This window comes from Haemorhous mexicanus, chromosome 1 (assembly GCF_027477595.1).
Source record: "Haemorhous mexicanus isolate bHaeMex1 chromosome 1, bHaeMex1.pri, whole genome shotgun sequence".
In the NCBI taxonomy this organism is placed as follows: domain Eukaryota; kingdom Metazoa; phylum Chordata; class Aves; order Passeriformes; family Fringillidae; genus Haemorhous; species Haemorhous mexicanus.
Window position 1 is genome coordinate 92124567 of NC_082341.1, and position 72089 is coordinate 92196655.

The following is a 72089-nucleotide window of genomic DNA, read 5'->3' on the forward strand; positions in this document are numbered from 1 at the left end:
TGTAACAGATCCAGACTGTAACATCTGTTTACTGTACATTCTCTGTCAAATGCTTTGCCAAATAGTGCAGTGTTCATTTTTACCTCTCTTTGCACTCTTTTATCCTGTCCTTCCCTTCTGGGAAAATGTCCTAAACACAAGACCATAGACATTCAAGTTTTGGTTTCTGATCTCTTAAACAGAAACGGCTAATATCACCAAATAAATTATTTGTAGCACTTAACATGACCAGTGTAAATAGCTCCAAAAGGCAAAGGGAAAGAAAGTTTCTCTTTTTTTCCTGCTGCTTTTGCTCTTCAGGGAGAGATTGAAGTTTTAGACATTTTGAAGATTATCCAAAATGACATTAGTCCAGTCACAATTGTTGCAAAATCCTCCTGTGTTATACAAATTAATTTGCTGTGGAAACCTGTATAAAGAGATTCTGAATAAATAGAGGTCTACTAAAATATTACTTAGCATTGTACAAATAACATTTTAAATTAAGATTTAGGATGGGGAGCTTCTATTTCTGCTTCTTCAGTTCTTCTCTGAAGAGCATTGATACCTCTTTTGTTTAAAGACTCATAAGTTAGAGCACTATTTCATTGTAAATCACAGGATGTAAGAATTAATGACATTAATTCCAAAGGGAAATAATTTTAAGATAATAATTTAATATTCATGTAAGACAAGAGTCTGTATGGCTGTGTGGAGTTGTAAAGTACAGGGGAAGAAGAGATGGAAGGGAGGAATGGAAGAAAAAGAAATAGGACAAGAATTAGGATGCTATCCCTACATATAAGCACACAAGGCAACACAGATGGAGTGACAGACTTAAAGTCATCCAAATGCCTTCCCTCTGCAGTGGCCAACTGAGCAGTGGCTGAAATAGGAGGCAAATATTGTGTTCTGCTGCCAGTCAGAGACCTACAGGATTGCTCCTTGTGGTGCTCTCTTTCTGAAACTACTTGTGCAGACTCATCCCTGGTGACAAGGGCATTGTACTTCCCATGGTTACCTCATGAAGAGAACAGCTGCAACTGCAGCAAGGAGATTGTGGCTATGCACGGCAAAATGTGAATTTTCTACGACATTACTTGGCTTGTGATTCACAAGTCTAGCTTATGCTGGAAATTGTGAGCCTCTCTAATTCCCAGGGAAAAAATTGACACATCAACATCCAACAGGATACCATGATGGTCATTTTAATTTGCTTTGAAATTCAAGTTCTAACATTGGCTACGGCTCTAATATTAATGTTCAAAAGCACCTCAAGATCAGGATGAAAAATATTGATGTGTGAGTCAAAATGGTGCACACAGCTCTCAGTGCTGCTTGGTCATCCTGCCAGGGATTCATCAACCAGAGCAAAGAGATGCCTTCATATCCTTTCTATACACAAACTTTGAAACTGCATCAGAGAAGACATGACTGTGTTACTAACGTGAATTCATTACTCCATGTGGGCTTCTAATCAATGGAGTTTATCAGTGATATGTCCTGAATGGGAGAAACAGGTCCACTTGAGAGAATAGCAGCCATAACACCATGAGTCCAGGAAGTCACCACTGATAAACTGAAACAACAAGAGAATGCAGAAGACAAACAACAAAGTCCAGGTCTGCAAAAATAAGTGACTCTGCCATCTGCAGTAAAGAATATTAGGGGAGTTCTTCAGATGAACAAGCAGTAAAGCCCATCTGCAGATACTACAGTGCATTTCAGAGTCCAGGGGAAGTGGGCATGAGAATAGCTGGATGAATGGACTGGGACAGAAAATGTCAGTGACCTATTATCAGCCAGTAACAGAGAAAAGCAGAAAAGAGACACTTGCACTGTTGCAGCCTTTCAAACAATGCACCACAAATCCTGCTGTTTTCTCCAGGTATTAGTCTTTCTGTTTTCACAGGAAAAATATAAAGAAAAACATGGAAAGGATCATGTGTAAGTTAAGGCATGTTGGAAAAGGAAAGTTTCCTCATGGACATATCAGTTGACTTAAAATAACTGTAGATCAGGTGTCCAAATTCCTTAAGATGTTTGAACATTTTAGTCACTCCATTAATCAGCTAGGAGGGGATAGGATATACTTTTGTCCATGCAAAGAACCATAGAACCAAAGATTTCTGTGATTGACCCAAATCTTAGGTGTTAGATACTGAGAAAGGCTTCTTTGATTCATTGTTTATTTGATGAAAATTGGAGCTTTAGAGGAAAAAAAAAGAATGTAAAGTGCCGCATTGTGTTTCAACATTTGTAAAGGAAATTATCTTGATTTTTGAAGTGATTCTTTGTTTCAATATTTCCTGAACTTAATGCATAAAAAAGAAAATAAGTAATTTTGCAAATACAGATGAGCTAAAAAGACATGACATTTTTATGGATTGATAGTTTCATGAGGTTTTTGAGGACTGAAAGACTGGTAAAGCATAATGTACTGTGTGGATCTTCTAAATGTTGTCTTGCCTCTACCCACAAGCACAGAATGGGACAAATATCTGAGATATTTTAATCTGAGATATGCCTTTGACTTTAGAAGAAAGAAATATGCACATTTCCCAGAGAGCTAAGATTTCACAGTAGAAACTAGCTAATTAGCTAATTTCAAGTTGTCAGTGAAGTACTAAAATGTGAGTAGTATCTCAGGGATGTTTTGCTACATGATTTGATTTCCACTAAAATTATCAAACAGTAGCAGTGACTATAAAGATTTATATTTTATTTTGCATGAAGAAGACTTTGCTAGAGGAGAAACCTTATTTCTTAGAACTATATTTGGATTAGGTCTTCTGTGACTGTGCTGAACTGCATGAAATTCATGAAATACTTTAGCATGTGAGGAATTGTTTCAACAGTCAGGAGATGCTGCATGAAAACCAGGCAAAAGGGATCAGCTGAACACAGCTGTAGATTGGAGCAAATATATTTTAGGCAACTCTTGTTGCAATGTGTTCCTCCTTATTTTAATAATTTTGTATTGTTTTACCAAGTACCTTTTTCTACATGGAGTGATTGTTAAAAACTTGAAAATTATGCAATCATCACTGTATATCCTAAGACTGTGCTATTGAAAAGTCTCACAGCCAATTATATCTTCTGCAATAAGAACATTTGGTATTAGATTGTTTGGCTATTTGTGCATTACAAACTCCCTCACATTCCCAAATATGTTAAAAATCCAAACTGAGGTTGGCCACAAATTACCTAATTTGAGACAATTAATTCATTGAGCTTTTAGGATATGTTCACAGTTTTTCTTCTGTCTCTATTTTAACATTTTGAGTCACTAAAGCTCCATGTTGAAAAGGTCTAATACCTGTGGTTTACAGTCATCTGCTACCCATTCATTAGAGGGGCTTCTCTGAACCACTCCTTATCCTGCCCAAAAGTGAGGTTTGAGAAACAACCCACATATAAAACAATTGCAGTCAACAAAACAATCAACCCCATTGTTCTCTGCGGGGATTTGCTCCAAAAAGTACAACTGGAATTACTTAGAAAACTGAATTACTGCAAGATGGAGTCAGAAGCATACTGGCAATACTTTGAAAAATCATCTTGTTCTGCTTGCCGTTAAAAATAATTTTCCATTAAAAACATCAGTGAGAAAATATTAGTAAAAAATTGAATATAGCAACATTTCAGTGGAAGAATGAGAGTTTATTACACAACTTCTGTGGTCTACTGTTATCCTGCAATGTTTTACTTGGGATTTTGCATGAATGTAAATGTTTCCATTTGGACACAGTGATGTGTAACTTCACAGCCAAGGCATTTTTGCCATCTTGCTGTTATCAAAATTTTATAGGTAATTTGTGACACTCAAGCTGAGTGGGGATGATGACCAGATCTTTAAATCATAGGTCCTAAAGCGAATTATGCAGCATTTCTCAGGTTGCTCCAACATAGCAAAAAGATGACATTCCTGATGCCGTTAATGACATTTTAAAAAATTTAGTCTATGCTCTGCATGTCAGCCCATCAGAACCTGCCTTTACACAACATCACAATGAGCATGAAGACACAGTGTATGCTCTTGGCCATTTTTTGAAGGAGACTGCTACATCTAAAAACCCATTTCAGAGAGTCAGTATGAACTGTTGTTATCCACAAGATGAAAAAAAAAGGGGCAAAACTTTTATTATCTTTTAAGGCACCAGAATTTTCCCCAGAATCTAGTTTCAGTTATGACACTGGTTTACATGTAGTTGCCTGTAACAATTAGAGAGTCACGACAGGTCAGTATTTATCACATAGCAATATCTGAGAGGTTTTTTCCTTCCTAGTCTAATTCTAGTAAGCCAGAAAGATAACAGTTATCACAAGATCAGATTAGCAAAGTCATTTAGATTACAGTTTTCAAACTTGAGAGACCAAAATCAAGCACTAAATGCATATTTAGCAACCAAATTAGCCACAGGGTGCTTTTAAGCCTGTATCAGTGAGAGATACCAGTCAAAGCTAATGATTTAGCTGCCGAAAACAGATGGGAATTGCTAGCTAGCCCAATAATTTATAGTATGGCTGTTTGGAAAATTAAATACTGGGGAATTAGTGCTTGTCTTTAAAGAGGTGATGATGCAAAAAAAACCCTCTAGACTAGTGCTCATATCAGTTATCAACTCTCTTGATCTGAAAGCAAAGGATATTTCTGGAGTATACTTCAGTAATGTGACAAGCATGGCAGGTAAAGCAATTATAAAATTCTGGGAGTGAGAAAGTGAAAATACCCCCTCTGTTTCTAAGTGCATGACAAAAGCAACTTGCTATTATTGAATCTGCCTTTTAAAAAAGTTAAATTTCTTTTTATTCTGAATGTATTTAATTAACACTGGTGTCTATGGCACACATGAAGTAATTAATTTTCATCTGTAATTTCATTGTGAATTTCACTTTATGAAATTATTTCATGTGACAGCAATCTGTGCTGGAATGACGGAAGTGCATCCCAGAGGGGGGTGCTTATTCTCTTATTTAGAGACCCTCATGTGCAGGAAAGCTATGATGCATAAGAAAATTAAAAGTGCACATGGATGTGCAATATGAGGAGGGGAACTGATAAACCTAGAAGGATGATTCCCTTTACTTCCAAGTCTTTTTTTCTCCACTTTTGCTTGTAAAGCTACATAACTAAAAAAAAAAACGAATTGTCACATGTTCCTTTCAGTATTACTAATCTCATAAGAGAATTTTATGATTGCAACTACACATTAAATAAGAAAAATAAAAATATGTTCTATTACTTTTTAGTGGTAAAGTCTAGAAAATTTACCTGTGTGATTAGCATCTTCTCACAGTAAATGAAGAAGATTGTTATTCCAATATTGCACTTCCTTTCCCCCAGTAAAGTTCAAACAAAAAGTGATCAGGCATTTAAAGTAGTCTCCTCATTCAGAGTCTTTCAATATAAAATCTTGATCAAACACCCTATGATAAAAGGTCAGTTTTCTAATACCTGAAATTTCAAACTCTGTGTGCCATAACACTTGAGAATGGAAGACCTTGCTATACTATTTGTCAATGACAAATATCAAAGACAAAAATCAATAAGGTACAAAAATACCTAATTCTAAATCAAATAGGAAAAACATTTTAAGTCACAGTATGCATTATATCCATAATGCAATATATAACATTAGATATATATAATATACATAATAAATAATACTGATAAAATTTAAGTGAGTCTGACTTAAAAATATGACCAGTGAAGATCCCCACAAAATAGTTGTTTGAGTACAAGTGTACAATTAGCCACCTACTGAATAAAACAAAACCCTGGCCTACAAAAGTCATAGTGCATAGATACAAACAAATAAGGCTGATAAAAACCAGTAAAATTATATAATTTCTGTTATTTGGAATCAATTTGTTAAAAAGAAAGTGCAACAACACAGAAAGTAAATTCCTGTTCCTTGAATGACTATTACTTGGGACATCAAGTACCAGAAAAGAGGAAGACTTCAACTCTGGGGTTAGTTCAAAAAATGATGTACTCATATCATGCAGCAAATAATACAGACCTCAGCACAGTTAAACTGACATCCAGAGTAGAACAATACAGTAAAGATTTATTAAAATGGGACAAGCTGCACAAATGAGAGTTTAGAAAAGGAAAAGAGGATTACAGAACAATTTATATAAATACACATCCTAGTAAATATATGTATGTAGAATTAGATCTATATTTACAAATATGCATGTATTTATATTTCAATACAATTACACACAGAAAAATTAGTATGCAAGAATAGAATTTAGGTAAACAAGAAATGGATTAATATGAAATACGATAGCTTTGATTTGCAAAAAGTAAGACCAGCAGGAAAGGAGAAAGGCCCACTAGGAACTAGAGAATAAAATAGCATACATTTTTAACTCTTGGACAGAAAGACATCATCAGGACTTTATCACGGAGTAGAGGAAATGTTTAAGGCAAACACTGAATTTATAAGCTAGCAAATTACACCTTTTCATCTACAGAATGTTGTGACAAATAGTTTCAAAGGTGAAGTATCCCAAAACAAATCTATTCTAACATTATAAACTGACAACATAAACTTCACTAACAGCAGAAAGATTTTGAAGACCATTGATTTCTGGTTTTCTAATGGGTTTCAGAAAGAAACTGAGGGAACACCGCAATAACCATGGTGTAGTACAGGGGAGGGAGGTCAGCTGTGGGACTGAAAAGAGTCATTTTATTAACCCAGAAGGTGAAGGCATAAAGAAGAAATAGGTCAGAGAATACCACTAGTTTTGAATAAAATTAAAATTTCTTCCTGAAATGTCTCAGGATTTAATTAAGGAATACAAAATATCTCTTTTAGAGTTGTTGCATTCATTTTTGAGAAATTGCAAGGACATATGTGGTATGGAAAATAGGAAAAAGAGACATGGTACATAACTTAAAAATAGAGGGAGGCAGGTGGGGAAATGTAGAGAGTTATGGACTGTTCAACTTAAAAACCCCATACTGGAATAACAAATGAAACTGTTTACCTGCAAGAAACCAAGGAGATGAGGAGCAGTCAGCACAGGTTACTTAACTAAGAATTGGGTCAAGGAAATGTCATATTATTCTACAAAAAAGAAGCATAATAAGGACAGAGTAGAAGAGAACACCACATGTATCTCAACTTTAGGCTTAGTAAACTCTTAACTGGGATACTATATCTCATTATATGCTTATGAGAACACAGTCTTTTAATAAATGTATTTTAGGATAGTGTAAAACCAACAGGAAAATCTTTGAAAAGTAGTATTTTTTACTGGGAAGCACCGACTATGATTCTGCATGTAACAGTCAGGATTTGGCACTTTTTTTTTTTTTTTTTTTTTTTTTTTGTTGTTGTTGTTAATGACCTGAATAATGGAAAGGGAGTAGTAATTAAATCTGTAGGTGATGCTTAGATGGAAAGCACCACATTATACTGATGGATGGGATTTCATTTCAAAAGGATCTTGACAGATTGAAAGCATGGTGTGAAGAAAATCAAAATGCAGTTCAAGAGGCACAAGCGAAACAGCGCAGATAGACAGGCCTAATCAGCCAAACAAATTCAGGATCTAGAAAAACTGGTTGAGCAACCGGCCAATAGACAGGGATTTAAAGGTATTAGTGGATCACAAGTGGAACACAAGTCAATAATGTCATGCTGTTGAGAAAAAGATAAGCACTACCCTGGGAAGATTAAAAGGAGCAAAGCGAACAAACATACGGTATAGCTTTCTGCTCTGCTCAGTATTTGTAAGAGTTCAGGAGGAGCCCTGTGTGGGGCATTTTCACAGAAGTGTGGGAGACTCTGCAGGACAAAAAAGAGAACAGTCGGAGATCTCAAAAGCAGATCTTGTGCAGACAGGCTGAGAATTCTGCTCTTTAATGTGTGTCATGCACAGAAAAGAACAGGGAGAGTGTTTGACTCATGCTGGTATTAAAAGACAGCTGGAAGAGAAACAGAAGTGTGTTTTCTCTAAGGCCACAGTAAACAGGAAAAAAATATTCTATTTACCAAGCATTTTTAGCTAGATATCAAACCTCAGGACTATTAGATATTGAAATAAGTTGCCAAGGCATGTGTGGGTTTCTTCACCACTGTTCTCCATGACAGCTTCATTAATGGCTTCAACAGAGGTCTGTTGGGAATGGTATGCTTAAGCTTACTGGGGGAGAGACAAAGGATTAGAAGGATCCTTTGAAAATCCAGTGTCCAAAGTCTTAGTGACTCCTTGCATGTTGTGACCTTTACAAAAATGTAATGCAAAGTATTTGGCATGAGAGCAGAAGAAAGACAATGATGGAGTGGTGGGATAGGAAAGCTTGCTTCACTGACTAATATACCAGAAAATATGTTTCTCAAACATCAACTTGGAAAAAGAAAATTTTTTAGAAACTATCCTTTCATTCACCATTGTTTTCACTGAATCTTTGCTGCTACTTCAGTTGCGTTTTTGCTGAAGGTAAAACCGATAATAATGATCTACTTACACGGCCTGTTCTCTGCATATCTGTCATATTAAAGTCCATGCTGTTTGTTTATCAAGCAGTCATCTATAATTCTCTATTAATTTAATTATACTAAAAGATCTTAAAAGCCTTGGGCTAAGTAACATGTCAATTACAAATGAGTTTAACTTGGAATAAATATAAACTTAATACTTGTAATTTATTGCTTTAAATATAAACAAAGCCCTTACTATGACACAATCTATTATTAATTGCTCCAGTGCCCTAAGTCCAATTAAGCAAATCCACTTACATTTTCTTCAGAGGAAGTCAATGTTCATTTCTCATAGGAAGTGCAAGGAGCCTACCTTTCCACTTCTTTTAAACCACCTAATGCAACAAAGCACTTCTGTGTTTAATGAAGTGTATCATGTCAGGGGTGAGGGGAATGCTGGTGGCGTGGGGGGTAGAGCCACGTGTGAGGGCTCATATTTACTCGAATAAAGTAACTTCAGATCTAATAGCTGGTCATACACTTCTTTTTTTTTCTTTAGATATAAGTAATGATTGCATGTTTTCTAGTTGAATATTCTATATTGTCTTTCTCTAGCACCCTTTCAGTAACAAGGACAAGCCATTTGGAGTTATACTATGTACGTGAGTATATGTGTATTATATATGTTCAGCTGAAAGGTATCTTAAACTTTTTTTAATATTAGTTACACTTGCATGTATTAAAGTAGCTAAACCATTTTTTTTTTTAAATGTGTGTGAAAAGGTGTACATATAAAAATGTCAGCCGCTGTGCTGAGACCTGGTACTTCATGCCTGGGGTAAAATTTTATTGCCTAGTTATAAAAGAGAGGGTTTATAGTGGAAACCCTGACACAACATTAAGTATGGTTATGCTATCAAAGGAGTGCAGCATTTAAGAATTTAGGAACTATTCCGTTTGCGTGTGTATAGGCAGTCATACGTCTGTCTGTGTCTAAAACTTAATATTGACTTACACATGCAATTTACATTTATTCTTAAACACTTCGAGGAGGAAAATCCCAAACTGGTTCTGACAGAAGTATCTTCATATGTCTATCTGTCCTGTTTGTTGTCTATAAACAATAAAATAATTTTAAAAACTGGATAAAAAATCACTACTAGAGTGTGCATAGCTTAAAAGTGTCTCATCAATGCATTTTCTCCCTCTTTTTTCAAGCTAGGGAACCGAGTAATGCATAGTGAGTTGCAAGAAGACACACTCAAATAAGTTGCAGATTTGAGTCCAGAGTGTAAATCTACTGAGTTCCAATCCTATACTTCAAATACCCGGCCTCTTTAATGATATTAATGAAAAAAAACTGAATTCCCTGTGTTGCTTGCATGTTTAGTTGCCTCAAATTGAATGGACAATCATTGCTGAATCCATCACTCATAAAATTATGATAAACATAAGGGTTGAATCTATAAACCTGCACAGGGTTTGCAAAATTTCTGATGGGATTTGTAGGTAGTTCACTGACTCTTCTAAAAATAAAGGCAGCATCGTAGGGGTCGAGACCATCACTAGGGTTGCCTGTAGCAAGAAAACAATAAAATATGGAAAAAATATTTAGGCTAGGCACTATTTTAAAGGACCTCAAGGAAGCTTGGTGCTCTAACATTATTCAGTCTTGAAGTAAAAGTGTTAGCTCTTAGCAAATAACTTCTGTTTTTGCTATTGAGTGATAATCATACCAAGAAAAAGTCAAAACCAATTCCCATCAGATTTCCAAAAACCTTGTTTCAGATCTCATGATTTTGGAGTTTAAGAGGATAGCAAAAGTGCAAATATAAGACATTACTACTTTCTCAATCTTACAGTATGTGACATGCCAACATATCAATCCACCATAGGCAATATGTTTAACTACTAAATAGACAAGGGTAGCTTTCTTTAAGATATTAAAATTAACATGAATATTAAAGTGTTGATAACACAGCGCTTAATGGAAATGTTATAAAATGAGATTTGTCTCCCTGGGGACAGCCTTTTTGTGAACAAAAGGAAAGAGATACACTAGTCCCAGTGATGTTTCGTAGTTATATCCATATCATTTAGGTACCTGTTGTCCTCACATTACTTCAAATATCTTTGAAGTAGTGTGGAGTCACAGACTCATTGAATACTTTAAGAGGAACAACTTGAGGTCATACAGTTCACGCCCTGCTTGGGTGTGATTTGATAAAGGTGTAGTGCAGGTGTGATTTGATAAAGGTTGCTCAGGGTTTCCCCAGGGTCATATCTCATTGTGTCAGAAGGATGGAGACGCCACAACCTCTCTGATTAGAATGCTCCAGTATTTGAATCCCCCAACAAGAAATAATTTTCTGTATATCTAACCAGAACTTCCCATGTTTTAGCTCGTATCTGTGGCCTCTGGACTGTCGTGGTGAACATCTGAGAACTTTCTGGCTCTTACCTGCATGCACTGATCAATTCCATTGAAAACTGCAATAGTCTCCCTTTAACTTTCTCTTCTCCAGACTGATTAAACCCAGTTTTCTCAGCCCTTTCTAAGATGTCACATACTCCATCTGTAAACCATTTTGGTTCCTCCACTAGACTGGCTCAAATAAGTCAGTATTTTTATTGTACTTGTCAGCTTTCTTACAGTGCCCATTACCTTTATTTCAGTTCTTATTAACTTTGCTTGACTGCCATGAGCTTTAGAAGATTGCATGGTGATCTCACAATAACATTGGCCAACTCTTTCAGCACTCGTACACATCCCATCTGATCCCATGGACCTCTGTGAGGTCTGGGTGATCAGATGCTGTCTAAAAATTTCCATTTGTACACCTATGCTTTTCAAGTCCTTCAGAAATGTCTGAATGCTCCATTTTTAATGGTAACATAAACACAGATTGTATTTAGACTTGTTTAATGTCTCCTTCACACAGCCAAAGCACTGTGAAGGCCTTTAGTGTAGAAGAGAATAAAACTCTCAGACTGTAATAAGAGGAGCATTTCTTTCCGTGGCAGGCTGGCTAAGCCGTCCTTACTCCTCACCACTCTTTCCTGCCTCCATACAAGACCCTCCATTGTGCCGGTACAACTGTTGGAGAAACTGTTTGCTGAAATGGATTTCAGAGCTTAAAATTAGCCAGGCTCCTTAATGAAATTGATTGTAGGGGTTAAAACTAGCCTTTTTTTCCCTGCAGGTTAAAATCCAGCTCCCTTATCTTTCTGGTTCCCCACAGAACAGTCTCATGCCAGAAATAAAGGCAGGAATAAACATTTAGCTGAAGTATTGAAGAGGAAACAACGAGGCTGATGTTTAAATGCTCTGTTTTAGTGCATCCTCAGAACTAGAAACAAGAACTGGCTGATATAAGACAGGAAGAAAAACCCAAACTAACAAAAAGGAATCACACCATCCCATTTCCTACTTTTATTTAACATCTTACCATTCCAGCAAACCTAGAAATCTCAGCATAATGATGCCATTTCAAGTAGCAGGATCGATTGGTTTTGTTAAGGTGATTGTATATGTGCATGTATATGCCCAACAAAACTGGATGCCACCTACATTGCAATTTATGAAACTCTTACGATAAATAGAAAAGTACAATCTTTATTACTCCATTCAAGCTATGATGCCTTAATGAAATAGCAGGCACAAAGAAATATGCTAAGCATAGTCTCTTCCGGTAAATGTGAGGTGCTCTTGAGCTGAGCCGGTCTCACAACCAAGATGGACTTTAAGAGGAGCAGTGGTAAGACGCAGAGCAGATTGAGCAATAAAATATTCACAGAATATATGCCACAACCACAAATAATTGAATTAAGCAATAACAAGGCAGACACAGGGCATTTCCTGGGGATTAATGACTAGCTAGGAGAGTTGATGGTCCACGGCGGTCATCAATTCCCCGGGAAATGTCCTGTGCCAAGGTCATCGTTGCTATTATAGCCCCCTTTTCTTTCTTCCAGCAAAAAAAAAAAAAAAAAAGAATCCCACATTTTACCTGTTTTCACATAGTGTCATCACTCCTTTAGATGACTGTGGAACAGATGGGTGTGAATGGCAGATCTGCTGAAAGATTTCTGTGTAATTGGTGTCCAGCACCACAACCAATCAAAACCCTTTTATCACCATTGAAATTTTAATCAGGCTTATCCAATATTTCAGTTTTTGACTCATCTAACTCTCTTGAACCCCCAAATAATAATTTTATTTTGTTGTGGTCTGCAACTCTGACAAATCTGTGTCTGCATTATAGGTAGGTGAACTGGAGGAAGATAAACATATTTTATTCCTTTAGAAGTTTTCTGGCATAAAGAATCTGCTGAGAGAAAAGGGAGAGAATTTATGCATTCAGCCTGCTCTTTGGCAATAATGTGTGGATTTATAACATAAAGTACTTGCCTCTAACAGGTCAATAATGGAGATAATTAAATCTGTCTTTGCTATTCAATAACAATTATGAATTAAAATTTGTTATGGCATATTTTTCAATACAAGGCCTATCATGACTGAATTCCTCTAAGCCATAATTTTATCCAGACATTTTTAAGATATTGTTCTGTGGCAAGTATGTAAATCTTTAAAATCTATTTTTCAGACAGTAAAATAAAAAATAAAGCACTAAACCCAAAGGTCCAGAAGATAAAGGAGCTTATGATTATCTGCATGCTCTTGGGTCAAATTTATTTTACAGTTATACCAATATTCCTTAACTCACTTATCTCCAGGATTTGTGAATCTATCACTTTTCTTCCCCTTAAACTAACATTTCACATTCAATTAACTTAATCTTGAATAGAACAGTGTAGAGCAAAAATTTTTAAAATTACTATTTATGATCCTTTATACATGGTCCTTTTAAGCACATTCTCTGTTACTGTTGGCATTTTCATAGTTTGTGGTGTGCAGCAAGTAACTCTTTCTTCATTTCAGCATGATGTAGTTAAACTGCTTATTTTCACATGCCTGAAATTTTTTGGCTCAGTATACCCATATTAATTTAACAGGCCAATTAGTTGTTATTAAAATATTTTAAAAGAACATACAACAACACATGCACAACAAATTATTTCTTTCCACAATTTTATTAACATTTTTGTAGGTAGTTTCCAGTTTCTCACCTCCTTTTCCCACCAAGAGAGACTCTCCAAATTTAGGAAAACAGAGTGCATGTTAGATTCAGGGCTCCACTAAGTTTCCTTACATTCCTTAAAGCTATGTTGAGATCATGGAAAAAAGGACTGCACTAATGAAATCTTTGAGATCCCTTTCTTGTCTCACTCTAACATTACTACTTGAGGCCACACTTACAACATGATAGATTCAGATCACCCATGTCAACAGGCTGGTGCTCTAGAAATTTTCAGGAGGGGGTGAAAGATTACCATCACATTTAATTGCCCAACAAGGTGAAAGTTAGCAATCAACATATAATAGGGAATGAATTTTCATGTATATTTTTTCTGGTCAGCTTTAACCATGTACCATGTGTTGTTCAAAGTAATGATTCTGAAAAGATCAACATAGCATTGGTCCTTAAACACTGAAGTTTTAGCTGGCAGTTCAGCACTGGCAAGGAGAATATCCTACATTTTTCTTGTAAACCATCTCTGGCAAAAATAGCAGTTTTGTTTTTTGTTTGTAGCTTGTTTACTTCTTAATCTGTGAGACGAATTCTCAGATAACATATCAGTAGAAAAGTAATATAAAATGAAAAGTGCTAAATAATTTAGCCAGACCTTCAAAATTTTCCCTGATCATTCCAGCTCTGCAGTAGTACCAATAAAAGTAGTCCCTTAAATGCACAACCCCACCAGGTGTATCATTGTTTCCCATTATACTTGCATCTCCTCTTGGAATTAATCAAGGCTTGGCACAGTGGTAGTCGCACAGTAAAGAAAGCAGTAGTATAGTGGAAGGCTGCAACTTACATCTGTGTGTGTGTGTGTGTCTGTGTATTAGTACATGAGAGTTATCTTGTTAAATCTTTGTCTAATGACAATATCATATTTCAGGCATGAAATTCACAAAAATTTAAAACAATATATTTTTAAAGATGGAAGAAAATACCATCAGAAAAAAGCAACAAAATATCAGAATTATCTTCAACTATTTGTCCCCATAAGTAAAAAAAAATGTAAAGCAAAAAACCCCTGAAAACACAACCATAAAATGGTATCAACAGTAAATCTATATTGAGGGAAAAGGAGCTACAGTACAGTAGCTGAGAATCTGGCCTAAAGTTTCCACATAAAATAAAGATAATAGAAAAATGCCACTGTTTACCTCAAAGGGTTACACATTTCAATTTATTGCCATAGATCAGGTACGGTCAACTTTTAATCACTGGAAATGAAGAAGATATAATACTGTTGTGCATATTTAGTATTTTATAACATTTTCTTTTTGTAAATACTATAACTATTGAGATCCACATTTTATTTCTGGAAATATTGCATCTATTGTTCCAGGATATCTTATTTTACCTTTGTGGAACAGTTGACTTACTGCCAACAAACTCAAGGCCAGGGTCCTGCAAAAATTAAAATTTCCCAATGTAAGAACATTTACCGTAATTGCCACTATTACTGTAAAAAATGATGGTGACCATAGATTGAAACAAGCCATATTGCTTCAGTACTGGCCACTGAATGAGATTCCCTTAAATATTGACTCCTGAAGTATAGTCCTCTGCTCTCTTGCTGCTATTATAGATAGCTAAAGATCATATTTCTAGATGCCCTTTTATGTCTCCAGGCTCTTCCATTGCAGATGAGAAAAGAAACTCAAAGCTGCTCTATAGCATGAGCCAGAGGCAGCAAAAAATATACAATTGCTTTCCCACCAAAGTTGTTACTGTCCAGGGAATTTCTGTGTTGACAAATGGAGAGGAGGTGGTATACACAATTACAGGCAAGATGTAAGGATGTCAGTCGGGTATTCCTTCTACCAGGTGTACCATGAACCAGGAAGTTGAGTGTGGAAGCAGGGACTATTATGGATTAAGTGGGTGCTGTGCTCTAATGGAAATGGGATGTGACTGAGTGGTTTCATGACAGCCAAGCACTCTTCCTCCTAAAACAGCTCTTTACTAGTTTTGACCCACACCAACAAGCACAGAGGAGAACTCTTTGGGGATCTCTCCTGAGCTGCTGCTCCCTTCTTCTACCTGGATCCCTGAGTGGGATCAGCATCAGTTCCTTCAACATTTCTGGAACCCAGAAACATAGGGAGACAATGTGAGCTGTCTACTCCCACCACAGGCTTCATGGTCCACCCACATATTTGGGACTCAGTTGCAGTAGATTTGTCCAAAATACAAAAAAAAACCCCTGACCAGCCAGATGAGTACCAAAAGGCTTAAAATAACCTCCGTACTCAAAGCGCTTTGATTTTAGTGATGGAGTGCAGACACTGCAAACAAAGTATGGAGAGCTGTTTCCAAACAGGTGAATACACTTGTTTGTTAATCATTCAATTACTCCTGGCAATGCCATAAGGTATTTTTATACTGTTCTTGTGTTAAAGAAAACTTTCAGTCTGATAAAACATCACACCTGTGCAAACATGAGGTATGATGCCGTAAGCTTTACTTACAATTACAGTTGTTTTCCTTAAATTGCATGAAGTATAATCCACAATAAGACACTTCATTGTTTGCAATTACAGATATATCTCTTAAAAGGCTGATTGCTTAATTACACCTCTTATTATGACTATTCTGGCAAATTTCTAAAAGGTATCTAACAAAGAACCGGATGACGGTTTCCTCTGTGTTTTTCAGTTAGGGTTTGACTGTTCAACCTTTAGATTAATTGAAGTCAAACAGTTCAGCTTCTATTTTCTATTTAGTGTAATTTTACTTCAGGCAAATTTCTCTTATGCAGTATTTAATCCAAATAAATAATATTATTCCAAACCGTCTTGCTTCCTATTGCACAAAGTTGTTAAACAATTGTCTTTGAAAACTCCAGTCATTAACTGTGACATGTCTCAATGTTAATATGTTATTCTTAGCAGCTGTAGCAAATTGCCTTTCTTACTCATACACACTAGAGTTAAACCTTAAACAGATTTTTTTTTTTTTAAATAGCACTTCCATTAATTTTACCCCTTATGCACAGATAGCTTCCAATTTGATGGTTGGAAATTTCAATTCACCAGCCTTATGGATATACAAATTTAGTCTTGGTATCAGAAGCCTGATGAAAATGTCATGGTATATATGTAAAGAAAATGTAGAAACCAATAATTAATATATCTACTTTTCTATTGTTTTTCAATCAGATCATTGTTCCCTGAATAAAAGTAGAAATTATTTTTAAGGGTTTCAAAACTATTTTGTTGATTTAATTTCATAGGGATTTTTATTAGGTGGATTATTTCATTGGAACTAGTCTGAATTCCTGAATTTAATCAGACATCTGAGTCTCTTCAGAATTTAAGGCTGGAGCAGAAATATTTTTTATTAGTTCTAGAGAAAAGACTGCTGTGATGAGAGTATTCATGAGTACTTCTTCTAAATGAATGCCTAAAAAAGGACAAGTAGTCTATTTAAAAGTTCTCAGCCAACTAAAAAGGTTCACTCTTTTCCTTCTAGACCTTTATTTCAAGTACTTGTGAAATATTCAGAAAATAATAAAGTGGTTGTTGCTATTGACTTGGTCCTATTCAGAACCATAGGTACGCAGAAGTCATAGTTTAATGAATTAGTTGTCTTGAAGTAGACACTATGTATCCTAAAGCTGTGTCTTGGGAAGAAGTCCCACTTCTGTTTGTCATGAACTAGAGTCCTCAGATGGTTAAATTTGTCTGGACAAGCCCCTGACTGACATGATCTAATCTTGAACCTAGCTCTGTTTGGGGCAGAAGAGTTGCAGGGGTCTCAGCCAACACAAATTATTCTAAAACTGTAAGAGGAAATTTCAGGAACATGAGGAGGACTGCAGGTACCAGGGCCCACACAAGCTATGGCAGGAGGGAAAATGTGGCTTCCTGTTACTGAACAATAGCTTCCTTACACACAAAGATATTTAGGAATGATATAAAATGGAAACCAGCCAAAATGAAGAAGAAAACAATGACTTTTGTAACTGCAAATCCACTGATGAACTGGAAAATCCAGGGCACACAACTTCCTCCTAACCCATTGACCCATGGTAATAAAAATATACCTTTAAATGCATTTGCTTTTTACATTCTTAACATTAGTAGTATCAAAATGGTAAAACCAAGCAAACAAAACTCAAACCAAATTAACTGCTTCTAAGTTGAACCTGTGCAACCATGAAAGAATAGCACATATCACTCAGCAGAAATGGATCCAAAAATATTTTAAAAATGCTATGTAAAATACACATAACAAAGTAACACTAACGTTATTCACAGACATTCCAGGCTGTTAGGAACATCGCCAACAGCAAGTGAGTACATAATACAGAGTACATAACACAGTGATACTTTTTCCTACGGCAAGGCAAATAATTTCCCTGGCAGCTGAAATAAAGTGTTGATTTTTCTTGAAAATTAATTAGCACAGAAACACAAAAGAAAAAATGAAAGGCTTCTTGTTCCTAAAGGTTATTCTGTAAGGAAATAAATCATATGAAGGTATGCAGTGTGCTCTCCTGTACTTTATGATTAAATGCTTATATATAGACAGTCTCTAAGCCTCAGCTTTTGCTAGGAAGTTCACATCAAAGGTGAGTTAAGTCTTTATTATAAATACATGGTAAAATATATAAACCAGAACTGCTTTAAGGTGGGAGATCCTTGGGTTTCAGTAGAAAGACTTTTTTCCTTTTTATCAACTAATTTTACAAGCGATGTCCCAAATTTATGCTAAGAACATTTTCATGAAGCTTTTCCTTTCCTCTTGGCAGAAGGCCTTAAAATCTGTGTCAAATAAATTAGAACTAATGTCTATGGCTAAAAAGAGAAGCCTGTTAAAGGGCAGTAGTAATCAAGACAAGATAATAATTTATCTGTGATTTTGTGGGTATTAGTCTAATATCCTGTCTATTCACAGCATGTCAAAGATAAGAGCAGTCACCGGTTTACTGTTTTTCTGCCCTCTCCTTCCTCCCTCTCTCTATCCCTCAGGCCTCAGCAGATAAAAGATAAAAAACACATATTAGGCCAATTGCAATGATATTCCACTAAAAGGGATACACTGTTACTATTATAAATTAATGCTTTAAAGGAAACTAGTAATAGATAATTATCTATCCCTTAGATAATTATGCACATGAGTAATTCTGCCTCTCTGAAGAGTTTATAGGATTTACTGGAAGTCCCTGGAGGTATCAACAGTCGCATATGAACCTGCTTACAGGATGTCACTGTAGTTCCTAATGGCAGCCACAATAGTGATTCCTAGAGAAAGTTTCAGGGTGGAAAATAATCAAGAGAGATAACTCATGGGGTTTTTTGTCAAATCCTTTGTTCCTATATGTATCAATTTACACTTTAGAGTTTAAATCAGCTTGTGCAGGCCACTGCAGGTACTACTGCAAAAAAGGTGTCTCAAATGTGTTGTTGAACTTCTCTCTAGATGCTTACCAGTTGTTAGAAATTAAATCCTGTTGATTTTGTCACCTTACTACCTTTGAAGACTCTCCTTCCTGATGGGGAACCATTTCAAAATGTCAAATAAATCACATAATTGTCAATTCTGTAGTTTTTATAGCCATTTTCCTGTCCTGTAGTGATACAAATCAGCCTTGAGAATTGACTCTAAGAGCTTCCCATCTTGCAGAAACTTCAGGCTCACACTAGTTAGTGAAGGGAAAGTGTTTTTCAGCCTCATATTTTTTTACAATATGCTTTTTGGCAGGAGTATTTTTCCTTAACTATGTTAGGAATTGAGGCTCAGTTCACCTCATAATTAAGGCAAAGTAATTTATTTAAAACTAAATTATTTTATTGTTGTACACAGTGGCTAACCTTTCACTTACGACATATTGTATAGATATTTTATTTTATTTTATTTACAAATGTCTGTTAAAAATAATGATTAGTTCTGTGATCTGTTCAGCAAGGCTTCTTTATAGCAAAGCTCTCCTGGGAACTCTTATGCAAATAAAATCCATCTGGAGATTAAAAGTAATGCAGGTAAAATTATGAACAATATACTTAATTTTTAGGAGGATTTAAAGGGATATAAAAGCACACTTCATTAGAAAATCCAAACTACCAGCACATGTCAATGTCATAGTCACTGTTTTCAGAAGTGCTGCTTTCATACAGCATCATCCATCCTCTCCAAATTACTGAAATTTGTGCCAGGTGAAATATAGATATGATTTATGTATTTACTGTTTTTCATAGGTTAGTGACTGATTTGTAGTGGGAAGAAAAGCCTGCTAACAATCAGAAAAATTTTCAGTGATGTTAGTAGTTCATTAGATTATGTATTCTAGCTAGTCTATTATAGCTGTTAGGAAATTATTTTATTTAGTCTCTTTTATTTCAAAATTAAAAATGGCCCATGAGTGGATGTTATCAGGATTTGTATTATAGAAATTAATTAAAAGTTTGTAGCTATTGTTTTCTGTAGCTATGGAAGAGCAAAATAGCATAAAAAGAATGTCCTAGTTGTCTCTACTTTAAAAGTATACGTGTCATGGAAAATTCAAGTCATAGAGTGTCACACTAGGGCTATTGTGTAAAATCTAGGAACCAGCCTTACTTCAATGAGACAAAAACATGACTCCCAAATCCTGTCATTTAAAATGTGTGAAATCTATAGAGTCTAGTCCTGCTTTACCAATCCCTCACAAGATAAGCCCCAAAGGAGTAAAGGGTGGGGTTTTTTGTTTTTTTGTTTTTTTCTCATCAAAAGAAATGAAAGAAGAAACAAGGGAAGGAACAAGAACAGAAAGGAGGAAAACACCTGCCGATTATTTTTTTGTGTGTGAGGGGGAGGAATCTGCTATTAAAGTACTCTGTTGGGACACATTTTTACTTTTATATGATGCACTTCATCCATCAACAGCACCAGCAAAAATTTAAAGGCGACAATTTTGAAAAGTTTGATGCATTTCTAAAGGTAAGTGCATAACAAGGGAAAAAATAGTGACTTTCTTTTGTGCTAGGGAGGACTGGCTGAGTTTCCTGGGTTTTATTTGAAGAATGAAAAACTGTAACTGAACAATTTGGACAGTTCTGACAGCATCTCTGAAGCAATCTTTGTTCTTTTGTTTGCTTACAGTTACAGGAGGAAAAACTTTTGGCATCAAGAAACATCCTTAGCAATATCAGCATTTTATCAGCATGAAAATATGTTGTCCAGCCAGTGTTTTAGTTGGAGTTTTGAAAGCAATTCACTTTTGTCTTCATGAGTTAAAAGTTTCTCCTTTTCCAATAAGATGGACATTAATAGCTTCTTGGTTTGTTAAATGTGAGAAAAAGCCATACATTTCAGGTTACAAATAATGCTGCTCAGTACAAAAGAGATGGGGGATTGTGCCCTTTGGACTTCTGCATGAAGCTGGGGTCTGTGCAGATTGTTGGAAAGGCAAAATGCCTAGCATGACTGTCAGCAATCAAAACAAGTCAGAGAGGATAAAAGACAAATCCAAGCACTGTTGAGAGAGCAAGGAACATTATTGTCGTGGTTCCTTGCAGGTAAAAAGCTGTAGAAGGAAAGACAATTGTCGCCAGCTTTTTAATCGGGAAATGGGACTTCAGTCATGAGATTCTGTCTTTAAAAGCTCTTAAATTCAATCAGATCTCTCAAATCTTGGGGTATATAAAAGAATCACTGTGTACAAAATAATATCCTGTAAGGAGGCAAAATTTCTTTCTCATTGGGACTGAATTGACTGGGAAGTCTAAGAGGAAGAATCTTGAAATTTGTCTTCAAAAAGCCATTTTTAATCAAAGATTTTATTGATCCTTAAAATTCTTGAGCTCAAAGCTGACTCAATCTAGAGAAAAAAATAATTAAATTAAGGTTTTATGTGAGGCCCTTGTACATTTGCTTCATATCATATGTCTCTTTTGAGACCATGGAATACTACACAAGATTTCCCTTTCATGGAGGATGTGCCAGCTGGTAATATTATGCTTTCTTTTTAATTGCAACTCAGTGGTGTGTTGGCCTGTATGTCACTGCCCAGCCTCAATCTTTATTTATAATATACTCTAAACTTTGATTAATCTTTTTAACATTCTTCTTCATCAAACTACTGCTCTTTTTTTTTCTTTTAGTTTGGGTTTTTGGGTTTTTTTGTTTGCTTCTGTTTTGTTTTTCAGTCCTTGCTGCCTTCAATGTGTATCAGTGACTGCGTTTGTTCTGACAGTTCCTAGGAAGCTGAGCCAGGTGTCACATTTGTTTTCTGTTTTCTAATGCATTTTCTGTTATATTTCTCTGGGTTATGGATTTTTCTGTAAGTATATGGGCATATGTATCTCCACATATGTATACATATAAATATATGTACATATGTACGTGTGTGCATGTATTTCTGACATGTCTCTGTTAAATATCTGCAGAGATATTGCACCTAGAATATGTGCACTTTCTTCCTTCTACTTAATCTTACCCCAGTCTCTTATATTGAATGTGTTAAGAGCCTGCAGGGAAAGAGAGAAAACCAACAAAAAAAGAACCAAAACCAACAAACAAAAATGTTTTTCAGTGGTTTGTACTACACAAACATTTTGGGAGGTCCTAAATAGAAACAATTTTGCTACATGTAAGGCAGGGTGTCTGCTAATGGACTTCACAATGCCTGCCATAGCATGTGGCGCTTTTATCTGGACTTCAGGCCTGCCTTGATTTCTGCTAAAGCCCAGTGCAGTCTCTCCTAATCTGCCTGTTCTCTAAGTTTAGCAAACAGTCTTGTGTGAAAATCTACGGCAGTCCTTCATCCCGACATTATGGAGGTCTAACCTGACTGGAGGCCAGGAAGCAGTCTTTATCTCAAAAAAATACTTCCATTTGCATTGTAGCACTACAAAGAACCTATGGGAAAGAATTCTCATGGCAAAACCTCCCAATTTTACCTGCTTATCTACTGCTAACTATAAACAAAACAACAATTTTGATGTTAATTATAAATAGGAAGTTGGTTGGTTATTTGCCTTATTAGATGTGTAATGGCCTAACTGTAGATTTAGTGGCAGAATTCAATCTCATATTACTAGTGACTAAAATGTGTTTCTGCTTCTCTTGTGAACACATACTACAGCAAAAAAGCGATCACCAGAATGGAGACTGACTTACAATCCTTTCTGACATTTCATAGAGAGTCCAAGGAAAAACTGGATATGGTGAATAAATTCTAAAAACTGGATATGGTGAATAAATTCTATTTCCTTCAGAAAAAGTAGTTTCTTCTGTCCAGGTAAAAAGTGTGTTTGCTTAGCAGTGAGAGAAACTTGCACTGCCTATGCTGTGTGCAGGCTGTCAATAAATAAAAAAGTTCAATTTCCAGGGCTGTCAATAAATATATTATGTATGAGGTTTTTCATTATGTTCAGACGCAACTTGAGGTATTGTCTCTGCCTTCTTGGAACTAAAGCTATTTCTCTCAACTAGAATAAGATTCCCTTAACACATATTTGCAAATACATTGTTAATAAGCCAACGAATTGCATTTAAAGACAGCAAACAGGTTATTTTTATTTTCTCTTGATTCCTTCTGGGTGCTTTGGGTGAACTGAAAGGTGATCTTAAACTTGTTTTTATGCTGACTTCATATACTGAGAAATGCAACATTTATAGATAAATGCTCTCACTTTTAATGAAAATTATTAGCTATTAACATTTTGCTTGGAGGCATAAGCCATAGCCCAAACTCCTTTCAAATCCATTAAATATGCTTGAGACCCAGCTGTCAATAGGCACCATGAAGTAAATTTAATTTTCAGAGTCAATACAGAGCACAGCTGCATTAAGCATAGGATAATTTTGGCACATTATTAATTTGAATGGCCATGTAAGGTATTGTCTAGACAAGACATAAGCCCAAGTTTTCATAGGCAATCTGTACATAAAACGAAGTATGTCAAGGTTGTAAAGAATACTAATAACACAGATCTGGCCTATTAACCAATATTGATTGCTCTTACTGTGACACAGTCCAGTAACTTTAGAGGTGAAATAGTAAGATGTTCAGCACTGCTGCTTCTTTTTGAAAAGCAACACTAAGAATGGACTTTTTCAGATGAGGCTTGAATGCCTGTGATCTCAAATGTTTACTAGCACCACACATGATTTTAGTAATCTATTTCTGTAGATTAGGCCATTTTAAAAATAGGAGATTCATCAGAGATGGCAATTAGTTTTGCTGGTAATATGAAGCATTTTTATTTCAAATGCTGTCAATATTTGATTTTTCCATAATGATTGTGGCTGTGCTCTGCATAAATAATGTCTGTTTTAAAAGGCTAAGTAAATTTATACTTATAGTATTTATATACTTGTACAGAGTCTGTGTAACATTTCCAAGAAAAAGATATAAAAAAGGAAAATTAATCTTTTGAAAACTGCACAACTCTGTAGCAAAATTTAATGCATAAAAAAAATACCTATACCTATAAAATTCTATCACAACAGAATAGTTTACTTTTTCTTAAGCCAATGGTATATTTTATTTTTGAAGTATAATTATGACTAGCTCTACTAGTTTTACATTAGTTAATACAATACCAGATAATATTTTTTTATAAAATTATGATTTTATCACTGTTTATAATTGTATGTATCATGATTATACATATCAGTATGATATTGATTTAGGATCAAATGTTCTGCAAAAGTCAATCCTAAAAGTTTATAATAAAAGTAGTAAATTATTTCCTTGCACTTGTTTAAATTTGTGTTTCAAAGAAAGCAAGTGTTCTCTTATTTCTTTATTATATCATATTTAGCTAGTCTTCTCTGGATTTGGGCTGATTATTAAATTACATCCTAATAATTTATGAGATTTTTAAAATTCTGTTTTTTCAAAGAACGTTTTATTGAATTCTTATTCTTCCCCCATTGCAAAACTAAATATTCAGAATTCATGGGACTGAAGTAAAACAAAAAAAATTTCAACAGGTTCCTTTTTTTTTTTTGCTTTTTTTTCAGATTGTTTTATTTTATTGCTGGATGAGTGCATCAGAGAAAATCTGACCCCAGAAACATGAACTTTGAAAGGGACAATAAATACTTCTATATTTGCAACAAAATCATTAGAACAGGCATGACCTAAAAGTTTGGTTCTTCTACAGACAATTTTCCTTAAGGAATCTCATGGCTGGTTGGTGCTCCTTGGGATGTGAAATAAATTTTTGGTCCCACTGAAGCTCGTTCAATCAAATGTACTCGTGCAGTCTGTCAGAGCTAAAATGTCACCTCTTTTACACCTCTTTTTATCATATAGAATAACTAGCTCACAAAATATTTATTTTCTTTGTTTCCTGATTCACAATTGCCTTTTGGCTACTAAGTCTGTAGGTATATAATATTTTTTTAATCAGGATAAATATAGTTTCCCTTTTGATTCCTGTATGTATAAATTTCCCCCTCTAGGTTTTTTCCTTAGAACATCTATATAAAGTTAAGTATGATTGCATTTTTTTTTCCTAAATAAGTTCAAATTGCATGCTGGATATTACAAAGTAATCAGTATTTTCTGATTTTCAGATTGCTATGTTGGCATATTACAAATATTCTATGATAAAAAGTTTCTACTTACTTATTTTGACTTCTATATTAATAACCAGCTGTTTCTAGTCTGACTGGTTATTGAAAAATCTACTATTCAGGTTGTTTCATTTATTTTTTTCACCTTTGTCTCACCTCATCATCTTGTAGGAGTAGTTCATGGTATTTATAACTTTCCTACAATCCATTACAGAAAAAAAGGATGAAATTACAATTTCCAAGTCTCTCCTTTATATTTTTCCAGGTGCAGTTTCATAGTTAAGTGTAGTTGTTGACTTCTACATGCAGGTTATTTCTGCTAAGTGTTTCAAGTTTTCATGTGTTTTGATATATACTTAGGTCATCATGGTTTCCTTTGGGTCTTACTAATTACAGACCAACAGCTTCACTTAATTCCAGCTTCGTGAGAAATAAATCCATGTAGAATTCAACAGGAATACTCAGTATCTACTATCTGTACTTTTCTGCAGAGCCCTTCTTAAAAGAAGAGGACATCTCCTCAAAAGATTAGGAATCTCCCTCTTCTTTTCAGTCGTGTGACCTGAAACCTTAGATCTGATACACGTGAACATGGAAGGAGTGATTTTGATGCAGACCTGGGCATTTTGGGTAATCACAGGTACAGTTATCAAGTAGTTTTTTTACACACATGGACACCCTTTTTAAAAAGAAAGTGGAGGTTTTGTATCATTCTTACATAGCATTAGGAAGTGTCGCTGGCCAATAAAGAATTAGATGAGCAGAGAAAGCATCCTAAACAGAAGGTGGCAAATATTTGTTAAATAACTCAGCATCAGTACCTGCCCATATGTAGTGTATGTCTGGAAATATTGAACTCCACAAATCAATTTATAGTAGGGCTTATCAAAAAGATGCAGATGGGATACAAACCCAAAAGTCATCTTCTTTGAAACATACTGGAATCCTTGAGGTGAATATTCTCCTTGCATTTATTTCTAGCTACCAAATGGTCTTGAAGTCTGAACTACTGCCTGCAGCTTAAAACTGCAAAAGAGAAACTTTCTAAAATAAAAATGTGTTAGTCTGCTAACACAATGCTACACTGGTATTGCCACTGAACATAGGCAATAAAATTTGCCACCTACCAATAACATGTTGCATTCCAGTATTAAAAAGAGAAACATCATCTTTTAGCAAGTCCATCTTGTGGGTCTTGCAAATCAGGCTCTATGCTTTCATCAGAGTAGAAATATTTTCCGAGTGATTATACAAATACAGTTGAAGTGTTAAGGACACTTAAAAAGATGGCTTCTAAGAAAAGAAAAACATTCTACTACCATTTTGGAAAGAGCAATTTGAAGTGTCTTCTTACTGCAAAAGAAAAACAACAAAATAATCTCAAAATTGAGTAGGATTGGTTAATATATTTTTATCAGTGTGTTATCTCAGGAATGCTCTCTGTGCACAGAGATTTGGTGTTAGGACTGTTTGGTATCTTGTAATGGACATTCATTGCTCACATTTGCGATGGGGAAGCAGCAAAAATCTGTAGGCTGACCTTTAAAAAAAATTAGACTAGTCTTGTGTTTTTGTATTTCTGGATGTGGGGAAAGCTCAGCCATGCCTTGTACATTAATTTAATCCCTCTCCTTCCATGCTTCAGTTTCTTCAGTCAGTAAAAATCCTAGATGCATAAACCAGCAGGAACAACAGCACACCCCAGGCACCTCTCTCAGGAGGAGAGTAGGAGCAGAAAGCACCCTGTTGAGTATTGCCAACCCTTTACACCTATTGCTTCTTCTGTTGCAATGGAGCCCCCAGAGTCCTTGCAAAATGTTAATTTTCCTTTCATGACAGTAAGACACAAAGCACAGGAGGATGAAGCGAAGAAAAACCAACAAAGAATAAGACATTAGCAATTAGTTCAGGTATTTTTCACTCCCATTAAATATTTCAGAAGGTGACCCATGCTGAGAAATTGTCAGCACTTCACCGCTGCAATCATGGCTCCAGTGGAAATCTTAGTGAAGCTAATGAGTGCTTTCATGTACAGACGGCCTGTTGGATTAGTGTCATTACTCACTGTACAACCTGGGAGAGTGGCTGCAGCCAAGACAGGTGCCCTACCAGGCTATGGACTACACCAGCACATCACAAAGAACAGGTATAACCCCCACCACAGGTTTCTTACAGTCCAGCTGTAGGCAAAGGATAGGAGAAAAGAAGTGCCTTGGCTCCTTTTAGCTCCACACCAGAGCTCAGAGACAGTGAAATAATCAGCTGAAGGTCATACAGAAAGTTTGTGGCAGAGCAAAAAAGTGAATGCAGAGTTTTCCAGGTGAAATCCCGAAGTTTCAGCTCCACACTGTTTTTTACTCCCAATCATTCATATGAGCCAACAAAGACCATTTTTTGAGCAATGCTGTACAGGGATTGAGGCTGCCCAGCTGCTATTCTTTCTCACAGCATATCTCCTTCACCATAGCTTTCTTTAAAAGGCTGTAAGTTACTGACTATATGCAGGTAGCAATAATGAATGATATAATTAGCTAGATAATTCTGTTTTTCTTCAGTAAAAGCTTAATAGTTTGTATAAGAAAGGACTAGATTCCTTTCAACTATTGTTGTTCTATGCATATGCTGAAACCACAAAGGACATTGATTATTTTAACTATGCTCAATTTGCCTTTGAAACCAACATTCTAAAAAGCAAAAGAGCTTAAACAAACATGAAAGTAATCTAATACTGACATAAACATGAAAGATAATAAGATTATTATGAATTGATCTAAATATTACTTAAAATAATTAGAAATTATTTTCCCATGGTATACCATTTAAGTTAAGCAGCTTCTTAGTGTTACTTAGAAAAACAAGCACAGCATTACTTCCCAGAATTTTAGTTGGCTTTGTTTATGACATTCAGTAAAACAATGGGCAAATATGCATTTCTCTTTATTGCTTTATATTTTGCATACAGTTTGTAACCAACTCTAAGTTTTGTACCAGTTAATTTCGTAAGGGCAGAATTGTTGCCATTTTAATACTGTATCATTTTATTACTTTAAACCATGAACCAATTGAACTTTTTTTTTTCTTTCTTGGCACCATTTCTTCTAGTTAATTTTATGAAAAGCAGTAACATGAAGGAAACAAGTCATGCTAATAACCCTTGCAGCCACCAAACAAAAAATGGCATGCATAGAAAAAAATACCAGTTAAATTTCAGTGCCATTTGTCAAATTAGCTACGGGGGCCAATCTCCAAATTAACTCGGTTTGGCTTGCTTTCACTGCCTCAGTCCCAAATGATTTATTGGAAGTTTGGGTCTTGTAAGAAACATAGCATTTATTTTTCTTCCTAAGGATTATCCAAGTTATCTGAATATACTTAAATTTTTGAAAATAGGATTAAAAGCTGAGAGCACTAGGTTTTCTCTCAAGATTTAAAGATCAGCCTGCCTTTATGCAGTCTGACAACTGTTTTCTTTTGTAATCTAAGAAGTGCTTTTCCTGATTAAAAGGAAACAAAAAATATCATTTGGATAAAGTATTTTCCATTAATCAGTTAAATATTTTAAACACTTAAGTGAATTTAAAAACGAATACAAACAAATCTAAGACAAAGTATTAATTATCTTTTTGTTTTTAAAGACTGCAACTTCTACATATTTATCAAGGTGTGTCATTAGATGTAAATATAGTTTCTCTTTGGCTGTGTTTGAAAATCAGAGAGGAAAGACCTGGAGAGAGATGTCAGGAATTGCTCATGAAGCACAAAAGACAGAAACAGTAACAATTTAGAAGAGAAAGTTTTCAGACTTGAGTCTGAAACAAAAGGAACCTGACACATGGCAGCTGTAGGTGGGAGAAAGAATAATTGCTTTCTGGTCCCCCAACTTGTCATTTGGCTCATGGTGTTGGGACCCCTCATGACGGGCATTTGACTTTCCAGGAGCAAGAAAAGGCAAAGGTTCTTAGGCCTTCTGAAACCTAAGAATAGCCTTATACCAAGATGACTTTCAAGGCAGCATCATCACAAAGGGAGCTCCATGAAAATGGTCCTTAAAATAATTATCTTCCGAGGTCTGGCATGGAATAATTGTGGAAAGGAAAACAGAGAAGACAGGACGAGAAGTGTACAATGGAAATGAAAGGGAAAAAAATAACACTATGTTCCCTTGGGTGAATACAGAAAAACCATCTATTTTTTAGGAGACTCAAATACAAGAGTCAGATTCCTATTCTCCTGTTGTCCTCCTCCCATGCTATATCACCACCACCTTCCTTTATGTCTTATGTATCTGCATTTCCTATATGCCTGCTTCTCCCACAGAAATGCCCCAGATCCTAGAATTTCATAGAAAGGGCTGTCACAGTCTTGCTACACCAGAGCTGTAATGCTTGTCTTAAGACATCACAGGTTTAAAAAGCAAGGTGTGTTCATCTCACTTACGAGGTGAACACTTGGTGGTCAGGAGGAGAGCTTCTGTCTCACACCACGGAGAAGAGCTTTTTACTGCCTAGAAGTTCTGAGTGCATCCCAATTGACACTAAACACAAATCTCCCACAAAGGTGACTTAATCCATGGGGTAGTGAATAGGTATCTCTTAATCTCTCCCTCTGGAAGTGCTCTTCTTCCTGTACATAATTAACATTCATCTCTGCAGGGACTGTGACTGGATTCTCCCACATTCCAGGGGAGTACCCTGACCATTGGACTGTAGGATTTGTTTGTAATTTCCCTCTTTCTTCTAGCCCAGTGACTATTTCATTACTTTTACACACAGGCGTGCAGACAAACACAGGGAATCATACACTCACACATCTATAGAATAGTATCCATAAGTATACTTTTCACAGCAAATGCTTTTTTCCTACAATTGGAGAACTGCAAAAAATATTACAGATGCCCTGTGTTCATTTAAGAAAAACCCAACAAAACCAACACAAAACCTCTAAAATGGTGAAATGAAAAATTTTTATGTTAGGAAGCAAATTTCTTACCTATTAACATTACTACCTCACAAGTGGCTGAAACACATCTTTGGCCTATTGCAATGACTCCCAGTATGTGTATATTGAAGCTGTGCAAAAAATCCTAAACCACAAGTAACTCCCCGGGTTTCAGTTTTTGTTATAAGCTCAACACTCAGTTCAGGTTCACTGAAAGGACATTACAAGCCTGGAAAGTCCATGAATGATGTAATGCAGACCTCTCACGTGGCCCACTGTGTTGTTGCAAGACACAGAATATTGACAGATAGCACTTGCTCCTTATTTAGGGGGCACTATCATTGCAGCACTCCAAAGACCCAGAGCTGTTTCATGTATACATCACTAAATGTAGACAAAATGCAAGGAAAGACAGGGAGGCAACAAAGTTATTATTTTAAAGTGCTTGAAAATAGGTCAGAGGAAGGATGCTTATGCGGCAAACTCCAGAAAAAGCAAGTTGGGTGAGGTGAGATTTATGGTACCCTATGAGATTTTAATTCTGGTCCTGTGTGCATCCAGTCTGTACTCTGAAAGAAGCAGGCAGTCTCATGAAAAATACCTTGCCACAACATAATTAAGGTCTGTAGCATAAAATAGGTTCACAAAGGATCAAAAAAATTTTGTTGAGGCATCTTCTGTGTTCCTTCTGAGACAGAGCCTTATGAACCTCTTCAGCTAAATTTTTCTACATACGAGTTAAATATTTTTTTTAAGAAGTAAAAATCAAAAGTTTATTTTAACACTAACCTCCATGGAACACAGACCTAATTGCTACATATTGGACATTAAGAAATTATTTTCAACTACTTAAGCTGAACATAGAATTACATAGAATTGTGAAGAACCACACAAAGTGATTGCTACCTCCAGGCAACCGTGGCCTACACTGGCTTTTAGAAAAATGGGTAATCTAGTTGCTGTCAGAATACAACAGCTGTTCTAGTGGCCCACAACCAGAGTTTTCCTGAGGAATCCAAGCTTAAAAACCAAAATAATAACTTGCAAGAGTTTGTAACTCAGCTGTTCATAGGTGGACTATTGTGGAAAGAGAAAATCCACTTCTTCAGCCTACAGACTGAGTCAATTGTTTGTTTTTTGCTTTTGAGGTTTTATTTGAGGGGGAGAATATTGCTCCACTCAGACAAACTATTCAGTTATTTGTCACTAATCCTGTACAATTTCACTGAGTCTTTCTCAGGAGTTTTATTCTCTCCTTGGAAAAGTCCTCAGCCACAAAGGAAATACCCACTAAGTAAGATAAGGACCAAGACAGGGAGAAAGGGGGTTCCTTCACAATTACCATGAAGGGACACTGTGTAGCTCTTTAATGACTATTTTGCTTGTCCAGCTCACATCCCCATTGCTCAGGAAATATATTCAGTTGACATATTGTGCCGTTGGGGCATCAGATTCTTCAGTTCTTCCTCAGTTCTACCTCAGTTCTACCCTGTAGCCACTACTTAAGAGCTTTCCTGAGTTGGACACACCAACACACACACAAGGGATTCTCCCCCTTCCACACACTCTTAATCCAGCTCCTTTCTTTAGTCAGACAACAGAAGAGTAGATTTGTCAGTAAAGGAGGTACAGTTTGCCTTCAATCATCTCAGAAGAGAGCTACCTTTAAAGCTTTTGTTTCTCTATGCCCCTGGCAGAAAATAGTTGATAAATTTAATCTAAGAAATGAATTCCTGCTTAAAACTGTTATTTGATAGATCTTATTATTCTGACTATTCGACAGAAACCACTCCTGCATGGTAGATATTATTCTCACACAGTTCTAATCCATACTATCTAGCTTTTGCACACAGCTTAGTATTTTATTATATATAAATTATACATTGTTTGTATAATCTAATTAGGTATTTTGCAAATAAATACAGAGCAGAATTACACTGTCTGAACACTAATGTAAAGGTTTGAATACTTAAGGAATGAAACAGTTGCTTACCAGAATTTTCTGTTGCACTAAATTAAACATCCAGCTGGCATATTTATGTGTATCACATTTTCTTTCTGTAAAATATTTTGTGAAGATGCATGAGATAACATTAGAAGATAGGTGTTTATAATTCAAAAAATGTCCTGCTAATGCTGAAAGTATTGACATTTCTTCCTAAGGTTCTGACAGAAAATACAATACACTGTCTTATGTCAATTGAATAATTAGAGATTATAGTAATTCCTGCAAGGCTTTCATATATGTGGCACAGTCTAAGAAAATTTCAAAAGATGAAATTTGCATAAAGGTGCATGTCAGGAAAACCAGGTGCCTCTTCTCCTACAACAATGACATACTAAAGAGAAAAAATTAAAACTTCTCTGGGGAAAAGTGTTGGCAATGCCCACATAAACGCTGGGGAAAACCGGAATTGTAAGTGGAGAAAGGACTTGTCAGTATGCTCCACACCATGCAGGGGAAGTGGTATATACAGACAATAATGGAGCACTTAGCATCTTTGGATTCAAATACAGTAATGAAAGAAAATGATAACCACTCACACTGATTTACAAGATCACTTCGACAATTCTTAAGCAAAAATAACACCTTTCAAACATCAGTGACTTAACATCACTTCCCTTTTCCTTTTTCCTTTTAATATTGTGTATATATTTTATGTGCATTTTATATACATTTGTCAGGAGAATATTAATGTTCTGCTTTATGATTACCACCACCTTTCTAATCATTGCTTTTTATTATTCTTGTTCAGTACAGCTTAGCCGCCGAGCATGAGCAATGAAATGGGGGGGAAAAGAAAAGCAAATACTGTATTATATCATCATCTGGGGAGCGTGATTGTTTCTGCTGTGTTAATTTACACTAAAATCTATGACCCAGTGAGTCTGATTGATTGCCAAGGGCAGAAATCCAGCCCCTGGCCTAGTTTATTTTGTGAACTGTAGCCTCAGATATCGCTGCAAGCCACAATGATATTGATTTGATATACACTAGATGGGTCTTTATGCTCTTTGGGAAATTTATTGTGCAGAGTCAGAACTCAGACAGATGGGGAGAAGCTGCTCTTTAAATTGAAGAGGGTTATCATGGTTTGACTCCTGGGTCACTCAGGTTACCAAGTGGCCTGAGTGTGGCTGGGTCGGAGCAGGCTCGAGGGATTAGTGCTCATCGGTTTTGAATGTCAAATCTCCTCAGTGGACTTGAGTTATTGCTAATAGGAACTTGCTTGGGCCTATAACATTTGGATGGCCTATAACTTAAACATCATAACCCTTTCTTCATGTCATGGTCCTTTAAATTATGGCTAAGCATACCACCTCTGCTCTGGATGTTTAGCAAGAGATGGCTGTGTGTTATAAAGAAACTTGCCTCCACAGTGGACTGCACCATTGCAGCTCTGGTCTGCAGGAGAGCTGTACCCCCGCTCCAGCATCACAGCAATGTCCCCTGCCTTCTGCAGCTCCCACACCGTCACCACCCTGGCTTTGCACAGGAGATACAGAATAGTGAAAGCTAGAGCATAGCTCTACTTTTCCCTGAATTCAGTATTTTTCCCTCATGAGGGAAGAAGAGGAGGAGGTCTGGGAAAACTTCAGGTTGTGGGACAAAAAACCCTTGTCATGGAATCGCACATTCTTTGGCAATGAGTAAGTGAGGAAAACAAAAGGGCTTCTAACTTGGGATAAGGATTTAAGAGATTTTTCTACATAAAACAAGGCCAGGTCTGCTATGATTAGCCTAAGCCTGAACAGCATTTTCACTTAAGCACTGCTAATTGTTAAACAATATTTCATGCTACTGTAAATGCTGAAGAGACCAGGAAAAATAATATCTATGAATTTAAAGGAACACATTATTCTATATTTCATAATACACACAAACCTTTTAATTACCAAAGCAGAAACTCACTATATTTTAATAGGTATCAATGACAAAGTTATAAACTATACACAGCCCACATTTTCAGACTCAGTGTTTGATCCTTTGATTTCCTTTGAGATCAAGAAAAGGATTTTCAGTCTCATTCAGAGAGAAAGGGAATTAACCTGGAGGAAGTCCCACGTATCCAAGAGATGGGAGAGGGCTCTGTGCTGCCATTACAGTGTGAAAGGGAAATCTGTTCCCACTTTTACAAGTAGCTTCTGGCTTCCTATGTACAAAAATTAAGAGTTCTCCTCTATTTCTCTTCAATGAGTATATGTTTCACACAGGAACGAGAGAGTCAAGTTTGTTTTTCTTAAGTAGCTGTTTCCTTTTCTTGATCTGATTTTGTGCAACTGGGAATCAATATTTTTAAAGGGAAAACAGTTCTCTCCAAACTAAAACTGCAACACTTATTTCCAATAAAATAAAAGGGAAAAAATAAAATTAAAAGCCTTCTGGAAACACACATATATTCTATGTCATTTTGCATACCTATACAAAACAAAGACATCTCATGACATTAATGGTAAATGGCTTAGCCTAGTCTTTTGGACTCTATTCTTGGCAATACACTGCAGCTCTAGCTGTGTATTACAGGTATACTAGTACCATTTAAATATAATACCGCCTGGCTTGTATTCTGGTCTGAATTTCCTGGGATTTTATTCTTCATTTGAAATGAATACTAATTGAGAAAGTTACACATTTATATAGCTCCTGAAGAGTAACACCCACTTCACCTATCTCTCTATTGTAAATTAATATGTAGCAGATGGTGAGCTGAGATAGTTTGACAGCCTACTTACAGCACCATCACTTTAACCTCGATCTGAAAAAAAAAAAATCCCATTAGCTTTTCTGCTGTTGGGCTCTTAACCCCCCAAAGTATCCTTAGTTATCATATCATGGGATTTTCTGCAATGCCAAGGAAGAAAATAATTAAAGATACCCTCTTCCATTTAAATGCTTGTTCTAATTTTACTGGGCATATCTTTTCCTCTTAACTTCTCCAATAATTTCAATTTAAATCTTCATTTAGAATGAGATTTTTCTTCCAAGGGGATTTTTTTTATCTTCAGGGACAACTTAGTGCGCTGCAGAAGCAAACACAGAAGCCCTTCCATATATTATGATTAATGTGGTGTAAGGAGCTCTCCTTGCTAGAAATGCAGAATCAAAGGAAGCAGAGCCCATAAGTAGAATTTAAATTCAATACACATTGGAATCTTATGGTCCAATTCAAAGTGGCTCTAAAGGAAATAATTAGACACTCACCAAGGCTTTCAGTAAGTAACAACTTTCCCTAAGAAGGGCCTGCTCAAAGTCTTCATTTAAAGTACTCAGTCACTTTTTTCCCCTCCACTCTTTCCAACAGAGAAAGGAGAAAGAGTTTTTGAAGATTTGGGAGTCTGTATTAAAAGCTTTACATTTAAATCTCCCTTAAAATAAATGGTTTAATTGAATGTTTTCTTCTGATGGACTGATAGAAGTGCTTTATTTGTTGCAGAATATAAGTGTATAGATCATTGTCAGAGATTTGCAAAGTCATTGATAGTGTTTATTTAAGACTCTTCCACACGGACTGAAACAAGATATTGTTCACTCCCACAGCATTGTTCACATGCTGTTGTTTGGGGGATTAGAAGTGTAGGAGAAAATTCTCAGTTACTCTGAAACAGTATCTGGGCTGGAAGCCTCACATGTGCAAGATAACAATGTCCCATAATGTGCAAGCTTGATAGTACATGATTGTCTTAGGCCACTACATTCACAGCATCCAAAATGTTGCCTTAACCCATGCACATGGATGAAAACTTGTATTAGAGTTTGATTTCTGTTCAAATCTCCTATTACACGAGAGTGTGAATGGAAATTTTCAGCTTCATCATTCATCTCCACAGCTCTTCTTGACTCTGGTGATTTTAATACACACACATGCACCCAAACCCAGGCCCAAATAGATTTAGTCTCTTTTTCCCTTCTCACAAGTATTTACAAAAACAAAATGCTGACTTACACGTACATATACTAAAGACTGTCTCATTCTGGCATATAGAGAAGGAATTAACATTAAAAATATCACAGATGCTTTCTGTTTGGATGTCTCTTTCCATTGTGAGTGAATGTAAAACGTGTCTGCCCTCATGTCTGATGCCTGAAGACCAGGGATGTTTCAAGCTATTACCACACTAGTGGCATCACCTGTGGTGCAATCAGAAAAATGTCCTCTTTTTGAATATTTTTGAAGTCTCTTCTGCAGTATGAAGAACGTTTTTCTCTGGATAGCTACTCCACCAATGAAGGGCAAGAGAAATTATAAACTGCACTCACGGGACACCCAAACCAGCTCTAACCCTTATAAACTACTTGGAGTGATGGCAACTGCCATTCCCAACCAAGCATTGCGAAGGCACAGACGAGAGCAGCTGGCCAGGGAACTGGAGCGGCACGGAGTAGTCGTGAGCCTCAGATTGGGAAGGATGAATTTCACCCCAGCAGGCCCTTTACACAACCAGTGCACAGACCCCCAATTACTTTGCCTCATACGAGTGCAGGAGATTGAATTTCACCCAGAGAATTAGAAATACAAATAAACATTTTATTAAATAATTAGAGCCCATAATTGTGGATTACCTTTCATTTGTATTAGAGGAAGGCCTGGTATGGTCAGACCCCAGGATCTTGTTTGGTGTTTACGTCACATCTGATTTCTAACAGACATTTCAGAATTGTTTATTTTCTTTCATTCTATTTCTTTTCCTATTAAAATTGATTCCAGATATCAGAAAAATAATTAATTTCCCCTCACCCTATATTGAGACAGCAGGCTGAAATAGCAGATCAAGAACAACTTTAATTTCTTTCTAATAAGAAAGTACTTTACTTATTTAATTGTTAACTTTTAATACTTTCTCTTTGTAAGTCTGAGAGGTAACCAAAACATTTTTAGCTGTTTCCCCAGTTTTATATACTATGGAGAATGTCAGTAACGTCCCTTAACACACGTCCAAGTAACATAATAAAGTCCCCATATTTCAGAATAGCAATGTCAGCAGGAGGCTTAAATATGACTTTGAAATGCTTTCAATCTCTTGCTCTAAATAAGGTAAATAGGTCATGATTTTTAATAACACTTAGTGTACTTGCGGCTGATTAAAACTTTATTCCTTATTTGAAAAGTCTAATTTGGATCTCAGTTCAAATTTTTAGATGAAACTCTGCTAAAAGATTTTGAGCTGTGATCCTTTACACAGGGCTGGTGCTGTGATTTCCCAGGAGTTAAGGAAGAGCAGGGACTCAGTCACTCTCGGAGAGAGTGGAAAGATTCCATTGCTGGGGAAAACTGCTCCCAGTCAAACTTTTCCAGAATTTCCTGTCTGTATGGGAAGATAGTGAGCTGTCTATTGCTGCAAATAGCACAGGTTTGTGAAAGGCAAGCTGAGCAAAGCACTTTTAAAGAACAAAGTCTACTGCAAGGGTTGTGCCCAGGACCAACATGTTCTTCAAGCACTTGGGGATGGTCTTGAAGGCAAGAATCAGATCAAAGAAGTCAACTAAGGCCCCCAGACCTAATGCTGAGCTTTTAAATGCAGAAACAGAGGCCTTAATATTTTTTAATGAACTTGATTATTTTTCTATTTTAAATTTATACAACAAGGAATGGCTAGAACAATGCCACCTGTAGCGCTACTGATAACACTTCAAATCCCCACCTAAACTTGAAAATGTAGCCTTTGTGATGAACCATGGTGGCTATTCAGAGGTGCATCAATTGGAATTACCTGACAAGAATGACAGTGGCTTCACCATTGCTAAAAGTGTGAATGAATGCATTAGCCAAGTGCATGTAAAATTCAGAAAGAATACTAACAGAGTGAGATGAACTTGCATGGTCTTCTGTGTAAAATAAACCTTGCCCAAATTACCCTTTCTGGTGGTGTTTTTTGTTGTTGTTGTTCTTGTCTTTTGTTTGTTTGTTTATTTGTTTGTTTTTTGTGGGGAAAGAAAAGAATAAAATAAAAAGCCAGTCACCGAGCACTATTTTAAAATCGCCTACATTAAAGGACATATATGTACTTTCACTACTGAAAAGTTGTTTTTTTTCACCCTGAATTAACTGAGGTTTAACTTCTAGCCATCTGATCTTATTACAGTTTTGTCTGATCGATCAAAGAGCGCTGTGTTACCAAATTTCTGTTCATCTTGGTGTAGCATCATACTGGGAACTCTTGTTCAGCTGATCATCTCCCACTGACCTTGCCTTCATCCCAAGAATCCTTTTCATCATCACTACTTTATCCAGTACAGTCCCCCAACCATAAATATGTCCTTCATTCTTTGTGAGTTCATGTAGGTTTTTACAACTTGCTACATTAAAATGACCTCATGTTGCCAAGCAAGCCAGATAGTTCCGCAGTAGTGACTTGTCTTCTTTATTATCTCCTGTACCTGCTGCTTTTCTCGTACCTGCAAACTTTTATGGGTTGCTATTTAAAGTTGTCTTCTACATCATTGATAAAAATAGAATAAAGAGCAGAACTATTTTTTTCAGACCTCACTTAGAAGCACAGGCTAATGATAATTTCTGCTTTTTGAGTCTTACTGGTTAGCTAGTTTTTAATCCATTAATATATCACATGTTGATTTTGTACTGCTCTCATTTCTTAATCAAAGTGTTGTGTTGTAATAAATGGAATGCCTCACTGAAACCTCAGTACTCTATATCAACCTGATTATCTTTAGCAACCAAATCTCCAATCTTATTAAAAATATATTAAGTTACCTTGATAAGATCTATTTCTGATACACCCATATTGACTGAGACTAGTTTTTTTTACTCTCTTTTGATTCTTTATACATTCAGTCTCCTATCAGCCATCCCATCATCTTTTTCCAGTGTTATTATGACTGCAGGCCTGCAGCTACTGACATCATCCAATTTTCCCTTTTTAAATATCTGTACCTCACTGGTCTTCTTCTAGCCTTCAGAAAACCTCAGTGTTTTAAGAATTACTGAAAAGCAACAATAACAATACAAAAAAATGAATGCCTTCAGATTATTTGAAGCAAATATTTAAGGTTACTGATCTCAAAATGCCCAATTTTAAAGAGCACTTAACATTTCTTTGCTTTAATATGGAGGTGGAATATAGGTCAGGATCAGGAGATGATTAACACTTCACCCTGTTTCTCCTCACTACACCACGCATAGCAGTATTAATATTTACATACCTCCCATTACCATCTGATAATTCCCTTTATTCTGAAACTACTATCAGACAAGGTCTTCTGTCTATACCTTAGCTCTTCTGGTCAATGATTTTTTTTTTTTTTTTAAATTTTATTCTTTGCTTCTGTCTCAGTTTTAGGCCATTATTAGTTTATGTTCTTCGTTCTCCACTTCTCCTTCCCTTTACCTTAATCTTGTTTCTGTATTACTGCTCAGTTCCCTTTCTTTATAGCTGCCTTCCTTTCCCCACTAAACCAGGCTCTTCATTAAATCCACATAGCCTTTTCTATCAGGGATGGAAGTGGTTTTTGGACATCCAGTAAAAGGTTGTTTAACAGTTCCAAACTGCCATTTACATTTTTCTCTTTGATTCCTCTCTCTGGCTTGATATGTCTTTTAATTATTTTCAGTTATGTGAACTGGTACTTTAAAAGCACCAAGTACATATATTGCATTTTGGATGCCGTCCTGACTAGTCTAGCCAGCCTTTCTCTGAGAACATTGGTTTCTCTTCTACTGAGATGGAAGCCATCCAACCCCTGCAGCACGATATCACAGATGGCAAAGCAGTTTTTAAAAACTAAAATCTTTTCTGTGTACAACTCAATTGATTAGCTATTATAGGTATTACTGTAAATTCATTGCTGTCTGGATTTTTTGCTTTGCATTTCCTTTCTCTTTTGTTACAGGATATGTAACCTCTGACAGAAATATTCTACTCTTTCAGCACTTGCTTTAGCACCATTAGGAGTTGGCAAAGTGGAATGTCCTGTCTAGAACAGTGATCATATCACTTGAAGGACTGGCTTAATCTTATTAATCTTAGAATCACTTTTCATCTCCTGGCTCTCCCAAGACAGAAAAACCATATTTGTATGCAACATGTCCCATGCATAATGCAATCTCTTAAGGAAAGAGCCCCATTCCACGAATTATGTCTGAACTATGTGAATATAATTTGTCAGATGGGTGCTCAGAGGTTTTTCTGTCATTTCCATACTGATAAGATGACTGTATAACTTTAGCCATGCTGAGTTTACTCTGGAACTCTGTTACTGAGACCTTTCTCTGGGTTAAAATTCTTCAATGTCGGAAGAAAAATCCACAAGAAGATTCCTAAGTGTACTATAGGAGTCTGTAGCCTCTACCCTAGTGGACTAATGTTCAGCCAGCACAGCCAGTGGAGGCCAAGAAGGCAATTCAGCTCACGCTAAAGTACCTCTCTTTTCCTAGTAATGAATAGTTAGTATAATACACTAAAAAATTAAACCCCAAGATAGATGAAGATAATGGGGCATTTTTGAAACTCTCTGAAAAATGCCAGGGAAGACTTGGAACTGTTTCGCTATTATCTTGCGGTTAAGCTTACAGCAGAAAGAACTTCCCAGTTCTCTCATGAACTTGCTTTACCTAATGCTTATTTGACAAAAACTTCAGTGTAGGTCTATGGCTAACACAACACCATAAAAAAAAAATTCTTGAGATTTTAGAGTCTGAAAGCACACACATAAAAATGGCTACAACCATGAAGTGAGAAATGACATTTTAGACAACTTTAATAATGCATTGCTCTTGACTTACATGGCTTATCAGTTGGTAGCATGACAAAATATTAGTGTGTTAGGGGATCTTGATTTTAATTTTCATTAGGAAGAAAAATGAACCAAGATAATGTTAATGAAGCCAGCTCTGGGTTTCCCACCTGAATGTCAGCATTGTTTCACATCTAAGAATTGATGCATTTATTCTAAGAACTTATTGCAATTTGGGAGGGAACAGCAAGATAGGTATGGAACAGCTACTGTCTGGAGAATCACTCAAGGTATTTAATGATCCTGTTGATTTTCACTGTTCTAATAAACTGTAAATAATATAATTTTTGGCTCTTCTGAAATGAGACAGGTAAAGCTTGTACAGTATGTAGCTGTTACATTGCATTTGATTTAGGCAAAAGAACTATACAAGGAAAATTTGTGAGGCCAGGTACAAAGTTTATAATCACAGAAGACATTAAAGAGCCATTTCAGTGCTCTCCTACTTCCTTTAATTTTTATGCCTGAGGAGCATATCCATAACAGCCTTATCTTTCTGAGCTTAATACCAGCCTGGAGACTGCACTCCCTGCTGAAAGCAAAGAGATTTATTTCTCTGATTCCTAACTCAATGTTTATTTCTTCCTTCTCTGTACCTCTTAGGTCTTCTTTAACTTGATCATTTTAGATGCCTAGGCTTCTGCAGGATCAGTTAGACTTCTCTACCTATTGCAGTTTCTTTGCATCTTTTGTCATAAAAATTAGAGACTCACAACGAAGTATGTTGAAATTTCAAACTTCAAATACAGCAAAAACCACTTTTGCCCCTTATCAAAATTGAAAAACTTACTAGGTCAGATCAAGTTACTTGTTTCTTGATAGCTGGTGAGACCTTCAGACCTCTTTTCCCATGTTTCCACATGAATCAGCATTTCAGAAATTTTATGTTGATTTACTTTCTCACTCTAAACAAAGCTCAGGAATTTGGAAATCACATATATTTTAAATGAAAACAATGCATACTGAAATATAATGTCATCAAGCTGCGTTATATCTCACATGCTTTCACCAACTTCTTTTCATTATAACAAAATGATAACAATTTTTTTTTTTGTAGAGGCTCCTTTCTAACTTTAAAAGTAGGAATAGTTTTTAATATAGCTTTGCCAGGGTTTCTAACCCTGGACCCTAGATCCAGACAGCATTTCTTCTGTGGACCTACAATGGTCATTGGTGTTACTGCACAATGAGTTGTACATGATGGAAATCACTACATTTGTCTCGCTAATTAATCCCTCTTTTCACTTTCAATCACTTTAGATTCAGTCTGGTTTTTGCATAATATCGTTAAAACCAAAGTCCTACTTAAAAAAAAAGAACACAGAAATCTATGCCTTATTGACAGCCAGCACGACTTAGCTTGCTCGGTGTCAGATTTGAAGCTACATTTGGACACTTATGTGCCAAGCTAGCCTTTCAGAAATAGCTAAATACCGAACCACTCTAATCAAACTGTCAAAACACTACACAAGAGCACTTTCTAGACCCATTCAGTAAAAATTCCTTTCTAGCTTGTTGATTACTTAATGTGTATAGCAATCATACAGGTATTCCAAAAGTTCAAAACACATGCCTGAGCAAAGGGAAAAACAAGAAAAAAACTATTTGGAAGGAAGACATCTCCAGGTGTCTGCATTCTTCTCCAGGAATACAGCACATCTGCAGAAGTGAGACAGAGTGGGGGTGACTTCAAGAAAACATGGCACTAAGTGGAAGGATTAATCTTCTTCAAACTTCCTTTGCCTCTGTTCTTACTGATGTAAACTCTCCTGGCCTGTCATTTGCAGGAGGATTAAGTTGATATTCCTGTTTTGAATCACGCTACTGGAAGATGTTTGACCTCCTTCTGTGTAAAAGTTGATGGATCATTTTTAACAAATCTGCTTCCAACTGGGCTACACAATAAGGGTGCAAGGGAATGAAACCTGGGGGTAAGCAGAGAGGGTACTACAGCATATGGAAACTTTGTATAAAACTTATGATGTTAACATGACTTCTTTCACCTAAGGAGAACCTATAAACTTACCTATTTTCTCAGCCTACAAATTCCTTGGTATTTCCCTGGGGATGGCTGAATGGTTCAATTCAAAGGATTTTTTTAATTCTTGTAACTCTAATCTTCATCATTATTCCTAATTCCTCAGTACGAAACTAGAAATATTGATGATCTAATACGTTTTACAGAGCAGCACACAGCCTTCTTTATGGCACTTACATCATTATGTAATATATTATAAAGCAACTTGCATGTTGTAAAACTCATTAAAAAGATATATTTTTTCTCTTAGCTTGAGTTCACGATGGCCAAAATTGAGGTGGAAAGCTATTAAAGTTCCAGAAATCCTAGCAGTACACGTTCCTTTCAAATGTTCTTTTCTGCCCTCTTGCTTGGTGTTTTCTGTCACATTTTCAGTATTTCTGATGTGGGTCTATTGAGAGGTAATTTCTCAGCACGGCAGCTGAAGTAAGACTCCTATGGGATTAGTAACCCAACCTTATAAATTGTTACCTGGTTTCTGTCATTTACGCTGATTTGGTCAGGACAGTTGCTAACTGAATGAAAGTGGTGTAAACCAAAGTGAAAGAAGAATGATACTGATATATAATATAAAAAAATAAATTAAACTTTTGTCATAATGACTGGATAGATTTTAAAACCTGTCAGTGCTTTATTGACAGTGAGTTACTAGGCACTTAGTCTGGGAAAGCTCCAGAAAAAGGTAGTATGTTGAGCATATTTAAAATTAATTTAGTGTTTTTAGGCTCTTACCGTTTTCAGCACTTCTCAGGTTCCTCTGTCTGCTACTTTCTTGTATGCTGTCTATGCACATCTCGTGCTGACTTTGTGGGATTTTTTGGCTGCAAAAGTAGACAATTACCAGGGCACATGCTTAGTGCTCTAGTGGCTGGGAAAATTAGGGACTGTCATTACATTGAAATACCAGCAGGAATACAGTTCAGTTCTCTTCCCATTGAAACTAGTTGATTTCAGAAGAGCTGTGTTTCAGACGCAGACTAATTTGTTCTGCTGAAAATGGCCACCCCGCCAACAGCATCCTACTTCACTTGTAATTTAAGAACCAGCACAGCCTGTCAAGCCTAGCAGCATGGAGGCATATCCTGCTTTTGCAAGAGTGGAGCAGACGGTGTTAGCTGAGAGCAGCAGCTCCCTGTTCTCTGTGCTGGTCAGGCCAAATTGTAATACCCTTGCTCATACAGGAAACACCAAAATGTTACTGTTGTGTCTTCAGCTTGAATTGGAGATAAGCAGAAGTTAAAAGACAAGCTGTGTTGCACAATTAATTTACATACTTTCTCAGTCATTTTTTAATGAGGTTACTGAAGAGATCTAGTCTTCACCTGAGCATGTAAACACCCTATCATTCACTACCTGAATACTCCAAGTTCCTACAACCTTTGGATAGGAAGCAAAACTGAGGTGAGTCTTTTCACTTGCCCAAGCCTTTGCTGTTGAGATTAATTTCTTACTGACAGTCAGAAAAAAAACATAAACTCCAGGTATTCAGAGAAGAGCAAAAGCCCAGGTAAAAAGCATGTCTTTACGTAGGATTCCCCTTGGTGGACAGGGAGATAAATGAAGAAACATATTGCAGCATATTTAGAACAGGAGTGTTGTTTCTGCTTTCTGGGAAATATCACTGCTGATTAAAAGCAATGCAGCTGCTTGGAGAGCGAAATAGATCCAATAAACTACAGGCCATACCCTCTCAGTGCTAATTAAGGTGTTAATTAAGAAATGTTATCTTGAGGAGGTGTAATTGAGGGAAGGAATTCTTCACACATTTTTGTGTAAGAGTAAGCCAGGGATAAGAGATGGTAGTATTTTCAGTCCTGAGATTTTAATGAGAAGATGGATGCTATTTCTTGCTTTAACTAACCACCCTGCATAGAGAGCCATTTCATTAAAAAAAACAATAACCATCTCCACCTATTGATACATGAAGTCCAGTCTTTGTGACTGTAAGGAGAAGAAGGGGTACTTTTATGATTTTTCTCACTGCCTGGTTTATATCAGTCAAAATGAATTTTGGGACTGTGGTGGATCTCCCCTAAAGCTGTCTCAGCAGGAAAGGTGTTTTGGTGGTTCTCAGTCACCCTACATCATCATGAAGCAGCAAAAAGCCACTTCACCTCAAAAGACAAGTGAGTACAAAGGAGACATCTTATGCTTCCTTTCATGTTCTGCTAAACCTGACAGATAGGAAACCTGTGGATTTGAAGAGGTGGGATAAATGATCTGTTGCGAGCTTTCACAACTAATACTAACTTTCTTAATTTGTCATCTAAAATTATGATTCTGGTCTGAATTGTATCCCCATATATAATGGATATACACATAATAAAAATGGTAGAAAGACCACTGTTCAGGTGAGGGATGGGGCGTGATGAGCAAAAACAGAAAGATCACACTAAACACCTGTAATTCCCCTTGCCTAAAAAATAGAAACTGGCTCACACAGTTTGTCTTTTTTATTTTTATGGGTTTTTTTTCTCTGCAGTACTCTAATCCATGTCAATCTCCAGTAACTCCACTGCAGCTGAGTCAAACAAGACTTATGCGGCGCAACTGAAGCTACAAAACTTTTCAAACACAATTTTTATACAGATATAATGGCTTTAGGATGCCTGCAAAGAGGCTGCTCAGTTGGAGTTGAGCTCAAGCCAGTGAGTCAGCCCTGCTCCCTGGCATTGGTGCCTATTCCAAGACCCTGAGATAGGACACAGTTCCTTTTCAGACGTGACCCATCTGCAGACACCTTCATTTTGGATTCGCTGGAAGGATGGGAATTGCTTCTTCTAGCCTCCTTATCCTTTGTGGGACCACTGCTCTGCTGAGATGCCTGTTTAGGAATCAGGTATCTCCCAGCCTGTGGTTTGCTCCACACAGGCCTGTGTCAGGCTGACAAGCCTTTTTTTAAATTTTTTTTTTTCCTCTTGACATAGGCTTGGAAGCTGGCCGTTTCCAATTATTTATTTATTTATTTGTTATTTATTTATTTACTTACTTACTTATTTATTGAACTGTGAATGGCCTTCTCCTGTTTATTTCCCAGCTCCTGTCAGCACGCCCTTAGCTGCGAGCCACCCTGCCGCCCAGGAGAAGTTTCTCCTCCCTCTGTGCCCCTCTTCCTCAAGAATCCTCCGCTGTTCGGCAGTTCATTAAGAACAAGGGTAAAAGCTCGCCGTGCTTTCTCCGGACGACAGGAAAGGCCGGAGGAAATGCCACTAAAGGACTTTTTTTCCTCTCGCCGTGGGGCCGGCGCGTCGCCGCCGTCCCCGCCATGGCCGCCCCTCGCCCGCTGCACCGCGGGCGGCCTGTAGGGGGTGCAAGAGCTCCACTGAAGCCGCGCCGTCCCCTCAGGGCAGCCCCCGCCCGGAGCCGGCCTCCATCGCCCCGCGGAGCCCGGCGACCCCCGGGCCCGGCCCTGGCAGCGAGCAGCGCTCCGGCACGGGTCGGGCCGGCGGCAGCCGCCGTCCTAAACCCGAAGGTGCAAGTGAGACCTCAAAGGAGAGCGAGCCGCTGCTCACTCCCCGCGGCTCTGTGCGACCCCAACCCCCGCACGGCCAGGGTCGCTTCGGCGGGGTGCGGGAAAGGGGGATCTGCCCCGGGAAGGAGTGGCAAACTAGTTTCTTCCCCGGGAAAAAGTGATGAAGGGTGTGTTGACCATACAGGGGTAATAAAAAAAAAAAAAAAAAAAAAAAAAAAAAAAAAAAAAAAAAAAGGAAAAAATAAAGAAAAAAAAAAAGGAAGCGAAAAAGGGGAAAAAAAGGCAATGTATGTATAGATGTGTGTGTGTGTGTGTGTAAATATATATAATGAGAAAGCACATTTAATGAGGATTTTGTTTGTAATTATAATTTCAGCTAGTATTTTCTTTTATCTGGGCGATCCTATGAAAAATGTCTATCCCTCTTTTTTTTCCCTTTTTGTTTTCCTTTTTCCCCCCTTGTGTATTACCATTGCTATTGCTGTGTTTTTAAGCAGTGGTACATTTCAGTGTGGAACCCCGTGCTGCCTTAATGCCGCTGAGGAGCCCGCTCCGCCTAAGTGATTGTCACTCAAATTAGTCCCATTGTTTTGTGATATATAAGTCGCCTTCTATACTGCCTGGATTAGTCAGTTCAATGGCAGTGACAAACATGGATTGTTTGTTGTCAGAGAGGGGATTCTCACATGGGAAAACACATGTACATCCAGTCGGGACACATGCATTTCTCACCAGAGGGAGAGGGGGAGAGATTTAGCAAACTGGTATTTATTGCTTGTTCTTGCATGCGTGTTTTGTGCGTTGGGTATCACAGCTTGACAACAGGAAATAAAGTATTGAAGAAGTGTTTGGGCAAGTAAAGATGGGGCTCTCAAAGGATTAACAGAGCTCCTCTGCAGTTAAAAGTATGAACTGATTATTTATAGCTCTGAATTTTGTAACACTGAAATTAGGGTTAAGCCTGAAAACAACAGGTACAAAAGGGAAGATCCAAATCTGTGCAGCCTGAGTTGGCAACGTTTAAAGGGAACTAAAGCCAACGGAAGCTGTGTGAGGCACTTGAAAAAATCATTTTGTTCCCACAGAAATGCAAAAGCATCAGGGGAGAAAATTAATTCAATACTTGTATTGCATGATACAATGTCAAATATTTAGGAAGAAGGTTAAGAAACATTATATGAAGAAGACTTCCCCAATTAAACATATTTAACAAAACTGATAATCTTATGATGGTATATAATAGTAATTTTCTTAAATATTTTCAGTCTAAAAAAAAGATTGTTTGCACTGTGCTAGCTTTAATATTTGCTATGATCTAAAGTGTAATTTTTTCTCTGAAGTAAATGAATTTCATAATGTGTATCAATCCACTCTACTTAGAAAAAGAAAAAAAAATCCTAACAAAAACCCAGTTGATTTCTCCTCACTGTTATTAGTAACTTTATTCCAGAAGAAAATTATGTATTCGGAAAAACTGCCAGAAATTAGTTTTCTCTAGGTAAGCAAAGCTGGAAGAGTCACCTCTGCAAATCTGTAGTGCCTTCAGTTTCTCCAAGATTCCTGTTGAAAAATTAAGTAAAAAAAAAACCCAGTTTTTTTTCCCCTCTCAGAACAAGGGGGATCTTACTTTAACATTAAAAGTGGCCTCAGAAACTTAGGTTAAATGCTCTGTTATCTCTCTCACAGAAAATGGAATTTCACAAACCTGATCAGACCAAAACCTAGGTGAATAGTCCAAATAAATTTTCCCCAGGGCTTCAACACATTTTTTCTTATTTTTCTTTTTTCAAAACTTTCCTGTATTCTCTTCTTTAATAATACTTTCAAAAAGCCCCATCTGTTTAAATCTAGCATATTTTCATACACTAGAAAACAAATGCATTTGCTGTGGTCATTTGTATAAAAAAACCAGATAACAAATCAGTAAAATAAAAACCAAATCACTATATACTCTGTTTCTTTGGGTTTTCAAAACTATGCAAAACCACTGGAATTTAATTTTGTTTTCCTCTTGATTGCAAATCCATTACAGAATTTTTCTTCCCCTTCCTAGGTAAATAAGAAATTTGATCCATTTATCAACATGAGGATGAGGCAAGGAATAAAAACAGGGATGGAGTTCTTGGGTCTGTCTATTTGAATCAACAGGACTGCTGCAGTAATAATTAGGGCTTTTGCACACACATGTTACCTGTGACAGTTCCGTGGAATGTTCTGTGCATTAGTATATATAGCCACAGTCTCAGTTGGATCAAGAGTCAGTTTCTTTATTGGTTTTGTGTGGGAGAAATGCTGCTTTCAAATGCATGGTTTTTCTTACATCCCAGAATTTTATCTGTAGTTTTTGGTTTTTTTTTTTTTTTTTCCTCGAAGTTAGAATTGATCCCCATGTGCATAATTTCATTTTTAATTTTTCCTCAGAAGCTGCAATAAAGAACATTCAAATCTTATTTATTAAAATCAGTTACCTCATGATAAAACTTTTTTTTTGACAAGGCAACACAGGCTTTTCTCTAGGAACTACTCATGTTAATGACATTGGCTTCAGAGAGGAAAATACTTCAGGATGAATCATGAAATTATTAATGATTTACTAGATGAAAACATACCAAAATACTTTTTTTTTTTTAAACTTGCAACTTCTATTCTGTTGTGGGATTTTTTCTTGCTTTGCATTGAACTTGTGAGCAGAAAACATTAGGGGGAATTTCATCTTGATTAAAGATTGACGTGCATAACTCTTCATGCAATGAAAATATGCCCCTTGGAGCAATGGCACTCGACCTTTAACAATCGAAGGGCCATTTAAAATCACAAGAGGCACACAAGTCAAAAATACAAAACCGCGTGTGACCATTTTATGAAAAATTATGAATGAATGCATTCATCAAAAACAGTTAAGGAAATCCTGAAGGCACTGTGCAATTTGTGTCTTAGGGCAAAGTAATTGATTGTGTAGGTTGTATGTTTTTACAAGGAGGAAAAAAGAAACTTTACATACGTAAATGGAAGGAAATGGTGAAAGATATCAACCAACAGGTTTGCAGAATAGCTGAAAAGAAACAGGACCGAGCTAGCATGTCATACGATTTCTCACTCAGACCCATGATAAAAGCTCTATATAGGCCTCTGAAGAATGAATTCCATAGGTCGAGTACCACTGCCATTAAAGACTGTAGGTGCTGAGATTGTTTTTATTTCTTTACTGTTCCTTTTGAAGTTATTCAGTGTGTAAATATCAAGTAACATTTTTAATGCTGTGGTGATAGATTCTGTTTTTTACAGTGTATTTTGCAACTAGGACAGCCTCTCCATTGCTGAATGCAGATTTGGCTGTAGGGAAAGGCAAAACTCCCTTCTTTGATTGTATTCAGTTATCTAACCTGAAAATCGCAGCTGCATATTCTGCATTGGTTCCATACGGTAAATTCCCATTTGATTTCCAGAGAAAATCAGTGCAAAGGCTGAGTCAAGGATTGCAATAGCAATCCACAGAGGGAAAGAAATTCTTCCTGTATATGCTGCTGCTGCAGGCTGCTACACCAGGTTGTCAGTTCAGACGCACAGAGCCAAATTCAGCCTTGCACTATCTTTTTTCAGACCTTTTTGAACTCAGTGACACTATGGAGGGTAAAAAATTTGGTTTTTACTTACTAGGAAGCTGTTTAATGTGAGATGTATGGCAAAAAAGTACCAGCTATGAAATGTAAATGCAGAAAAATGGCATGACTGTTTAACTCCTTGTTACTTTGCAATCCTATGGACAAAAATTGGAGCTGACATTTCTCTTTGATCTGGTTTACCCATCTCGCTCTGCTGCTATCAGCGGTGTGTGACAGCAGCAGACATTAGCTAGGAAAGAGGGAATAGGGAAGAAAGAAATGTAATCCTCCCCATGGCCTTCATGGGAGAATAGTGTATTAGAGCCAGACGTTGCTCTTTTAGGTGGACTTAAAAGACAATGCCCTTCTCCCAGCAACTATGTGCATGCCAGGATATTGGGGAACTCAGTCAAATAGATTCATTTATTTGAAAAATTAATAAATCAAGGCAAAAAGAAGACAAATTTGAAAAAGTTGAATACACCTTAATCCATGCTGAAAACTTGATGTTTTGTTTCATTCTGCTTAAATTATGTAATAGAAATCAGGGTGTGCATCTTGTCCATGAGAATATCTTCCTCTTGAGTTTTGCCTTATTTTTGGTCTCTGTATCAGAGAAGGGCAATGAAGCAACTTTTCTCCTTTCCCAGAGGAATGGAGAAACTTGCCTCTAGTAGACACTATTCCTTTCAGCTTCAAGGGGTGGTAGCTGAAATGTATAATGGTAAGTATTGATAAAATTGTGAGTAACTGGGAGCGGGCTGGATGGAGAGCAGCTTTCAGCATTTTAGTACCATGTTTTCAGGGCACCTAAAGAAGCTATCAGAAAGCAGATTTAAACCACCTACACAAAAAAGAATGTTTTGGACTCTTTAACTAGAGAGTATAAAAACCAGTGAATGCACTCAAGAAACGTGAATCCATTAATGTTAGAAACTGTCCAGACTTTCTTAACTTCTGCCAAGTGCCTATTACCCTTAGTTGGAGAAAATATTTTTTACCAACTGGCTGATCAATATGGTGGTTCTGATGCTCCTTTTGTGATTTCAGCATTTTCAGTATGAGTTACTCAAAATTTAATTTCCCAGATTCAAATTCATTATGCTTTCCCTAAGGGTCTACTTGTGTTAATAGTTCAAGAAAGGAAATACACTAATTTATATTTCTAATGTATATTTAATTTAAAAAATGTTTATGTTAACATAGCTGTGCTGCTACTCTGCTGATCATAGCTTAGGCATGGTTTCTAATACAGAACATTGTATCCCAAATACTGTAAATTGTTTATCTAATTCTGGTCTATTTTTTTTCTGCTATTCCCCATTTTAATTTTTCTTACATCTTAAAAATATTGGAAAATATTGGAAGAACTAAAATAATACTTGCCATTTTAAATTACAAATACTTTTCTCTATTGTGCCATTATTTCTAGCTTGTTACTTTGTCTGCTTTACTAAAGTCAAGCCCTATATTTGGTTGGTTGGTGAATCAAGAAGGAAAAAGAGACAATAAACTTCTTGCTCTTATAAGAATTGTAGCTGTTTCTTCCAGTGATCTTTGTAATCAAGGGCACAGAGAAGATCAAGGCACTGAATACATTCTTGCCTCACTCTTTTACTGGTAAAATTAGCCTTCAGGAATCCCAGGCCCCTGAGGATACTGGGGAGAGTCTGGAGAAAGAAAACCTTACCCTTTGTAAAGGATCAACTTAAGTACACTAAATAAACTGGACATAAACAGACCTGTGGGACCCAATATGATGCTTCCACAAATGCTGAGGGAGCTGTCTGATATCATCATGAGGCTTCTTTTGATTATCTTTGAGAGGCTATAGGCATTTGGGGAGTTCCCTGACAACTGACAGAGCAAATGTCATCCTTTTCTTCAGGAATGGCAAGAAGGAGGTTCTAGAAAACTAGAGACCAGTCAACCTTGCTGATTGTGTGCAATGTGATGCAGAAATAATTCTGGAAAGTGTTTCTGGACATAAGGAGGACAAGATATGATTGGAAGTAGTTAGCCTGGCTTTAGGAAGGGGTACTCATGCTTTATGAACACAATAGCCTTCTGTAACTACATGACTGGCTTGGCAGAAAGTGGTGGCTGTGCAGCTCCCAGTGTTGCCATCTCTGACTTCTTCACTGACAATGTGATACAGAACAGTGTGATAAAAGGACATCTGATAAAAGGTGGAGGGGTGGTGGTCACATGCATGAAGGCCAGCTAGAGTCTCATTGCTAGTTCTTTATTCCAGAGGTTGCTCATAAGGCTAGTGCTGTACAACATAGTCACTAATAACCAGGATGATGGGATGGAGTGCACCCGTGGCAGATTTACATGAAAAGTGGTTGATACACCAAGTGGCTGCGCTGCCATTAAGTGGGATCTTGAGAGGTTGCTGAAATGGGCCAGTGGGAATCTCCAGACATGAATGAATGAAAATAAATGCCAAGCCTTACCCCTGGGGAGGAATGAAATTCCAGGCACCCCCATGAACAGGCTGGGGTCTGGCTGACTGGAAAGCAGCTTTGCAGAAAAGCCTGCAAGGCTCCTGGTGGACGCTGAGTAGAATATGCGCGACAAATTTTCCCTTGGGGCAGACGGCCAGCGGTAGCCATCCTGCATTAGAGCTTCACCAGCAGGTTAAAGGGGTGATTCTTCTCCTCAGCCATGCTAAGAGCATATCTGGACTTTTGTGTCCAAGTCAAGGATGTCCAGTGAAAGGGAGACTTGGGCATGCAGGAGCAAGGCCACTTGGGTGGGTTACAAAGATGCTGAAGAGATTGTAGCCTCTGACATATGGGAGGCTAAGAGAGATGGGATCACTTAGGCTAGGAAAGGGAATGTTCAGAAGCAAATCTTACTAATGTGTGATAGAAAGGAGCAAAGAAAATAGAGTCAGACTCTTCTCAACGGTATCCCCTAAAAGCTGAGAGGTGATAGGCACAAACTGAAACACAGAAAATTCTACTTAAATGTAATATGAAAAAAAAAATCACTGTAATGGGGATTGTTCACTTGACCAGACTGTCCAGCACTTCCCCAGATGGGGAAGTGCTCATCCTTGGATATTCTAAAAATGAAGCTGGTCACAATCCTGTTTTAGCTGACCTAGCTTTTTGAAGTGGTGTTGAACTAGATGATTTCCAGAAGTCCTTTCAAATCCTAAAGCTTCTGTGGTTCTGCGAGAATAGGCAGCTATACCCACTTGAGAAGTAGCTTCAATGAAGTGCTACGTGGGAAAACAAGGAGTGTTATGTGTGCTACTCAGGAGAGTATTGCACACGGTTGTGATGACTAGGGGCCACAACAGGACATCTACAGTAACAGAGGTTTTGCTTGGTGGTGTGCCATACTACATGGACATGTCATATTTTGGCACTGCCCCTCCCTGGTGTGTACGTAACATGGATATAACCAACACAGATTTCAGAAGTCCAAAAATGCCAGTGGGAGATTGTTGTTCAGTGACCTGTATCTAGAAAAGATTCCAGGTCTAGCCTCAAGACTTTGATCTGGAAGTACATACAGAACTGCAGCTGAAAAAATCTGGTGGGGGTTAACAGAGAGCTTACCAGTGCTGGGTCTAGTTAGTCAAGTCTGGATGCATGAGTGAAAAAAATGCATCCAAAGGGGATGGGAGGCAGTGGCAAACAGAATCATGTGTCAAGGAGCACAGTGTATAGCTGCAGTAGTGGGAGTTGCATCCTGAGAAGCAACTGATCCAGACAGTGGAGTGTTTGAATGGCAAAACTGAGGCAAAACCTCAAAAATATGCTCTTTCAATATTTTAAGAGGGAAGCAGTGAACAAATATATGGGTATGTCAATGCAATCAATTCTAATATCCTCATCTTAAAGGGTGCCCTGAATTGGAGAGAAGACCCACAGCAATTATTTGAGGCCCAGGAGGAGACATTTTACTACAAGAACATTAAAGATCATTCTGCTTATTGTATTAAGAATGTCAGAGGTGGTTTGATCTCACTGTAAAAGTAATGTCAGGAGAGATAGTGTAGGATACTAAAGGCTCTTTAATCTAGTAGAGAGAGACATAATTAGAACCAATGACTGGAGGCTGAGGCAAGGCAGAGTCATCTGAGAAATCAAGTGCACAATTTCACAGTAGGTCTGAGAAGCCCTTGAAACAGATTATTGGAGAGGTGGCTTTTCCTTCTCATGGCATCTTCAGTTCAGGACTAGATGTCTTTCTGGGAGATGTTTCTCTAAGCTATTGGGCTTCCTACAGTGAAAACAAGATAAAAGGCAGGCTCGTTATTAGTCAGGAGGTCAGTTTTGCCTGATATTGGATGCCCTACTGGGGAATGAAGCTCTCTATCCCATTATTGATTGTGTGAAATTCTTTAAGATTAACTGGATGGTACAGCAAAATGAATGCTTTTGTCCTTAAAATCTATGGTTTACATTAGAGAGTGAAAGAACTCTTCACTGGGTATTTCTAACCCTAACTGTCCTGCCCTGCTCTGCTCAAACAGCTGTAAGGCAAAATCGCAGCCACCAGCTCTATGGCCTCATCTGGTGTGTTCAAACAACAAGGGTTGTGCGTGTTAAACGTATTCTAAATATTGTATAAACTGAGTTTAGAAATGCAGAACTCAAAGAGCAGTTCCAAGGTACTTCAGAATAGTGTATAATGCTTACATAAAGATGATAGAACTATTATACTCGCTCTAAAAATGAATCCATTTTAATGCAAGACGTCAACAGGTTAATATTTTATAGCATAAATACTGGCAGAGGATCCCTGCATTCTTCTCTACTTACATTTTCATGAGCTCAGTAAACTGAAACAATAATCTTAATAATAATGAAAAATAAGACTAAATTACAAGTTGCAGAGGCTATTGTCAATTTTACAAATCCAACAATAGCCTGCAGGGTTCCAGGTTTGTTTCTAGCTGCTCAGGAAGCTTGTGTGATTTGCTCACACATTTTTTCTTATACCCCAGAGCTGTGCATCTGCTGGAGTCAGGGATCTAATATTCTCTTTGAACTTCCTTAGCATCCTAGTGCATGCTGTGATCTATAATTAGTGCGTGCACACAGACACACACACCAGCTGCATTAACTCATAAATGGCAGAAGCTTTGCTGTGTCCATCACCTGGTTGAGGTGCTGCACAAGAAGAATACAACTGTTGCTGTAACCTTGAGGGTGAAAGTCTGCTCTTATGACTTGTACCCTCAGGGGGATACAAAAAGAGAAAATACAACTTTTTGGTTTTTAGGTGTGATACTATGATGCAGTTTTACAGATGTGAAATACCTGGGATCAAGGGGGCAATCGTAAATTGCACAGAAACCTGAGCTGTTTCAGGTTAAACGTGATTGCTAATGCCCCTGGAAAATCAAGGTGCTTTGTTTGTCCATAGGGCATCATGGCTAGAATATGTCAGTATTATCACTTCTGGAAAGAGATCTTTAGAACCAGGAGATAGATTGCTGGGGGTTTTTGTTTATTTTGTTGTTGTTAAAAACCCAATCAACCAAAAAACCACCAACCAACCAACCCAAAAATAAAGAAAACAAAACACACACACCTCCAACCAACTAAACATATAACCACTTGGTATAAGTAGGAAAAGGATGCATGTAAGTCTGATAAGTTGTCCCATTTGTGGGCATTCTTTCTAGAGACATCTAAATGAGTCCTCCCCATCTATCTAAAACAACTGAATAGAAGTCACCAAATTCCATGGCAGTTTCCATTTGCACAAGAAACTGAACTCTCAGAAGGCTGCCAGGTGCTCCACTGTGAGCATTTAATAGGTTTCTTGGGGAAGAGCAACACTTGTTGAGTAATTGTTTGCAATTAGGAGTGCTCTCGTTTCTGCTAATGACGGTGATTCACACAAACCTGCATTTGTTTTGCAGTAATGAGCAAGACATTAAACACCTCATATCCTTGAGATTGCCATTTTCAATGGCAATAAATAAAATAAAGATAAATAATAGTGGGAGGAGGGGGGGGGCAGATATATAGAGGGGCACTCATCAAAGATTCATCATGGAGTGTAAGCAGAAATGAGGAGGGATCATGCCTGTATGGATTTGTAGATTTTAACATTTTAGTTGCATGCACCTAAAGAATCATGTCCAGTCCCATTTAGCAACATAGCTACGGACCTGTATGCCAATATTTTTGGGGATATCACAACATCTATGTTTGAAGCTTTTTTTGAGACGGAAGAAGAATCTCTGTTACAGACCTTTGAGATGTTAAAGTGTAGTAATAAGAGTGCCAAGACCCCAGGTGAGCAGAAGACTACATTCCCAGCAAGGAATTCACTGGTAAAACTGCATTAGTGTCTTAAAAGTCTAAAATAATTGCAAGGCAAGGTACTCATCTTCCTGACTCTGGTTTTATCATTTTGACATGCTACTGAAATGTGCCAGACTGTCATAAAGTACGATATATATTTTTGTAAAAATTACAATAGTTTGGTATTTACCAGTTACCAAAATTACCAGTTTGCTATTCTGCCAACTTGGAAAGTCTTGGAAAGTCAAAGATTTGGAAACTTCCTGATGCAGAAAGTGTACACTGTTACTTCACAGATTATTAGATAGCCATTATTCAAACCGAGTTTGCTTGTGCTTTTACCCTTTCTTCTCTGACACAATTAGCAGGACTTTGTATGCATATTTTTTTTATATTTATAAACAAAAGGAGAAACAGAATGTGATTCCAAAAGTTCAGGCCTCTCTGGTTAGCAGATGGCCCAAAGTTTAGTTAGACTCATGTTAGAGTTTCAGGTGTACAGTCAGCATGTGTGTTTAGTTTTCCAGGGTGAACAAGAGTGATTGCATTAAGCACGCTGTAACCTATTGTTCCAAGAGATAAGTATCACAGAATTAAACTGTGATTTAAAACCATGAATGAATGCCCAGGTGTCACAGCAAGATCAGAAGATACCAATGGATTTCTGGAACATACCTGAAATCCTTCACTTACCTACTCCGTCCCACCTGTGAGAGTCCTGACTCTGAGTGTCATGCAAGCCAAGCTCACCTTAGGTCTGGCAGAATGGACCTAAGAGTGGTGCATTGGTTGGGTTTCCTCTCTAACTGAGTTAGATGTAATCTAACTCATGTTAGATGAAGCACATTTTAAGGGTGTGGTGAAATGCAGTCAATGTGCTCTGTAATCACAGGATTCTTAACCTAATTTAACAGTTGCAGCTTTTATACTGTTAATATATTAAGCTAGTCTCATTATATGTGTCCAGGTTAAGAGTCTACCCTCTCCAACTAGCTTCAGCTAATATTTAGAACAAAAATATGGCCATTCATTACAATTATTTATTTAGAACAAAGAAACCAAGATGTGAGTACACAAAGAAATAAAACTGTCAGAAAGCTGGTGGATTGTTTGCTTGTTGGTTTTGGGGGTGTGGTGTTGATTTGTGGGTTTGGTGAGGGTTTTAAAAAGTTTTTTGTTTGTTTGTTTTTTGTTTTTAGAAAACTATGTTTAATAGGAAAGCTACCTACCAGCAAAGGAAGAACTATAGGTTTTGTCCTGTGCTGTTCAAACTAAATGCAGGAGGGCAGGGAAGTCTAAACTCACTACTTGAAGATTATTTCTATTCCACTGCTCCACAGCAATTCCAACTGATTCAGATGAGTTCTGAGGAACACTTGCAGCATGCTTATGTAGACCTGCCTAACACATCATCTTCCACTTGCCTCCGAAATGTAGATCAAGAGTACTTGATTTGGTGCTTGCAGATTCTGCAATGAACATAAACCATTAAATAATCCCTCCAACCTCTACTCTGAAACAAGGAAAGTAAATATATTGCAATTTCTCTCCCTCTCTCACATGCAAGTTGTTTCAGTTTCCTTAGAAAAGCAAATGTGAAGCTATTTTCAGTCAGTAAGTGTACGTGTGTTAGCCCCACACATATATCTCTATTGATGTTTGTTCTACAGTCCTTTACAAATGCATGGTGTGGATATATTTAGGTTTTTAGCTCCTTACACAGTTAGAGCATATCATAAAGCCTAAACTAGATCAGTCAAAGGGACCAAAGGAGTTTCCAGCTTCATTTGATTCAGAGAACCAACTGAAAATTTCCTTTACAAGAACAGTACTCTGGGCCTTCAGCTATACTGAACCACTGGAAAGCGATAGTTTATCATTCACAGCAGTGAAAAAAGAGGTCATACAAGGATCACCTCTCCAATGGCATAAACATGAGACTTTTCTCACAAGCTGTCAAACTTCAATTGTTGGTGAGATCTGTTGTGTCAGTGTTTCATAATAATTGCTTCTAAGTCTTGTTAAGGGTCTAAAACAAATTACCTGAGTGACATGCTTTTGGCACCAGTGAGGGAACAGCGAGGGGAATACATATGGCATAACTGACTTGCCTATCAAGATTTTCTTTTAGTTTATTGCAGCAATTTTACTATTACTTTCCATTATTTGAAATACAATAATAAAAGTTGCAAGTTGTCTCATGTTCACAAGGAACCATTTGTTCCCCAGATAATAGTCTAGCTGGCCAACATAAGCTCATTCATAACAACAGACTTCTTTTTAAGAAGGAGTGTTTAAAAAAAAACTGAAAAAAGTCAATCCTTTCAGTTATGAAGGCTATTCTTTAGATTTAAATAGTGTATTGACTGTCTTTGCACTGTAAGTCAGCTACTATTTCTTTTACTACATATACAGTAGATGCATGGCAGATTATATATATATAATTGAAAATCAACAACACACCCATCCAAGCCTGCAGAAAAACACCTGTCTGCAAAAGCATATAAAATTAAATTCTCTTTTATGTTTTATATGTAATTCCTTGTTAATAGCTGTGGAGAAAAGTAAAAAGTACTTCAAACTTGCAAAATGCTGATCATGTTTAATTATATATAATGAAATTTATATGAGAGTGTGGAAGGGGATTCTAGGCTTGAGGTTTTGTTACTTTGGTTTTAATTTGCATTGACCAAACATGGAAATAAAAACTCCAATGAAAGAAGAATGAGTCAGCCCATCTCCTTTTACAATCATAAGCATATTTAATACAAAAGGTCCGATAGGTGAGCACTGTACCTTGCCAAAATTAGAATGTCAGCAATGAGTCAATTTAGGTGTAAAATAACCCAGAGGCAGAAAAGAGGGACAAATACTCAATTACTTACGTTTGATTGCCATTTCTTTAGGCTTTTTTTTAAAAAAACAACCAGCCAAAATCCTTCGCTGCTTGCAGAGCCCTGGTCTATTTTTCAGGCACAAACTGCTTTTTGGATTTGATAAACAGGACACATCAACTAACAATTTAAACTCCAAAGCCATAGTAATAGGTATGCAGCTTTTTCCCAGAGGCTTGAAGTTAAAATGCTACAAGTGGTGCAGAATGGCAGCTAAACACAAGTCCCTTGGGCTCTGCAAGGCTTCATTCTGCACAATGATGGAAATGTGAAAACCAAGTTGAATGCAGATTTGGCTGCTTCTACCAAGCTGCAAAAGCCTAGAGGATTTTGTCGTTTATGTCAGGGGATCAAACTTTCATTGCTCAGTTTAATGCAAAAAGTTGCTGTGCTAAACTTAATTTTTTTACTTTGTCCAGGGTGAAAGAAAGAGAACTCTTAATTAGGAGCTTGCAGATATGATGTTATCCTTAAAATGGGTATATTACATTGCATAAAAAAATTACCTAGCTTTTTTTTTTTTGTTTTTTTTTTTTTTCCTTACAGTTTTCATCGCACTATCATGCTTCTCTTTATTTGAGTTGCGTTGTTGGTGACTGATCTTTTAATCACCACCCCAATACATGGATTTGATGCAGTCTCCCTCTCAGTTGTTTTCATATTGCAGTGTCCTTTGCTGTTACTAGCTCTTTTCAGTTTCTGTGGACTGGCAAGTCAGCATCCTGGCCTTGTTCCTCCACCCTGGCACAGCCAGGGTCTGGGATGTGGTGGAGATGCTCTCTGACCTGCACAGTGCAAGCTCTTCTGACTACACTGAGCTCACTAAGGGGATTCTGAATGGTGCTGCTTAGGAAGATGAGGTCTTGCAGAGAAGCAGTAGTTTCCATGCAATAGGAATTATATTTCACTAACAGCTGTTATTTTAGGGTTTTGTGTTGTCATATAATTGGTGATTAGCAAGGATGTCATTATCTTAGAATTGCATTTGCTGGGTGCTGGTAACATTACAGGACTAAGGACTGCTGCCCTGGCTGAGGCTTACACTTGCAGCTTCCTTCTGCCTTTGTAGCTTACTGTAAACAGCATAAAAGCTGTAGTGTGTAGGGACTGATTAGTATTCTGAAATAGTTTAAGAGCCCTCTGATGGGCCTCCTTCACATGTATTGTGTAAGTCATCAGTACCAGTGCCAGAGGAGACATAAACTGAGCCATGTATGTTAGTGTGTTGTTGGCAATGGTAGTTCTATGGGACTTTCTCTGGTATTATATTTGTTATATATTGAATCCGCAGCAAAAATGCAACAATAGCCTTTTCCAGTAAGCAAATAACCCAATTTCATTATGTGTTTGTGCTGAACAGGAACAAATGTAGACCACAGTGTGGTCTTCATTCCAATGAGGATTCTGAGCATTATTGCAAAATAATGCTAATAATGCTAAAAAGTTGTTGACATCATTATGGTGGATATATGTATGTGGATTTTTACAACTCCTCCCATAGTCCTTGGCACCAGACCACCATTCTGCAAAAACAAAGTCATTTCACTTCATTTCTAAAATAAGACAAGCCTTCACCTCTTGCTGAGAAAATACTGTCCTACAAAACTATGCACCATTTATCACATATGACTTGTCAACCCGAACCAAGCACTTTTCTTAACAGCCCACAAACTGACAGTGAAAAATATTGTTCTGTCATATTCTGTCCTCCACATATATACTGGAAACAACCCTATTTCAGATCCATTGTTCAGCTATGATCTGGACAGCCCAAACTACTCTTCCCACCCTTCAAATATATAGTGGCTGTAAAACCGCACAATTGTCCCCTGATTTACCTTCTGATTTAGAGCAAATACCACAATATGACAGCATTATGGTACATGAGCAGTTTCATATCTAATTTATATCTTTATTTGTATTTGTGTGGAAAATTAGGCTCAGCCTAGGAAATTTCACTCTAAGTTGTTCAAGAACTAGGTTTGAAGCCTATGAATGATGATGATGATGATGATTATTACTAATTATTACTTTCAATTGAGATAGGTCTAAACTCTGGGGCCAAAGTATGTCTTGAATTTTTTTTCAGACTTTCTTAAGTTCTTAAAACTAATTAAAATCTAAAAGTTTGTTTTATGCATGTATTGACATATCTTTGAGAGTACAGATGAAAGTACTTTGCAGATTTTTAGTAACTAATCTCTCTAAATCTGTTAAAAAAATAAAGAGTAAAATATTTTATCATAAACTTCTGTGATACAGCAGGTAGTTTTTTAATTTCAAATTTATTTTTCCAGACATGTGTTCTGAGAAAAGTCCATTTGGGACTTTTTACAAAGATGATTTGCCAGTGAAGGCCAGTGAATTTACCTAGCCTCAGGCTGGCCAGGAAGAATGGCCATTGTCTTTCTCATCCTGATTCTCCAGGGTAAATTTCTGAGTAAATGTATCTGTTGTTCACAGACTTCATCCATCCCATCCCAATCTTCCAGCAAGGATCCACAATGAAGAATAGCTATTTGTCACAAAATGCTTATGGTGTCATGTGTCCTGTCACTTATTGCCCAGCATTGTGTCCGACTCAAAGATAAGTGACCCATTCTCTGACTGCTGAGAATTTGGGGCTGATTCTTACTCCAGAGCAAGCAAGCTGACTAACACATATTTGTGGCACCTCTGCTAGTCTATTTCCTTCTGAACCTTAGACCTGTAATTAGTGTATTTTTGCCATCTGTTTGTGAGGGACAACCTCTCCCACAATAATCTGAAGGAATGCTCAGTTAGGCTGCTGAATATCAATTAAGTCCTATTGACTTCAGTGACACAGGATATGACCGTCACCTCCTGTGATTTATACTGCGCTGTGAGCTAAAATATCTTTTGCAGAATGACGATCAGTGCACTTTTCTGACAGCTAATTATGTGACTCTCACAATTTGGAAGTACTAAACAAGATTTCTGTTATAAACAACATCATAAATCTAGAATAATTCAAGTTTTATTGTAAAGTATTGCGTGGACCTTTAGATCATCTGCTGAGGTTCCCTTGCATCTTTCCTTCTGTCTGCACTGGTGGAGTAGTACTGGCTAGAGATCTAGGCCTACTGTTTCTGCTCTCATAAATGCCAGGTTCTGTCAGTAAAATCCTAGGAAACAAAGAAATCAATTGAGTCTGTAACTTTGTCAAACCAATTGAGCTCAGGTATTTTTCTGATATATAAAAATAATCAAACATTATTTTGAATATTATGTTTTGGGATTTTAGTTTAGTTTTTTAGTTAAGGAGTACAAATTCATAAAATATACCGGTGTCAGAGCTTTTGTAGTGCTTACTTTAATGCACTGTGAAATCATGTGAACAATTAGTATTAATCATGTTTTTCTACAAAAAAAATCAGCGTTTTTGAAATTTTTTTAACTGTAATTTTATCTCACAGTGTGACCAGGGAAAACAAGCAAGGTGTTCATACAAGCACAGAGAGATCAGTGATGATGCACTATAGTGTTTACCAGATCAGCCAATCAGACCTTTAGTAATCTTATGAGCCAAATGAAGTCAGACACTGCTACTACAAGGCAATTTCCTTTTCTGAATTGGGATCAATATTTACTAGCTCTCTACAATGTTGCCTATGCTTGCTTGATCAGCATCTGCTTCTGAAGACCATTGATTGTGCAGAAGGCTTTTCAAAGGCAGATAATGCTCTTTTCAAATACACTTTGTATTGATCAGAAGAAAGAAAGTTTTTTGATGGTGCAGAGTGCAAAAGCCATTTATAAAGATTAAGGACAGTGATATGTCACTGTGGGTCACAGTGAGGTTGAATTAATATGGGCTAATGCATGTTCTAGTTTTGAAGACAATAGACAAAAGTATTTGAGGATTTAAGTAATAGTATGCCTCCACTTGCAAAATACCTGCTATGCTATCTCCAGGGAATGAAGCCTTTCTCCTTCAAAAATGAATTGGTTGTACCTACTCCCCTGTCTCTTCCCACTTGATTATACATGTTCTGCATCCTATGACAAATTAATATATTAACTTGATGGACTGTGGAATTTGATAAAACCAAAAAAAAATTTGATTTTTGGTGTTTTAAACCAGTATGAAATGAAGAGGTATGAATGCAGCCAGAATTATAATGACAAAATAAATAGTCTAGGAGTCTAGGGTGAGACCTTGGGCTTTCACAAAAAATAAAACCAAAAACCAAAACCCACCAAGATTAATTCAGAACTAATTTCAGAGACTTTAATAAGCCTTCCATTTGATTCTTCTCCCTGTAATTTCATGTTTGAAGAATGTGGTGCATCAGAATTTTGTGCTAGGAATCTAAAGGTGTGTTCTGAAAGTCAGTCTGCCATTCTGAAAGAGAAAAAAAGATGGTGGGATATTCACAGAGTTTTTGGTGTAAGAGCTGGGGCTCAGAGAGTTTAATAAAGGAGGTGAGGTTTCCTCAATCATGTCCTAGACCAGTTATACTTCTAAAATAAGCAAAATGGAAAGGGTGTGTATGGTCTGCTGGTGTCTACATCTCTCCAACAGCAAGTGCAGCTCATCTAAGAAATAAGCATTTGGTTTCCTAGCTGGAGTTCTCTGCAAGTGCCAAGGTTGATCACTGGAATATGGCATATAACTCCCATTAAAGTAAACAGGACTGGCATATACATTCAAGGACAAAACTCTACTTTGAGTCTTTTAGCAACATCAGAAAGATGGTATGTTTCACTGTCAGGAAATGTGTGTCTCCTTAGTCTCCTGCCAAAGCTCTCTTTACACCTACAAATCTTCTTTGCAAAAATAAAAATAAAAAAAAAATGGAAGGGGGTCTCTGCAAAGGGACTTTCTACTTTCTTAACTAAAGGAAATTGGTAGCAATTAATCAGTTCCCTTGCCAGATCACTAAAACTCATACTCTCATAATTTCTGGGTTTTCTGAGTATGCATTTTATGGGGTTCTCGGCTCCTTTATCAGGCACTTTCTCTCCTTCTGTCATCATGATGAAAACAGTCTTTTCTCCAACAGAAACTTCCTGGTGACACTTTTGAAGATGGAAAATATTGTTTGAGTTGGTACTAAATTTCCCAGGCGTTCTTGATAGACCTCATAGAGCAACACCTCAAGATACATTTAAAATAAAGAAAATACAAGCTGGAGAGTTGTTAATAGTTTGAATTTAGTGATAAGTGTCCAAAGAAATTGATTCTGATCCCAAATGCATAGTCACACTAGCACAGCCTGGGAAGGCTGAAGTCTTTCTAGATTGGCCATGTTTATCTGTGACAAGAGCTTGACTGAAATAGAAAAGAGGCTACTTTTGTTTTTCTTTCTGAACTTCTCATACAGAAATCAGGACTTTTCCAAATTTCACCCTGAGGTTTCCTTCAGTTTACTTTTGTTCTCTTAGAGTCATTGAGCTTTTTTTCATAAGCTTTTCTCGGTATTCTTCTACCTCAGGTCACTGAAGGACATTGCCACCTCCAAATGTTTTTTCATTCTTCTTCTTGTAGTGCTATTATACAACATATTTAATATAGAGGGTCCTGTCAAAGTAAAATCTAAACCTAGTTTGTCTGAGAGTTTATCCTTTATGGTTGTTTCCTTCTGTCCAGCTGGGGAGCTCTAAAGTTTTATCTGAAATTTTCAGATATGGTTTTTACTCCTGTTTCACAAGGGTGGTCTGTCCTTACCAGACCGCAGTTTACAGCCTCACCTCTTTCTTCACATGTCAGCTGCTACTTTAAATTCTAGTGATTTTTTCCTAAGGCATAGCATATTTGGTTGAATTAATTATTACATGTCTGTATGCGTATGTCATCCTAATAAGAATAGAACTTTTGCTCCTTCCCACCCTTTAGGATATCTAGTGTCAGTTAAATAATTTTGAGTTTATGTGTGAAGAATTTCTTGAGTACACATGCATTATGCATTAAAAAGTCTGTGGTCTTCACATTTAACTCCTTAGTGCCTTTTAAGGAGGTCACTACTTGTGAGACAAAAGACATCTACCACTGGTATCATTATTTGTCATATTAGTTTTCCCATGAAGGTTCTCTCTATTTTGCAGATATCATAAATGACAATATTAAGCTTTCTAACAAATTTTTTAACAATTGTATATCCCATGTCAGGGAAAAACTATCAGCTGTCACCATGATTAATGAGTAAGTTCCAGTGGAAGAAATGACATGAATACTCTGCACACAGAGGCATTGCAATACTGACATTTTATTACCTATGTTTACAAATGAACCAAATAACTGCACACCCACATAACATGTGTTTATGGTTGATCTAATTGAAGAAAATATGCCAAAAATTGCAGTTTTCAAAAAACCAATAAATGTTTGTTGAATATGTAATGCTAAACTCAGTGCCACTTAAACTAAACATCTCTATGAAAAAAACAACTAAACAAAGTTCCAAATTCACAAAGAAACCATATTTGTCATCTTGAGTGTGAAAAATAATTTATTTTTTAAAACTATAGAAAGACATTGGAAGACTGAGATGATATTATTATTTTTATATTATTATTATTATTATTATTATTATTATTATTATTATTATTATTATTATTACATGACATTAATCTTTTTTGAGGATATGGAAAAATGATATAAATTTCATGTTTAACTATTGTCGAACAAAAACTATTTTTTCACTTCAGAACAATAGTTTTGTCCAATGTAAAAAAAAAAATGTATTTTTTGTTTATTTACTGAGGCAAAAAGCCAAATTGTTGTATTTTGATTTACAAATTAAGTAAAAAAAAAAAAGAAATCTTAAATATACACATCTTTGCACAACCTGTAGTTATATTTTTCTTAAGACTTGACTGTGTGCTAATCAAGACATAAAAGTCAATGTTCCACAGACAGGTCCCAGGACAATGTTTCTTGGAAAGGTGCGTGCACCTGCTTGAAGTGAAGCCGGCTGCAGCCACATATAGTGACATGTGGAAAGCTGCTGGAAAGGCCAGTCCTTCTACATCACTGCCCCCTCCTCCCAGACTAAACTCATTCTGTTTTGTATAGATTTTCAGCCACTGAAGTTTATACCACTGAGGTTCCTGCTCTAATACCAGCAGCTGGTTGTGGTGACTGACGTTGCCAGGCAATTAAAATTTGCTTAGTTTATGAAGTTAGATAATGTTCACTTGCTTGGGGCCCAATCCACATTTCTGATGCATGATGACTTGAGCCTGCCACATCTACTGCCAGCTGCCCTACAAGGTGGTGCTGGTGCATGCCTAGATGCTGGCCTGACTGCATCTGTGTATCTGAGCAGCCAGTCTGCATAGGGACATTCACAAACCAGATAAAGACTGAACAACACTGGACCTTTTTAGGTTGCACAATGATCCTTGTGGCACATAAGATTCAAAATCCTGCCATGTGAAGCTGGTGTGTCTCAGACACTGCAAAGCCCATTACTCTGGAAGGATTAGATTCAATCTGATGGTTTTGTTACAGGCTTGGCTTCTCAAGGTCATAAGTTTGGTCTGGGAAATTTTCTTTCAGGAACCTGGCCAAGATGCAAACTTGGCACTTGACTCGCACTAAAAATGTCTCTGTCCATGCCATAAACATCCCTGCATGCTGGAGATGGGGCCAGCTGGACCCTTTTTGCTGACTTTCTCAAGGATAACCTTGGTGGAGTAGCATTATTGGAACAGTGCCTCAGGTTGCTCAGTACCTTTCTGACTTTCCACAGACACAACTGAAAAAATATGGAGCTCTTAACCAAGCCTCTTCCATGCTCAAGGGCACTGCACCTTTGTTTGGGGTAGTCCTGGGCTCTGAGAAAGGAGATGGGTATGGGAATGGGTACTGGCAGTGGACACTCTTGTGACGGCAGGATACGGCAGGTTCAGGTGGCATGAATGCTTCCCATACATCCCTTTCTCATTATTTTCCTGTCCTTTCTATATCTGCTGGAAGGCATGACAGGCTCTTGTATATGGGGGTAGCCCAAGGAGGTTGTAAGAGCCCTTTGAGTGTGGGGCACTGTGCCCATGCCAGGTTGGGCATGCCCAAACAGCTCTGCATGAGAAAGTGTGAGGGCAGTTCCTCTTAGGCCATTTTCATAGGGGGCAGCTTTACAGTGTCTTAGGTGTGTGGAAAGAGCCACAGCAAACCTGTTACACCTGTCATTTGTGTGTCCCTGCCCTTCCCTGAATTTATTTCTGTTTTGTGTCATTCAGTCACTAGTGGTCCTACCTTTTCTGGTGTCTCCATTCTTCCTTCCATGTGCTATGCCCACGCCTAATAGTCTCCAATTCACCCTGAGAAAAGCAGTCATGGGTTGACCTTAGCTGCAATCATGCTACTCAGTTTGTGAATTTTATTCCTTCCTGTCATTTTTATACATCTTGTTTAATTTAATTTAAGCTGTTTAAAACAGGGGCAGCTTCCCTGTGTTCATACAATGCCTCACTCAATGTGTCTGTGACCCTGATAATTACTCAGGTGCAATTATAATAAAGAGTTATTATCACCTACAATAATTATTCTAGGACCAGGAAAAATACAATCATATCCTTAGCACATTCCTCTCCACTTGAGCAGTGAATGAACCTGAACAGATTTGTGTGCTCTGCACTCTGTATTGAAGCAATGTTTTCTGCAGGTTATTGAATGCTTACAATTAACTCTTCAGAAATTCTTCTCATCCTGTGCAAAATGGGAACGGAGGAATAAATCTTTAAATTCCACCTTACTTTGTGATTGTTGTCATTATGATTATTTCAGAGATCTTTTGAGGATCTTTGCTTTTTTTCACCTGAGAAATATTTCTGGAAATAATAGGGGTTTGAAACTGTTCAGAGAGTGCTAGAATAGCAGGAAAAGGTCCTGAGTAGTGTGGGCAGAGTGCAGGTGAATGAAGCTAAATGATAAATTTAACACAGGCAAATGCTTTCTGCCCCGTATCTTAACACGACAGTACATACACAACCCCCAGGTATGTGAGGCACATAAGGACTATGAAATGTGCAATGTACTTTCCCCAAATTCAGAATTTTTGAGAAATAATGCTGGCAAAGAACCTATCTAGTTTATTTGCCATCTGGGTGCTCTCCTACAGATATTACTCTTCTTAAAAGTGACTAATGCAGGGAAATAATTTTCAAGTGCCATAGAATTTATTTGGATTTAGCAATTTTTAGCAAAAATCTCCTCAGGCTAAGTTTCAATATACAGACTGTATTTGTCCATAATTCTTTTCTTCTGTGTGTTCTTCTCTATACTTGTTTACTTAAAAAGCAGATCTTGTTCATAAGTGCTTCATAACTAATGATAGCAGCTGAGTGAATACTCAGAAGACACTCTGTCTTCTCATTACACATGCTACCACACTCCTCTCTCCTCTGAGAAAGGCCCAAATCTCATCCTCCTGCATTTACTTTTTTTACCCTTGACTGGAATACTAAATTAAAGTGCTATTCACCTCACCACCCCTACAAACCAAACCCAGTTCCAAAATGCATTAAGGATATCAGGTGCAGATTTATGAAGATGAGTTATGTCTTAGAATATAAATGAATTAAAGATGTGGATATCCTCCAGAAGCCATTGGAATAGTTTAAATGATGTGAAAGAATGTTTTGTGATAATGTTATCACTCTTGCTCACTCTTCAGAGAAAATTGACACCGTGGAAAGTCCTAATGTTACATACAATGTGATTCCCAGCTCTGGGATGACCATTACCACTCTGGAAGATCTTGAATTTAAGACCTAGTTCTGTGAAAAATCTGCTCAGTGCTCAGTAGTGCAATGAGTTCTAATCAAATGTTAGGGATTGCCAGAAAGAGAACTCAAGATAAATCTCAAAACATTGCATCATTTTGTAAGTACACATGTAGACGCCCTGGGTCTTGAATGCTGTGGTCAGATTCTTTCTGTCACCCTTCCTCGTTTCGAAGATCAAATGCTTAGAAGATCTCTGCATAAAGAACAGCTAAACTGAGGGGGACTCTTCAGCTCAGAGTAAAGGAGGAATTTTGTGAGGATATTTAATGGACATCTATGAAACCATTGAGAAGGGAAATAAGGTTTGGTTGTTTGCTTTCTCTTCCAATACAAGATCTAAGGCCTGTCAGCATAAAACAGCCTGTGACCTTTTCAAAACAAATGGTGCAAATGTCCATGATATTGTCATATCTTGTCTAGGGACCTTCAACATAAGAATGCTACCAATGCTAAAATATTTACAAGAGTTCAGAGGTGAACACCTGGGTGAATGAAAATGAAAAAGATTGTAAAGCACAAAGATACTATCTTTACCTCAGAAGGCCCCTGTTGCAAATTGTTCAAAACTGGAATGGTATTTGTGGGAAGTACCACTGAGGAGTTGCTATTCAGCTATTCTTAAGCCTCCATTTCTCATTCCCATAGGACACCAGATATAATTGGTGCCTTTGGTCTGACCTAGTACACCAGTTTTTAAATTATTTTTTAAAATTCTTGTGATAATTGCCTGAGACTTCACAGGAAAATATGAATGTGGCAGGAGGATGAGAGTCAAGAACTGGTGTTTTTCAGAGATGTTTACAACACTGAAACATGCCTTTTAAATGACAGCTTTCTCTGACTTTCTCTGTTATCCCAGTCTTTCTAATCAATAAAGATTATTTCTGACAAGTGGTTTACCAATTATGTGGAAGATCTTCTTTGTTCACTCATATACTTTGATGAACTACATAATTTTTATGGTTCTGGGAAGAAGGAAAGAGAATTACACTTGCTGGACTGGAGATCTGTGTAATATTTTCTCAATGTCATACACACCTGGAATCATGTGGAAGGCAGTGGTTTCTAAATTTTTTTTAGTATTATCTAGTACCATGGAGAAAATTTCATAATTATCAAGAGAGCATGTTCTCATGAGTATTGTGAATATTCTTATTGTTGCTTGATTAAGAGGCAAGACCCATTATATAGATTTGATCTGGTCATATGGTTGGGTATAGGTCCAAATAATATATAATAAAAAATATTTTATTCTTTTTGTGGATATTATGAAGCATTCAGGTAGTCACCTGTGGGCTTCCTTCTGCCGGTTTTAAAGGGTTGTCCCGCTGCTCACCTTTGAGTTGTCATTGAGGCATTTCTGCAACTGATGTAATAGAACAGATGCAGAAACAAGCAAAGACAAAAAGACTCAGTGCAAAGAAAAAAACTTGCAGTTACCTTTTATTCAGATTCTTTTCTACTCCAAAGCAGAGCTGCTTTTGCAGTCAGAAATTCCCTTGTAGCTGATCCGGTGCAAGGTTTTCCAAAGCTGTTGTGTTCCCATGTTAATGAGTTATTACTCCACAAGAGAAGTCCTGTTCCAGGGAAATGTGAGATGCCAAGCTATCAAAATCGGTTCTGCCTTCAAGATAAGTTCAGAGTCTCTTCATGTGGCAGAGCTGATTATCCCCCATAGTTCTGCTCTTTATACAAAGAATGTGGCATCATGTTCATGTAAACTCAACTCATTGGTAGAGGTGAAAAGCTGCTCTGCTGGCAGTGTAAGGAGACTCTATATCTGTCTTTAAAATCTGAAATATTAAAAGCTAATTCATATGGGAAAAAGTAACATGTCCATGTTTGTCTTATTTTGCAGTAAACATGGATTATATGATTAAGTGGTTTGCCCACAGATGAGGCTTTAAAAGGGCTGTTTTCAACAGCATCAACAGAAAGGTAATAGCAAATAATTGTACCTCTTGGAAAGTAGTTTTATTTGACACTGGCTACTGACAAATACTAGCTTACAGACAGACCTTGTCCTGAGGTCTGAGCCCTTACCCGCTGAAGAAGCTCTGGTCTGAGTCCTAAACCAATGCTTCTCCCTGTTCTTTTGCTCCATTCACCTGCCAGGCTTCTGGCACTCCCTTTCCACTTTCTCAGGATGGCTTGCCTCTTAAATCTGCTCCCACAGTCTGGAGTGAAAGGTAGATAATTGCTCTGTGTGCACAGTATGTGCTTAGGCTTCTTCCTATGTGGGAGTTGTGAGGAGCTGAAGGATGCTCAGAGGAGATAGGATGCTGAGGGCATGAGCCCTATGCAAACTGAAGTTTCCTCAGATAATGTTTGGGTGAGCATTTCTAGGATGAGCAGAAGATAAACCTGCAATATTCCCAGCAAATTCCATTTGCTACAATCTCTAAAGATGTCAAGTTTAAATAAATGATGTTACAGTATGTCTGAGTTCCTTCTTTAGATGTATGCCTCAAAGCCAAAAGAACCCATCTTCTTAACCCATTCTCAGAAATGTCTCAAACTTTTTTTTTTTTTTAATTTTATGCTCAACATTACTGGTTTGTTTTGACTTTATACTTTATTCCACTCATTTAATTGCACTGACTTGAGTCTAACTTGATTGCTTGTAATAGCTAGGTTAGAATTATTTCTCAGTGTTTTCTCATTGTCACTGTCCACATTGTGCTACATGTCTGGGTCTAAGCGCATGTCAACTGAGAAGCAGGAAGCCACTATTATCTTGCTGAACAAATGTGGCTTCCTCACTTTGGATGAATGGTGTTGCAGTGCTATGTTATGGATTGTGAAGTGTTCTTGCCCTTGTAGCATTGGAAACAGATTTGCATAATCAAGCTCCAGTTCTTTTCCATCCAAAACATCCAGAGATAAAGCATATTCTGTGAGGCTTTAGGTTGCCTAAGTGATAATAAAAAACCAGTGTTGACTAGACTTTAATAAGTCAGCATGTGTGTTTTTCAATGATGAGACAGTATATCTATATATCATAAAGAGAGAAAATTAAGTAAAGAAAAACACAACTCAGTTTTTAAGATGTGTTTTCCCACATCTATTGTGTTTCCTAGAACATTCACATGATACAGAGATAAAAGGTTCTTGTTTTATGCTTATAAAGAAGATAAATGTTCATTCTGATGTGAAATAAGTCAAATGAGGTCTTCACCCTAGAGAAAGAAGTGAAGAAGCATAATTCAGATGTATCTGTCTTGGAATTCAAGTCTGTTTTCAGTATCTGACTTGATTTGAGTGACGTCATTGGCATTTTTGGGTA

The 72089-nt window shown here is 37.1% G+C and overlaps 1 long non-coding RNA gene across 4 annotated transcripts; it reads left to right on the forward strand.

Annotated features, from left to right (window-relative positions):
- The first annotated feature begins 19944 nt into the window (after positions 1–19944).
- LOC132332161 (uncharacterized) lies at positions 19945–51385 on the forward strand. 4 transcript variants are annotated; one of them, XR_009487806.1, is made up of 5 exons: positions 19947–20482; positions 20645–21757; positions 22629–22784; positions 24515–25712; positions 45836–51385. It is a non-coding gene; the product is annotated as an uncharacterized LOC132332161 (long non-coding RNA). The 4 variants fall into 4 exon arrangements; XR_009487807.1 differs by having other exon boundaries at positions 19948–20482; positions 20645–21490; XR_009487804.1 differs by having other exon boundaries at positions 19945–20482; positions 20645–22784.
- The last annotated feature ends 20704 nt before the right edge of the window (positions 51386–72089 follow it).